The sequence below is a fragment of the Bidens hawaiensis genome, unplaced genomic scaffold (assembly GCF_021521415.1).
Source record: "Bidens hawaiensis isolate Kalapana, Puna unplaced genomic scaffold, B.hawaiensis_p1.1 tig00019677_1, whole genome shotgun sequence".
In the NCBI taxonomy this organism is placed as follows: domain Eukaryota; kingdom Viridiplantae; phylum Streptophyta; class Magnoliopsida; order Asterales; family Asteraceae; genus Bidens; species Bidens hawaiensis.
In genome coordinates, this window is record NW_027492989.1 from 199,527 (window position 1) to 271,615 (window position 72,089).

Consider the following 72,089-nt stretch of genomic DNA (forward strand, 5'->3'; position numbering starts at 1 on the left):
GAGGGTTACCCCAAAGAGGACCCCTCTGTCCCTTTCTGAGGGGTAAGTTTACGGTGCTGTTCATTTTGTAGGTGGAAGAACCCAGATCCAAGAGAACCATCGGTGAAATATCATAATCACACCCGAGGAAAGTAGATCGTCTACCAGTGAGTCGATCCACGTTTCTTCATTGGCGCCATCCACTGTTACAACGGCAACAAGATCTCATCAGATCTATAAAAAAAAACAAATTTTCACCATGGCTTCTGGTGCTCGTAACGTCGATCAAGTTCTGGAGGATATTGAACGTGAGGATGTTAATGAGGGACAGCAGTTTCTGAGGGTGCCGCGTGATTCTACGCGCACCACCAGTAACCGTCCCTTCATCACAACTCCTCATGGCCAGACTGAAACTCCTCCAGACGATCTTACATTACAAAATCTTGCCGGCGCGAAACAAAAAGGACCAATGGGTCCAGAAGATGAAACCAATGACCCTAAAGAATGGCTCATAAACGAGCAACGACGTCTAATGGACAAGTACAATGAAATGGTCAAACAGAAAAAGTTAGCCGACTTAACACAAAGGCTAGCGTTTGACAAGCAAGCCATTCAAGGAACGAAAAGGGCGCGCGCGCCGGAAGAGGGTCACTCTGTTCACACTGAACACGCTGAGTTTAGTGATGAAGAAGTGCACATCGTCAGGAGGACGCGAGATACTCATGCAGGAGGCTCACAGCCCCGCGCGCAAATGAACATGGCGCCTGGAGCCAGAGCCGATCTGGATCTGCACGCACCGTACAGCCCACCAGTGAGAGGGCAAGTGGACGTAACCACACCGTACAGACCAGCCATCTTAGTCAAACATTCAAAATTCACTGAGCGCATCGCGAAGGCCCCCATTCAACACAAAACCAAGATGCCAAGTGGTTTGGGCAAATATGACGGCACAACAGATCCAGACGATTTCTTACAAGGTTTTTACAACACTGGAAACCTAGAAAGCTGGACGATGCCAACATGGTGTCACATGTTTGCTCGCTGCCTCACGGGCGCGGCTCGTGTCTGGTTCGAGAGCTTGCCTACTGGGCAAATCGATGGGTTCGAGGAACTATTGGAAAAGTTCCAAGCTCATTTCGTGCAACAGCGCAGACATACGCGCGACCCTGATGACATCATGCACTGCGTGCGCAGGAATGATGAAACGATTGAAGACTACATCACTCGTTTCAATCAGGAGTCTCTGGCAATCGGAGGTATCACCGAGCAGCTATTGCGCGTGGCCTTTATACAAGGCGCGCGCAGTGATCAACTCCGCCGAGCTCTCGTGAGCAGAGATGGCATGCCCACCACTTGGGCCAAGCTAATGGAAGCATCGCGAGTCTTCGCGAGAAATGAAAAACAGATTGCCCAAGATAGAGCGAGAGAAAGAGGGCATCAAGCAGAGGCCCCGCGCGGCAACGAAAGAAGGGGCAAACAGAACACTGTATGGTCCAGGTTGCAACCAACCCGTTTTTCTCCCGCAGAAAAGCAGGCGCAACCAAGCTCACCCCAGCCCCAAAAAGACGTCCGTAATCGCGGGGAGGGTGACAAAAGGGAAGGCGGCAGAGATCCTAACAGACCTCTGCCAAAAATATGGACTCCCCTCACTAAAACACCTTCACAAGTGTTGAGCACTGAGAATGTCCAGTTCAAAACCCCCAAGCCACTACACTACAAGGGACCATCAAACAGTGGCAAGTACTGTGAGTTTCACAAGTCCACAGGACACAACACTGATGCATGCCATCACTTGAAGGATGCAATTGAAAAAGATGTGAAATCAGGCAAGCTGGCTCACCTGGTGAAAAACCAAAGACCAGAAAGTGAACAACCAGAAGGAGCCTCTGCCAGCAAAAAGTACAAAAGAATCTGTGTAGCCGAGGGAGGAAGGCAAGGGCAAACATCAAGAAAGAGAAGTGCGCAAATCCAAGGAGATTGGCGCGAGCAACAAGTAATTTTCCCAAGAATCAGGGGAGGCCCTTCTATCAGCAGTCCTCTTGTTATCACTACACACATTGCTCATTACGAAGTGTCAAAAGTCCTGGTGGACACTGGCAGCGAATCAGACATCATGTATGAGCAATGTTTCAGAAAACTGGATCCGGCAGACCAAGCAAGGCTTGAAATTGTGAATGCACCAATCTCGGGTGTTTCAAATGAAATCATTCATCCCCTAGGTCAAATACAATTTGAGCTAACTATGGGGGATGAGAAACACAAGCGAGCCGAAGTTGTCAACTTCTTGGTCCTGCCCACCACTTCTTGCCACAATATGATCTTGGGTAGAGGAACGATTGCCCAATTTAACGCCATACCGTCGCCAGCGCACGGCGCGTTGGGGTTCCCAACACCAACAGGTGTAACTTTTGTATACCGAGATCATTTGTGTGCAGTGACAAATACTCCGCGGGAAGGGAGAATGAAACTTCCAATGGCAGACAACGCGCCAGAGGAATGGATTCTCAACCCAAATTTCCCGGAGCAGAAGATCACAATTGGCGCAACGATATCAGACGACACGAGGTTGAGAATGAAAAGATTGCTCACGGCATATATGTCGGTCTTCGCGTGGCAACACTCTGATATGACTGGGGTTCCGCGAGACCTGGCACAACATTCTCTCAACACGTTCAAGTCTGTAGAGCCAATTGCTCAAAAGAAGAGAGTCATGGGGGATGAGAAAGCGAGGGCCATGAATGAGCAGGTTGAGGATTTGCTACGCGCAAACATCATCCGCCCGATACGATACCAGACATGGGTAGCCAATCCTGTGATGGTAAAGAAAAGTAACGGGTCATGGAGGATGTGCATTGACTTCAAGGACCTCAACAAAGCATGCCCAAAGGATTGTTACCCCCTTCCAAACATCGACGCAAAGGTGGACTCCGTGGCGCCATTCAAGCTCAAATGTTTCCTGGATGTCTACAAAGGCTATCACCAGATTCAAATGGCACCACAAGATGAGGACAAGACCGCTTTCAGAACCGACAAGGGTGTTTTTTGTTACACAAAAATGCCCTTTGGTTTGAAGAATGCGGGCGCCACCTACCAAAGACTTATGGATGCCGTTTTCAGCGAGCAAATTGGAAGAAACCTAGAAGTCTATGTGGATGATTTGGTGATCAAAAGCAGGGAGGAGAAACAAATGCTCAAAGACATCGAGGAAACCCTTGGGCGCCTAAAGGAAGTTAACATGAAGCTCAATCCGAGCAAATGCACTTTCGGCGTGCAAGAGGGAAAATTTCTAGGCGTAATGGTCACCAAGGATGGTTTTAAGGTGAACCCTGAGAAGGTGGAGGCCATCCTTGACATGCCCTCGCCATCCACCATGAAAGAAGTTCAGAAGCTGAATGGTAGATTGGTATCAATCAACAGGTTCCTAGCGAACCATGCAAGCAAATCTACCCCATTTGTCAATACATTGAGAAACTGCTTAAAGAAAAGCCAGTTCAAATGGACTCCTGAGGCCGAGCAAGCTTTCAGTGAGATTAAAGAATGTTTGATAAATTTGCCCGCGCTCACAGCTCCACTTCCTGGTGAAACTTTGACATTGTACCTATCAGCAGGAGAGCGCGCCATCGGCGCAGTATTGTTGGTGGATCGCAAGGGAATCCAAACGCCAATATACTATGTGAGTCGGGTGCTGACAGATCCTGAGACGCGCTATTCCATCATGGAAAAGTTAGTTTTGTCACTAACACACGCGTCGCGCAAGCTTCATAGATATTTCAATGGTCATCCTATTGAAGTTCTGACTGGTTACAACATCCAGCAAGTCTTGCGGCGCCCCGCGCTCTCGGGAAGGCTGACAAAATGGGCCCTGGAATTAGGTGAACACACGATCGCCTATAAGCCCCGTCCAGCAATAAAGGGGCAAGTCTTAGCTGATTTCATCGCAGAAATCCCCGAAGGAAGAGTTGAAGAGGCTCAGCGCGAGGTAGACCCTCCGCGAGCCAATGATGAAGAAAATGTTTGGAGATTGTTCACTGACGGAGCTTCAAACAACGAAGGGTCCGGCGCAGGTCTCAAACTGGTGGATCCAGAGGATCATGAATATACTTATGCCATCAGGTTGGACTTCAAGAGCACCAACAATGAGGCTGAGTATGAAGCCATGCTGGCTGGGCTGCGCATCGCGCACAAATTCGGAGTTAAAAAGCTAGAGGCCCATGTTGATTCATACTTGGTAGCAGCACAGGTCAATGGCCTTTATGATGCCAATGAGAACACCATGCCTCTATATCTAGAGCAGGCGAAAAAGCTCATCGAGCAATTTGACTGCTTCAGAATCTTTCATATTCCGCGCAGTGAAAACAAATCTGCAGACGCGCTGAGTAAGATGGCATCAACCAGTTTCGATCACTTTGGCAAAGATGTCAGGGTAGAAGTAATGAACAACCCGTCGGTGGGAGCGAAGTCTGTCCTGGTAACTTATACAACCCCTTCATCATGGATAACTCCAATAATGGAATTCTTGAAGGAGGGAAAGGTACCAGATGATCGCGCACAGGCGAGGAAGATAAGACACAAGTCGCAGAACTATGAACTCCTTGATGGCACATTATATCGACGCTCTTATCTTGGACCGCTCATGAAATGCCTAGATGCTGAAGAAGCAAGTTACGTGATCAGAGAGATACACGAAGGAATCTGTGGAATACATGCTGGCCCGCGCATGGTGGTTTCCAAGGCAATGAGCGCAGGTTACTATTGGCCAGGCATGTACTTGGACGCTCTAAAAGAGATCCAAAAATGCAAAGCATGTCAGAGCTATGCGCCAAACACCATGCGGCCAAAGAACAACTTGATTCCAGTGACCTCTGCATGGCCTTTCCACAAATGGGCAATCGACATTGTGGGTCCCCTTCCGCAAGCGCAAGGGCGAGTAAAATTTTTGGTAGTGGCAGTAGACTATTTCACAAAATGGGTTGAAGCCAAGCCACTAGCAAAAATCACAGCCGAAGCGATGAAGCAGTTTATATGGAGCCACATCATATGCCGTTTTGGCTTGCCCATGGAAATTGTGAGCGATAATGGCAAGCAATTCACTGACCAGAAGATATCCAGCTGGCTCAAGGAATTGCGCATCAACCAAATTTTCACTTTAGTTTATCACCCTCAGGGGAATGGCCAAGTGGAACGTGCTAACCAAAGCTTGCTGAATGGGCTAAAGAAAAGGTTAGAGGGAGAATCCCATTCTTGGGTCGAAGAGCTACCTAATGTCCTGTGGGCACACAGGACATTAAGCAAAACCAGTAATGGTGAATCCCCGTTCAGCCTAACCTATGGAACAGAGGCAATGATTCCAGCAGAAATTGGATGCCCATCTCATAGGGTGCTCATGATGAACAAAATTGATAACGAGCGCGAAAGGAGGTTGGATCTCAACTTACTTGAAGGGCGCAGAGAGGCGGCTATCATCAGTGAAGCCAAATACAAGAAAAAACTGGAAAAATATTACAACCAGCGCGTGAAAGAGTGCCACTTCAAGAAAAATGATTTTGTCCTCCGAAACAATGAAGCTAGCCGCGCGATACCCCCTGGAAAAATGTCCCCCAATTGGGAGGGACCTTATCAAGTCTTGGAAGAATTGGGAAAAGGCGCATACGCCTTAAAAGATTTGAATGGAAAGAAGATCCCGCGCGCATGGAACGCGGCACAGCTTAGAAAATGTTTCATGTAAAAAATGTCAAGTTTGTAATCAAGGCTTTTTAAGCCATTATGAATAATGATACGCGCTATCTTCTCTTAATGTGGATTCTATTACCTTTTGCATACATGTTTCACATTTCCCTTTATTAATTTTGAGCAATATGACAACATTGTATTGACATCAAAACAAAATAAAACGAAGTAAAACATACATGCGCAAACGCGTTAACGAGTCTTAACTCTAAAACGTCAGGGCCTTAGCCCAAAATTATGAGCCTTAGCTCAGGGCCTTAGCCCAATAATGTGAGCCTTAGCTCAAATCACTCACAACATCCATCCTACATGCTGCGCAGCCTGACCATAAAAATACCTAAACACAACTAAGGCAAACCAAATGCTAAAACATAGTTGTTAAGGTCTAGGTCGAGGTCGCGCATAAAATTGTAATGGATAACTGAGTAACACATATTGACACGTAAAGGCTAAAAACTCATAATTCCATAATGCGCGATAACGTCGCGCAAAAGAGGAATAATGAAAACGCCAAGGCACGTGTCAACATAATCAAGATATGGCAAAATCACTTACAATATGACAAGGATTAAGTATAATAATTTCCTTACAACCTTGTTCTTATTTCAATGTGCAAGCATATCTTATATTCAACAAGCAAGCATTCAATATAAAGAGATGAATGGGGAATGCGCAAGATGCGAAGAAGGGAAAAACAACATTTCATTCCAAAGCATTGAAATTTACAAGTTTACAAGATGAGATACAAACTACAAATAAAAATAAAAAACGTGAAGGGCTTCTTAAGTCTCCACGTTGACATCAGCCTCTTCATCATCCTCATCACCGCCCTCAGCATCTGGCGCAGCCTGCTCCTCGTCATCTCCAAACTGACCATAATCAAGTTGTTCATCTTGAATGGAGTCTTCTATCACAGTAGTGTCAGGAGCGGATCCTTTGGCCATGCCAGAGCCGCTTGCAGGAGCAGTATTCCCCGCTCCATCATCGCCGCCACCAGCCCCTTCGCACTCGTCAAGTAATTTCTTTAGCGCGCCGAGGTCGGGCTGGTCAGCAAGCGCGGATATCTGTAAATCATAAGCAAAAATATGAGTACAAAAATACTTGGAAAATAAATCAAAGTAATCTCATTAAAGTTAAAGTACCTGCCCAAGGATGGGAATGGGAGTATTCAAATACTTCTCCCCCATCGCGGCCATGTCCGCGCAGGCAACGTCGCTCTGATAAGGGTATTCGGATGGGTTCTTCTTCAGCATCCCATATTCATAGCCATTCTTAAACCCTTCAGCTCGACACACCAAGCGCGCGGCAGCGTTGCAATCCATCACAAGGGCCTGGAACTCGTCTGAGTATTTCATCGCATAAGCGCAACGAGTCATGCCCTGTGAGACTAGCCATTGGCGATCCTGCGCGAGAGAAGAAACAGTCGTCTCGAGGGCAGGAATCTGAGAGTTTAACAACTCAACAGTTTCCTTAGTCTGTTTTAGCTCCTCTTTGTCGGACGCTGCTGCCGCCAAGGCTTCTTCCTTTTTCGCCCGCGCAGAATCAAGTGCTTCCTGGCTAGACGCTGCCATCGCCAAGGCTTCATCCTTCTTGGCCTGCGCGGCCGCCAGCTCCTTCTTCAGACGCGCAACCTCACTCTCCAGTGATGATTTTTCAGTTATAGACTGGACAAGAGCTTGGTCACGCGCCTCCGCCTCCAGCTCCAAGTCGCGCGCTCTGCGCGCGTACTTGGTCGCGTCCGCCTCCGCCGCCTGTAGCTTCTCCCGCGCAGCCTGAAGCTCATGCCCGCGCTTCACGAAGGCGCTGTTGGCACTTGCTCTGTTCTCACTGAGCTCTGCTTGGAGCTTCTCAGCTCTCTCTCGAGCATCAGAAAGATGCCAAGCAGACACCTTAGCCTCTTGCTTGGCTTCCGCAAGAGCATCACGTACCTTTACGTAATCATAGCGAAGCTCTTGGGAGGCAGCAAAGAAGGCCGACCCAGCAAACAGATGATCGTTGAGCAAGTCGTCGCGAGCGCGGTCCTCCTGGAACCTCCTTTCAGATGGAGGCACAGCATGAGCCCAGAATTCCGCACACACACCCATGGACTGAAATGTGCTGTCTTCAGTAATATTCCATCTCGGGCGGTAAATGTGATCGGCTTCCTGCAAAAACAAAGTAATTATCTAAGTCATCAAAACATTAAGATGGAAGTCCGCGCAGCGGAGCAAAAAAGAACCTATACCTGCGGGGATGAAGCAGAAAAGTCAGCGCAAGCCCCACGAGAAGGCTCCGCCGCGAAGCCTCGTGGCGCAGCAGGACTGGCGCGACCGCGGTCGGAGTCTTCAACTTCAAACTCCTCATCCTCCTCGGAAACAGGCCTTTTCTCCTGCGACCTAGAGCCAAAATCGGTCTCGCGAGGAGGGCTGTGCGCAGGAGGAGGTGAGGGAGGTCTCGACGCCGCCAGGTCGGCGCGCAAAACGGCCTCCTGCTCCTTAGTAATCCCAATGAGGGGAGATTCAGCACTTGCAGGAGCAGGAGCAGAAGCAGCGGCGCTGGCACCAGCGCCAGGAGTGCCGCCAGCAGCTTGTACGCCAGCTACGGCTTCTATGAAAAAATCAACAACAAGAAATGGTTCATGACTTGATCTAAAAGAAAGTCAGAAAAAAAATAAAGTCCCAATACGTACCTTGGCGCAACTCCGTTCGCGAGGCAAATATCGCCATGAAGTCCATTCTACCCTTTTTAGACGGTAAAACAGGGGACTTCGAAGCGACCTCCGGCGCAGCCTCGGCATCTTGTTGCGCTTGAGGTTGATCCACCAAGGTCGCCGGATCTACAAACATTTGAGTGAGCAAAGATTCATTACTAATTCTATCAGAATCGCGCTCAAAGAACAGCAAAGGATAAGCAAAATATACCTGTCGAAGGCGCAACGCCGCTTCCCTTTTCCACCGCGCGAAGGGAGGAGGTAGTAGCACCATACCTCGTGTGGACAGGAGGTATGCCCACTTTTTGAGGCAGGGAAGACAAGGAAAACTTGGGAGGAAATTCCTAGGTTATCTCAAATCCCCCCGCCTGAGTAGGAGGATCCTGAGCAACAGGGGCAACATCTTTCTTCTGTTTCTTACTGGCCCCTGCGCCAGTTTTCCCCTTAGCTTTACGCTTTAGTTGGGGCGCCTCCTCCTCCTCCTCCTCCTCTTCCGCGAGCTCCAGCTCGTAGTTTTCGAGCGCATCTACAATACACGCAACAGAAGTGTTAGCAAAATTTGGTATTATAAAGGAAAATGCATAAGTACAAAGGCTTACCAGGCGCATCGCTGTCGAAGACAAATCCCATATCAACAGGGATGAACATGTCATCGAAGCGATCGGGGAAGCCAACCTCCCCAGCGCCCAGCGCGACGGAGCCACCCTCCATATGCTCATCATAGGCGGCGTGGACATACTCCTTGCTGACTGCACAAAACAAATCAAATGATATCAGCAAAAAGATAAGTATTCGCGCAGAAGTAATGCAATGAGATCAACTTACACAAGCCGTCAACTTGGATCACGGGCTCAGTCGCGCTGTCAGCCCACCTCCTGCTCATACCCACCCCCACCAGCGCCTCCTCACAAATTTTCTTGGCGGGGGATGGTTCGGCGGTCAACTTTTTAACCCAGGCGCCAGTTGGGTTCTTGAAGACACCCACATCCGCAGGCGCAGAAGAGATCGCGCGCATGGTCATGCGGATGGGGATCACACCAGCCCTGATGTAAAAAAACCTCTCAGACCAGTCATGAAGGCTCTTGAATGAAACAGTGGAGCACTTCACCTTCTGACTGCGAGGAATAAAAGAGAACCAAGAGTCTTGGATCTTGGGCTTGTAAAAAAACTGAAAGCGCCGAGGGGTGGGCTCCTCGCGCTGAGATTTGTACATGAACTCAAAGTGAGTCATGCGCACAAGTCCAAACGGATGGACTTGGGATATATGAATCCCATAGAACCTAAGCAGCGCACCCACAAACCTTGTCATCGGGAGAAGAAGGTTGCAGTGGGTGAAAAAATGGCAATACAATGATATATAGCCGGTAGGCGGGTCTGCCGCCGTTTGCCCGGCCCCAGGCAACATGCAGCCAAACACAGGGAGAAAACCCTGAGAGGCGATGAGACTGTCAAGATCGGCCTGCCTCAGTTTGCAGGGGATTTCATTCCACTTCTTCACGGCCTTGGTCCTCCCTACCTCCTCCGATGAGGCCTCAGCAGCCTTCTTCCCCTTGTCGGTCTTCTTCAATGTAGACATTACTAACGATTTAACACGGCAATGGATGGGGGAGATTGTGTTGTCTGAGCTATCAGACATACAACTGTGAAAACGGACAAACGATGCTTCTGAAGAACAGAGATCTGGAAGCAGAACAAAGGCAATCGGAATAGAATGAAAGAAAGAAAAGAGCTCTGAATAATAAACAAGAAGATGAAGGATAAAAAAACTTTAAGGGCTGGCTTTTATAGGCCCAGGAGAGAGAAAAATTGGTGCTGATCGGATTTCACGCGCCCCCACTCGCAGGTGTAAGCCAACGCGAGGGCGACACGTGTCCCTGACACTGTGTGAGGGGACACGAAAAGAAACTATACAGGTGCTGCCAGAGTTCACGCGCCACCACTCGCAGGAACGGACCAACGCGAGCGCGACACGTGTCCCTGACAGCATGTGAGGGGACACGAAAGGCAACTATAGCACCTCGAGCACACGAAAGGTCTGACACGTCTCCATCACTGACGCACGTCACCAACAACCAACCACGTACAGGGACGATTCGTTTTCAACCAAGAGGATAGAATTTCGCGCAACGATGAATAAAAGAAGAAAAAGACAAACCCCTACTAAAAGAGCAAACTACTAAGTCTAATATCTATCTTACCTCGCTCGCGCGAGACAAGACACACATTAGACTGGGGGGGCTTGAAGAGGTATGTACCCGCCTCAACAACGAGCGAGGCGGGTCAACCCACAAGATATGGACAAGAGGCTTGAAATCAAGACATTATGAAGGCACAAAGCCAAAACCTACGCGCATGGCGCATATCACATATGCTCACGCATATCACATATGCTCATGCATCACATGCTCAGGCATCATATGCTCAGGCACCACAGATGCTCAAGCATCACATATGCTCATGCATCACATGCTCAGGCATCACAGATGCTCACGCATCACATATACTCACGCATCACATATGCTCACGCATATCACATATGCGCGTGGCGCATCCGCGCGCGGCGCATATCACATGCTCGTGCATATCACATTTGCGCATGAAACATCTGCGCGTGAGAATAAAGAGAAGACCTCGCGCATCCTCAGGATAGGCGCATATCACACATGCACATAATCAACCTCGTCCTTATCCAAATCAGGATTAGGGCAACCTTGATTGTGCACGTCAGACAACCTTCCAGAAGGTATCTTTTTAAGGAATAAGAATATGCTGATGTTGACAGCTGCCAATGAAAGGTGGACAACTCAGCAAAACCCATGTGCTACCACGTGACTATAACCAATGAAAAAGCACCAGGTGTCCCAAAGGACACGTGGCGCAAAGCAACTGGAAGAGGCCAACAAAGCCCTAATTGGGTCTGAGCCCAATCATTGGAAACCCTAGCACTATAAATACAGCATCAACTCCACAAGGAGAGACAATATCATAACATCAGACAACACACAGTCACATCCAATTACATACGGTTACAGAGTATTCAGCTATTAAGCAATACACTCCAAATTCCTTACTCTCATATTATTATCTTCTCCTACATACACTTATTCTCACACCGGAGGGTTACCCCAAAGAGGACCCCTCTGTCCCTTTCTGAGGGGTAAGTTTACGGTGCTATTCATTTTGTAGGTGGAAGAACCCAGATCCAAGAGAACCATCGGTGAAATATCATAATCACACCCGAGGAAAGTAGATCGTTTACCAGTGAGTCGATCCACGTTTCTTCATTAGTTATTTCTAAGAGTGTAAATCTTTTTCGTAAAAGTTTCTCCTCGGTTTCCCATAGATCTTTAATCACGAGGACTACACACATCGTGAGAGAACAAATGATTTGTCGATCTGTTTCTAGTAGTCCTCTAATTCATAATTGTTGCTTCCAAAATGTCAGCACTTGATTTATGATCGAAATGGATACACATTTTGTTTAAAGTTAAAAAATTTAAACATCGGAACAACTAAATATAATTGTCCATAAGCTCGCATCATACAATATTCTTCGATCAATAAAGATGTCCAAAAGAGCAGTCAACTGAAGAATAACAATCAACAAACCAGAATTATAGTACTCTCTATAGTCTATATTGTGGTCAAGTCGCATATCGATCATCCAAAGTCAAAAACAAAATTGTTCAAAGAGTGAGAATACTAAAGAACCAAGAAACAACCAAAGTTTCACGGTAGATGGTGGATAAACTGTGGATCAACCATAGCATGCCTAGGCAAAGTTGTAAACCCAAACTTTGTTGTCTCAAATTCAACAATGAGACTACATGCCCTTTGGTACAAGTCATTGCAAGGATAATTGATGCGTGTTTTTGTTGAGCTTAAGATCACATAAGATTTCTATAAAGCTCTTACAAGAATCTTTTATAAACAAATGAAAAATTTTATAAAAATGTCTTAATTAAGGTTTATAAAAGATTAAGTTATGAGGATATGACATAAACATCCAAGACTTAAAGCGATGCTAAAACAAGTTCTATAAAATCAAAATATCTAAATAAGACTAGAACCTTATAAAACGACTTAAATTATATGTAGATATTATTTATGATGCTTGAGAACTGAAACGTTTGGCATAGTACGTCTGGACAAAGAATTTGAGACCTAATAAAATGAATTCAACATGAAACTATCAACCATAGCACACATGGGCAACGAAATCCACATGATAAACACTAAATTAGAAACCAAAGTTGAATTTGGTTTAGTTTTGTTTCAGACCTAATAAACCAAATTTTAATGATAGGTGCTTGTATATCCAGCATCTGGGTTTCCTCGGTTTTGTAATGGGCTAAATCTTAATCGGATTAATAGGAAAATCCGCAACACATTCAGAGTCTTGAAAGTTAGCATATGCATTTTGGTACAAGACTCACTAAGGGCGAAGCTTCACTAGGGCGGGGGTGGGCCCGGCCCCCCTGTTTTTTTACGTAGTAGTATAAATTGATCATTTTTTGCCCGAAAATTTTTATACATAGTGTAAATTTTTATACATAGGGCGGGGGTGGGCCCAGCCCCCCTCGTTTATGTTTTACTGATACATTTTGAGCCCCCCCCCCCCCCCCCCCCCCGACGAACTCGTCCAAGCTTCGCCACTGGTGAATACCCGTAACCAACTAGTTAGGTTTCATTGTTGGAACAATAGATAATTTAGGTTTATACCTGAAGATGAAAAAAAAATATTTATTAGAGAGGAGGGAGTCGTCCTAGTTTCTCATATTCAGATGTTATGTTAGCGTCACATCAACTTTTTTGACGTTTTTCCAGTATTTCTCTACTTTTGCTAATCTCCATCAACCTACTTCAAATCTTATATAACCATTCTCATTTCCATGAACATGCCTAATTTTCAGATTTCATAGGATGTACGGTCGGCTGTTAGCGAAAGTATGAAGGTGTTTGGTGTAATTAGAAGATAAGTCAAAGGAGTGGTAATGAATCCTGTGAGTTTGCAATAATTAATTTAAAATGACATGAGTCAACTATGATAATTAATTAATCCCACCATTTTCTGATGGTTTAATTCCTTGTGAATCACCAGTTAAACTTCCCATTTGTTCGGATTTTCTGTTTCTTCCCATTGGTCCTCACTCACCCTTCTATCAACTCTTACCTTCCTACAGAATTAATGTCTTGTTCTTAATTAATCAGCCATTTATGCATGGTGAGTACTCATTTTATTAATCTGCATGCATGCATGTATATTATTTGTTTTAAATCTCGGAAAGTTATCCCACCATCAGAAAAGGGTGATTTGTTTTTATTAATTATTTGTTTGTTTTCTTGGGTGTTGTGATCTTTGTTGAATGTATGTTTATAGGTTTGTGGGAAGTGTAGAAAGAAGGAATGGCATATAAGGTGGATCATGGGTATGATTATTTATTTAAGATAGTATTGATTGGGGATTCTGGTGTTGGAAAATCCAACATTCTTTCTAGGTTTACGCGAAATGAATTCTGTCTCGAATCTAAATCTACCATTGGTGTCGAATTCGCTACAAGGACTATTCAGGTAGGTTGGCCGGCCTTCTCATTATGCTAGTGAATGAACCAAACATGAACAGACGTTTTGTTAAATATAATTAAACGAATGAATAAAAATGCATGTCTAACATTTTTGAAAGAACATTAATACGAACAAACATAAAAGAACAAGAACATGAACTTTTTGAAAATGGGATTAAAGAACATTACAATGCAGGTGGAGGGTAAAATAGTAAAGGCACAAATATGGGACACCGCGGGTCAAGAGAGGTACCAAGCAATCACAAGTGCATATTACCGAGGAGCGGTAGGTGCACTCTTGATATATGATATAACAAAGGCCCAGTCATTTGAAAATGTTAAGAGATGGCTAAGGGAACTTAGGGACCATGCAGACCCCAACATTGTGATCATGTTGGTTGGCAACAAGGCCGATTTGAGCCACCACCGAGCCGTTCAAGAGGCCGATGGTCAAAAGTTAGCCGAGCAAGAAGGGCTTGTGTTCCTAGAGACATCTGCATTCGAAGCGTATAATGTTGAAAAGGCGTTTCAGATGATATTGGTGGATATATATAAGATAGTAAGTAAGAAAGCCTTGGCTGCTCAAGAAGCTGCATCTTCTTCTGTTCCTTTTCCTAGTCAATCAACTGCCATAAAAGTTGGTGATTATGATAAAAGTTCTCAAAGGAAATGTTGTTCTAGTTAAGGACACAAGGAAGAAAATTATTATGTGTAAGTTTGGTCAAGATTTACAAGAAAACCAAGGCATATAGAAGTATAGAGGTAATGTTATTTTTTCATTTTTGTTTTTGGTGTAAAGTGTCGAATCCCATCAACCTCAATGGCCCATGCATAATCAACTCAGGCTTATCACATGAGAGGTAAATCAAACTCACGAGCAGTCGGTGGTCCAATCAAATTGATCTTGTAACGCATACGATGTTAGATTGACTATGGTCACTTTCTCAAATCCTACATTTTGGAGAAAGTAAGTGAAAGGATGTGTAGGTTAGACACAAAACATTTGGTCTTTTTTTTTATCTTTGTTGGTTTTGGAGCTTTGATAGGTTTATATAGACTATAGAGATCGATTATGATAAATATATATTTGGATTCATTTTTCATTTTTTAATGTTGTTCCAATTAAACACTTATAAAGGAATTCAAATTTTTATTAGCATGAAATATTTGTGTTGCTATCATGCTATGTGGTTTCTTGTAGTTATTAAAGGTATTTGAACTCGGTTTATTTAACTATAAAAAGCTCAAGTTAGACTCGTAAGAGTCTTGTATATAAAACATGAGTTTGGCTCATGAACGAGTTTACAGACTCGGCCTCAGCTTTAGTTCATTTTGTTGGGTTTGTGTGAAGTGTAGGTTGAAGTTTATTCTTTAAATGAGTTCTTGAGACTCAAGCTTAGTTCAAACTCGTTTAGGTTTAACTAAAGTCAAGCTAGCTTTAAACGAGTCATGTTCAAGTAGCCATTTAGGCTTAGCTTTATACGAGCCATGCTCATAGTTGAAGTAGCCATTTAGGCTTAACTAGTTGAGTTTGAGTAGCTTACTAATATATATAAGTATTTCTTTACTTATTTTTGCTTTTGTAGTTTTGAGATTATACAATTATTATGACTTAGTACATAAACTTATGCTTTGATTAAAAAAAATGGCAAATACAATCACACATATATAAAGAACAAGCAGTAGCACAAAACTTGAAATCTTATCAAGATCTTAGAAAACTTTTGATGTTACATGTTAGAAGTTCATAAAATAGTATCAAAACAGAAAACACTCATTACCAATTACAAAAAACATATATATATCACTTTTGGAGGTTAAGTGCAAACAAACTAAAAACAACTCTTCTTGCACACTATCTCAAAAAAGAAAAAAAAAAACTCCATAAAAACTTGGAATCATTCGACCATATTGATCCTGATCAAGAGTAATTTGTGAAAAGCATATGCAAAAATATGTTTATATAGAAGGCCCGAAATCACAGTGGGAAGCTTCCAGTGAGACGAATGTGATCCAGTGTTCTTCGTAAACCGTATGTATTAACAGCTGCATTAGCAGCTCTAAAACCCCCTCCATATGCTGGTGATGCATCATTAGCAATTTGATGCATGAAAAATTCACCTAACTTATTCTCGGCCCTTGATTTCCCGCCTTTTTTGGAGACCACTGATGACGACGACGATGATGATGATGTTGATGTTGACGGTGTTTTTTTTAATCCGGGCATGATTTCGGATTCTAACCACATGTATGCAAGCACTTGACATATACCTTCTTCTACATCAGGGTTCATTTTCCTGTAACCTATTTTTAAAAGTAAAAATAAAAAGATTAAAAGTGATAAAAGTATAAAGAAAGAAAAGATAGAACAAAAAATAAAGAATTCATAAAATTGCACTTTTGTCCTATAGTTGTAAGTAATAAATAAGTATTTTACAGAAACAAAATATTTAGTTTTCACGGCGGCTGTTTATTATCTGAGTCATTAAAATTAAAGGAGCTGGGTAAGAGGCTCTATGATTGATTTAGAGATATTCTTTTAGTGAACCAAAAACCACTTTGGTGCTGACTAAATCACAAGTGACATTTTAATAAAATCATTAAAAGATGCCAAACATTTGTTAATTATTGTTTCAGCTTTTTAAATACATAAGTTGTTTAATTATTAACATCTACCTAAAAAACATAAATAAAAGTGAAAAAAAAATATAAAAGAGAAAAAAAGAAAGAAAGGAAAAAAGTAAAAAAAAAAACAAAAAAAACTACACATTTTGTCCTTTTAGTTGTAAGCGGTAAAATGGGCATTTACAAAAATTAATAGAATATTTAACTTCAGTTAGTAAAAGCTGAAAATGAACTAATGTGTACCAGTTTTTTTATATAAAAACTATGTTTTGTAACTAGCTTAGTGTAAGGGCACAACCTAAACACGTAAGTTACTAAATGTATCAAATTATTTAGATAATTTAATATGTGAAATATAATTTTGATTCTTGAAAGAAAAATAACTAATTTAGTTACCCTTAACACGCAACCAACCATGCATCAACTCATGTGCAAGAATGGATCCAGTTAGTAACCTACAAACATTTGATTACCAAAAAAGCCTCAAAATTTATTTCTCTGTGTCATTTGTGAAGACAAATTAGTTTAAATAAACAAAGCGCGATAAAGGTATCACCTTGGAAGACCATATAAAACAAGAATGGCGCTAACTTCACATCTACGGGTAACCTTCTGCTGCTGAGTTCTCATTCCAACAAACCGATTGCCACCAATTCTCGGCCTTTTTCGTACCTGCAAACAAATAACAAAAATATTATTCATTGATGTAGAACACGCAAAGTAACAACTAACAAGTACGTTATTTGTAATATAAGAATAGCTAGTATAATAAAAATAATGCATGTAATTAAGATAAAAACGTTATTCGCAAAGTAAAAATAATTGACAATAAAATGTTACTTGTAAAATACAAAAGAATTAATCTAGTAATACCATAAGTAAAATAAAAACAATTAATATAAAAATACTCTTGGTAGAATAAAAATATACGTAAAATATAAAACTTTTGACATTAAGTTTATTTGTTATATAAAATAAAGATAATAATTTTAAGAAGCATGATTGAAAAATATTTCTAAAAAACTAAAATAAATAGTAAAAAATAAAAATGTTTAATTTATTATTGTTTAATATAAAATTAAATAAGTAATATAAATATAAAAATAAACAAAATTATTGCGCAACAAAGTCAACAATAAAAAACGGCTATTTTGGGAATTTTGCTGTTGTTAAAAGGCGTACACTTGGTACAGTGAGCTCTTCAGAAAGGCATACACCCCTTGTCTCAGGCAAATGATGGAATCCCTGAAATATAAGATTGTAAAATCAGAAAGTAGCAAAAATATTATGTATTGGAAAAGCATAATAAGAACCAGTTGAAATTACATTTTTCTCCCTAACAATCGCGTCGTTAAGAGCGTGGCTTTCAACAAGAAGCATGGGAATTTGTTGATCAAGTTTCATGTTCAGTCCCTCATAGTAGTCTCTAATGGAGTGGTAGAGTGGTTGGCAGTCACCGGTATCCATTATCGCAGATTCCATGCATTCCAAGCATATACTCCTTCCGTCTCCTAAAGAAGTGTACCGAACATTCACCGACTGTGTCATGTTGAAAACATCATATTCATAATTACAAATATTATTTGCGTGTAAGAAGTAAGAACGGTTAAATGTAATATTTTCATCACAAAACATTACTATCATAAAGAAATTGAAGTCCTTGGAAAAGAGTTGGCTGACTCTTATCTGAAGTCTGGACTAGCTAGATAAAGGGAAACATGGTAGTAAAAACCCGAACTTCAAACGGGCATAACGGAATTTGTGCCTCATGAAAGGTAATATGCTTTTGATTTTATCAAAGTTTCTTGAGATTTCTATGCCTATGTTTTTTCTTGCTTCCAATTTGCGTCACATGTTCCCATTTGAGGTAACTTTTGTATTTGATCCGTTTGAAAAACGAAAGTTAAAAACGCAACCAAGATAGACTCATTCATAAAATGCCTTAAGATTAACATAACAAACAAGGCCATTTAGTTTTCGCCATTAGAGGGGAAGGGGCACCCATATGTGTAGGGTGTATGGCTTACAAACCACATTGCAACACCACCCCATCCCATGTGGGTAAGGTGCATGGCTTCATTTCATGGCAAAGGTTTGCCACACAACATTGATTCATTATTGGTCATTAAAAATTAAAATGAATTAATGAAATTTTTGGGTACTTGTGAGTAGGTGCTGCCTGTAAGTTTGTGGTTTTTGGGTAGTTAATGGTATAAATGAGGTGACATTACATTATTGATTAATGCATGGGTAATACCCATGAGTGCCCTTCCCCTCTTAGAAATGTTTATTTTGGAATATTGCCAAAAAAAAGGTATAAAGATCCCAAACGTCTTGGTGCGGGATACGAATACTTTCTCTCTCATCAAAAGAGTATGAAATGTTCGGTTTTGACACTAAGAGGAGTAAAAGCATAATTTTAATTGTCGAAAATATATAGATATGAAAGTTTTATCTTTTTACAAATTTAGGGACTACAAATTAATAGTTCAATTTTGTCAACTTTTCCTTCAATTTTATATGAATGTAAAATTTGGATTACCCTTGTTGGCAATTTCCCCCTTTTATTTTGTAGAACATATTCTTATACAGAAAGAAACGAAATGAATAAATAAGTTTGGGTTAAGCTTCTGAGTCACATATTTGATAATGATATAAATGAATCTAACTTGAAACTTAATGTCAAGGATGATAAGCTTCTGAGTCACATATTTGAGACCATATTCAGTTGATTTAATAAACTAAAACAAAATCGAGAAATTATGTAAATGAGTTTTGCAATAACACGAGACACCATACCTCCAACCGTTCACAACTACAACATCGAGCCATATTATCATGCTCATGAGCAGGACAATACCTTTGAGACCAAAACGGGTGGCAACGGTACTCTATCAACCCGGCTGCATTTGTGGGAATCTATGAAACCAAACATAATATTACACAATTAATCTATATATTTTTGCACTTAGGGGTTTCATAGTTTAACCACAGTTTCCTTACATATTGAAAGCAGACTTCACATTTGGGATGAGTCAAGTCTTTAAAGCAGGACTTATGGTAAGCCTCTTTCCCTGATAAGGAGAACTTGAATCAACAAAAAAACAAATAAGACAGGCATTCAACAGCATCATTTGACCTTACAAAAGTCAAATGAGAAATAGGTTCAAATCGAACAATTGTTTACCTCAAGTTCAGTGATCGGGTGACCACAAGCACGACAACGAAAACACTCCGGATGAAAAAAGATGCCCATGCATCCCAAATAACTGTTGCAACCAATAAATTGGTTGCAGCCACTACATACTCTGAAAATTATATATGCACCACAAGATTAGTCTCAGTCAAATTATTTAATTGAAAACTTGTTTTCTAGAGGTCTAGCCTATAAAACATCACTAAGGTGGCATACGCCATATGAGAAGGAGAAAATGGTCATATGGGTCGTATGAGTGGCAAATCACATGGCATGTATGATGTTTATGACTGTCAAAGAAATGACTGACGTGGCCATTGACAAAGTTATATGACCCGTATTACCATTTTTCATCCTATCATACGGCACGTATGATGAGGCAGGCTCTAATGTGCAGAATTGATTTGACATCATATAGCAATATGACATCAAATAGCCCATGCGATTTATTTGACTAACATTTCTCATGTGACAACTGACAGAGTCATATGATGACCATTTCTCATCCCATCATAACCCGTATGATGTAATTGGATCGATGATCATTCTCTTCTATTAGACCACTATTTATAATTACAACGTAATCTCCTATTTAGAGATAGCAAACCAACACTAATTAAATGCTAATTACAAGGAAAATAATATTTTCTAAATATAAGGTCTATTAGACAGGCTTTGGTGTACAAAGCTAACTGCCCGTATAATGTTTTTGACTAACAAAGAAACGACTAATGTGACTACCAACAAAATAATAGGATGACCATTTTTCATCCTAGCATACAACACGTATGATGTGATGGCTCTAGTGCGCAAAGTTGATTTGGCATCACACAACTTGTATGATATATATAACAGACAGGAAGATATACTATAAGTACCTATATCCCATGGGATTATATTCGGTAGGCATATTTGAAGGGTGCGGTGGATGAAAGTTATCCTGATGTGATTTTTCAAGATCTTCATTATTGCTCGGTTGCCACCCGTATCCTGGAAAACGAACTCAAACTCAAAATGTATGTCGAACGATAAAGATTAAATTTTTTTTTACAAACTACTAACAACTTACCATTCGGTTTCTTTAAACCTTCGGCCAAAGAAAGTGCAATTGCTCGGTCTAATTCTTCCTTCTCTTTATCACTCCTTGACCGATTACCCTAAACAAATTCTAACATTAACAGTTATGAAAACAAAAACTAAACCAAACAACATACGAGGTAATGAGACCATATATAGAGATCGTAGTTACCGAAGATCTAACCGGAGCACGCAACACCATACTTTCGTCTCCACTAAACTGAGGCGACGAATTCCCACCATTAACCGATCCACGATTCGACCCACCTTTTAAAAGCTTACTCATCCATTTCATAAACCGCGACTTCCTCTCCGTGTGTGTAGAAAAAATATCACCTGATTCAGAAACTCAGGCATTTCATCACAAATACGAATACAAATACAAATACAAATACAAAAGATGTCACCTGATTACGTACCATTGGTACAAGGCTGGGACAGGTGTCTAACGTTCCCGGAAGACGACATGATGCCGTATGTATAGTGTGGCACACGGGTTTGAAGAAAGAAAGGGAAAAAGATAATGCTAAAATATCGAAAACCGGAAGCGAAAGGCATGGTGATAAAAAGGTAGAGGAAAAGCATGGGAATAATCTTGAAAAGTAAGATAGATAAACAGATAGATTCGAATGAAATGAAAAGAGTTCTAGAGCAATGGTTATAATTGAAGGTGTGTGTGTGGGTGTGTGATTGGATGATGAATGAAAACCAGTGGGGTTGAAGATAGAAAGAGAGATGGCATCTTCAAGATCTTCTGGGTTTTACATTTGGATAACAACTTTTGAAATTGAAGTTTGCCGGCAAAAAAGCAACGGTTTATATTTGTTTCATAGGTTTAACATCTGACTGACTGATTTGATGGGGTTTAGATTATGAACCAACGGTTGTTACTTCAAGGTGTGCGTAAATCTGTTACGGGTCGACCCGACAAAACCCGGATTCTACAAACGGATGATGACCTGTTTGTTATTACATCACATGTTCACAACATCAGGTTTTTCTCATATTCCAAACTTTACTCTATGTGTGTGTATGTGAGAGGGGGAGGGGGTAGGGGGTGTAAACGAGCTGAGCTGAGTCCGAGCTCAAGCTTGCCTCGTTTAACTTACACAGTGTTCGAGATCGGCTCGTTTAGAGCTCTGTTTTCAAAGCTCGAGTCCAGCTCATGAGTAGATTTTCAAGCTTGAGCTCGGCTTGGGCTCGACTTGTTTACTATATCTATCAATTATTTTTATATATTTTTCTTCTAATATAACTTTATGTATACAATAATATATATTATTTAGTTTTTTATATTTATATTTTCAAAATATTATATATTAATAAATAATTATTAAATAAATATATTAAAAAATTGTATAAATGACAGGCTCGTTTAGGCTGGTGAGCTAGCTAGAGCTCGATAAGTGAAGTTCGGGCTTGGGCTCGTTTATTAAACGAGTTTACTTTTAGACTCGAGCTCGGGCTCGACTCGATCAAGCTTTTAACAAGTCGATCTCAAGTAGCTCAGCTCGTTTGCACCCATTGGGGGAACACCTCTCTCATGCGCCCCATGTTTGTAGAACCGGACGTGGTATGCGGACTTGATGCCCATAGCAATGAAGTTTGTTGTGTCCTTGTCTGTAGCCTACCACCTCGTTCGGACGTGGGAGTTGGAGACATAGTTGTTCGTGCTTTTATAACCTGACTTTCCTCTATTTGGTATGATTCATAGGAAAACTATTAGTGTGTCAGGGGCGTAAGGACAAGTACCCAACCAACCCTATTCATATCATCCAAATAAATAGACACGTTGTTTTCTTTACTTAAGTATTCAAAAATTTGTCAAATTGATTAAGATGGTGTTCCAAGTACCTAAATATAAACCCACCTCTTGAATGTTGCATACTCACAAATGAAGGCTTGGGTGGTAGAACCCAAATTGCGCTACCCAAACCATTAGGGAGATGCACCGGTCATATCAAACTCGTTTTCCATCTCAACACATATAAACGAGACTAATAAACACCCAATGGGCCAATCGTTGGGGTAGTTTTGTTCCTCGTTCACTCCTAACTGGTTACAGCTTGATAGGGTTCAGATCGAACTTTTCTGGGTTGCGTTTGTCTTTGACTAGACACACACCTTTGGTTGTTGGTTAGTTTTTGTAATTCGTATTATGTTTATAAGAACAAATTTAAGTTTATAATAATGAGAGAATCGCAACTTCTCATGCTTAACAACATAGGTTCCATCAATACTAATTTAAAATTTTTGTAACATATTTCAAACATTTCTTCGGTGAAGGTAATCTTTATGTGAATAAATGTTGTGTATCCATTTTTTCCTTATTTATTATACCAATATGATAATGCGATTTTTTAGAGAATATGATTATTAAAAAGACAACTTCATGAGCAAAATGCAATTAAATTTGACTTTTCTTTTGTAATCCATGGATTATACATATACTAAATGGTAAGGTCGATCGGTGGCTCTCACATTAGCCACTTTTTACTTATAGCATCTCCAACGGGAGCTGTTGTCCGCCTCTGTCTGGCACGCCACGTCCCCACAACCATCTCTCCTTTCTGCATCATTCCCTTCCTCTCTCCTCTTCTCCCTCATATTCTCTCCTCTCTTCAACCCCTATTCTCATAGCCGTCGTTTGAAGCAGTCTAAACTATAGGACCTTACAGTGCTCTCTCTTGTCCAGGTAGATAAAGACAACAGAAAAAACAGCTATTGTAGATGCTCTTACAACTAAATGCATGCTTTGTTATTTAGAGCCACATTGAATTTTGGTCAGAAAGTGCCCAACGAGCATGACAATGAATTCTAATGCTACCAGCATGACATTTATGCTTTATTGACGTTTTGTTGTTACTTTCTTAACGGTCGTCCTCGCTTAATGTAAAAATTTCATACTTTTTGCGTAAGAAACGTTATGATGTTATCATATTTGTTTATTTTTATTTTTATTTTTTGCAAGGAATTTCAAATAACGAAAATCATTATGCTTCTTTATTGAATCGCATGTGAAACTAGAAATTATATGTAAACTAAAGTGTAAGCCGTTTATCTATACATTTATTGAATAAATAAAACATTACATATAACTAAATATAAAGATCAAAAACACCTCTAAACTATTTTGAAATATACTATTCCATGTAGCTATTAAAGGGAAGAAAGTTCCAAGCTATAGTCATGAACAAGTTTTTATGGGTGCCACACTATACTGCACATATAAATACAGTCTCTTGTTTAAGAATGATACAAATTAATATATCGTAAGTATTTGTCTGAAAATTCAATGATATTGAAAACTGAAGCAATAATGCTAAAAGTTTAGTAACTTTTATATTTTGAACATCAGACCAAGTTGTTAGAATATTTGGTCCATATCTTTAGTTCTTTACTATCGAGTCTATCGTATAATATTTACTTACGGAATAAATATATGTTATTTTTCTACTATAAATATTGGTTTTTTAGTAAATTAAAAAAAATGTCTGTGCCTCAGCTTTTGCTTTATATAGTATCTCCAGCAGCCATATGCGGAAAAGAAGAAAAAGAAAGCACAACCTGTGTTTGCCGTCATTCATGCTCATTTTAATCTATTTAACTTATCTATATAGGCTATATAGTTATTAGGCTATGTGTAGTGAAAGGTTACAAATGGGGGCGAATTATGACACGTGACGCTCAGTCAGCAAAGAGAGTGAATTTGTTTTTGGGGTGTAATGGTGTAGGGGCTACAAGTTGGGCCCACAATATCTTTTTTTATTATTTTCTTTTTATAATTAAACTATCAAATAAAAACCAATTTATTTAAATAATTAAATAAAAATGCATTAAAATTAAAAGGAAAAACAAAAAAAAAACATAACTAAAAAAAATACATAACTGTTATGAATCACCACCGACAACCTTGCCGACAATATATTGTATGACACCAAATTTCAAAGGCCAATTATATAACCTTGTCTACCAATTATACAATCTTGTCTCCTAAATAGTATAGCTGTTGTAATATGTATAGTATGTAAGTGTAAGGGTAAAGATCATCCGAGATGCATTCTCATAGTTGCTATTATCATCTTTCTTTCCATAATCATATTCAATATTCTTATAATTGTGGTGATATTATAACACGTTATCAGCACGAGCCGCTTATATCATAATCAAGAAAGGTAATAGACACAAAGGTATCCACATAAGCATCATAAACACTTCTTTAATTATGTACATTAGAAATATATATATATATATATATATATGCATATACATATACTAAATAACAGCAGTAATGTATATAAACATTGTTATTAAAATTTTGATAACTATTCTAACTTTTATTTATATATGCTCACTAATATTTCATTTAGAAGTTAGATTTATGTATACTAACAATTCTATTCTTATTATTATTATGCATACTAATTATATTTTATAAAATAAACTTTATTTAATATCTTATTTATTATCTTACTTTAAAATAATTAATATTATATATACACAAACATACAAACGGTAATGTTACCGTTATAAAACGGTAATATAACCGTTGTAAAACGGTTATAAATTTTCGCTATAAATAACCAATTATCAACTTCATTTCATTTACAACAAACATTCTTCTTCTTAAGTTTATCCAAGATAAAGCTTTCAAGATGATTCATCCAGTTCTAATGTTAACTACCATAATGTTGATAATCTTATTGTTATTAATTTGTAATCTTCCACCTAGAGAGTTTAATCTTTTCTTTTTTCTTTATCTATTTATAGCTTTACCTTTGTATTTTCTTTCAATTTTAATAAGTATGTAATCCTAATATTTATCTTATTTGTGTTTAGTAATACAATGGCAAATATCGCAAAACTTGAATTTCCGGCTCTCAATATCACCAGAGATAATTATATGTCATGGACGGCACATGTCAAACGACATCTCAAATCAATGGGTGTTTTGGATACGATAACAGTGGGAAATAATTGCGGGGATCAAGACAAGGCAAAAGTCGATGTCTTCCTCCACATACACATTGATGAGATGTTACAATTTGAGTATTCAAATTGTGAGGATCCATGCATATTGTGGGAGGATTTAAAAAGCATATTTGACCATCAAAGGGAAGTTCTACTTCCCACTGCTAGAGATGAATGGAACAATCTCAGATTCCAAGATTTTAAAAAAGTAAATGAGTACACCTCTGCCTTGTTTAGAATATGCTCAATGCTCCGATTTTGTGGGCAAACTGTTACCGAGGGAGATATGTTGGAGAAAACTTTCTCCACATTTCATGCATCAAATATGACCTTACAAACCATTATCGATTGCAGAATTTTAGGAGATTCTCTGAACTAAATGCATTTCTCCTTGTAGCAGAAAAGAATAATGAATTATTGATGAAAAATCATCAATCTCGTCCCACGGGATCATTAGCAATACCATAAGCAAATGTTGCTCACAAAATTTCACATAAAAATTCTGGTAATAAATGGGAACAAGGTCGTGGACGAGGCCATGGACGTGACCGTGGTCATTTTGACAAAAGGCATTTTAATGATCGTAATCATTCATTCAAATGGAACACTAATTCTTACGGTTGTGGTCGTGGTCGTGGCCGTGGTCGTAACCCGAGAGCTAATAACTATCATGTCCCACAGAATACCAATTCCAACCACCACAATAAATGGAATGAAGCTGGTAGGTCCAAAAACAATGGCACACCCTGTTTTAGATGTGGAAGTACAAACCACTGGACAAAGGCTTGTCGCACAGCTCCACATCTGTGTGAACTGTACCAAGTCTCTCTTAAAGGAAAAGAGAAAGAAGTGAACCATGTTGATAATTTTGATGATCTCAATGTTGAGCTAAGCATTGCAGACTTTGATGTGGATCTCTGGAACAAATGTGCTTGACGAAAATTATTATATGCAATAATTAAGTGTGTTTGTCATTTTCTTTAATTATGTAGTTCCCTTCATGTATTGTTTGTTTTCATATAAATAAAGTTCTTATCAAAATATTATAATGTCTTTGTTATACACTTATTATTTTTCTTAATACTTTCAAGATTTAAAATGAAAATCACTGGAGCACAAGATCAAACAAATAAAGAAGATATATGTATAGCGGACAGTGGAGCCACGCATACTTAGATCTAAAAAATATTTTTATCAACTGAAACCAACAAAAGGGATCATCAATACAATATCAGGTCCTAAAAACTTGATAGAAAGAGTGCGAAAAGCTAATTTAGCATTACCAAATGGTACAAGGCTCAAAATAGAAAATGTTTTATTTTCCCCAAAATCAACAAGAAATTTGTTGAGTTTCAAAAACATATATTATAATGGATATGATACTCAGTCAATGACTGTTAGTAATGAAAAATATTTGCATATCATAAGCAAAGATCAGATATTGGAAAAATTGCCAATGCTCCATTCTGGTTTGCATTATACATATATAAATGTGTCTCAAGCACATATGGCAATCAAAGAAAATTGTTGCGATTCTGGTATCATAAACTTATGGCATGACAGATTAGGCCATCCAGGATCCACAATAATGAAAAGGATCATTGAAAATACACATGAGCATCTACTGAAAGATCAAAAGATCCACAAAATAGATAAAATGTCTCAATGTACATCTTGTTCTCTTGGCAAATTAATTACAAGGCCTTCGCCATTAAAAGTCGATAAAGAAACACCAATGTTTCTTGAAAGAATTCAAGGTGACATATGTGGACCAATTCATCCACCATGCGGACCATTTAGATACTTCATGGTTTTAATAGACGCATCCAGTAGATGGTCTAATATCTCTTTATTATCGACTCGTAATGTTGCTTTTGCAAAATTTCTTGCTCAAATTATCAAATTACGTGCACATTTTCTTGATTATACAATTAAGAAAGTAAGGCTTGATAATGCAGGAGAATTTGCATCACATGCTTTTGATGATTATTGCATGTCCGTGGGGATTGTTGTAGAACACCCTGTTGCTCATGTACACACACAAAATGGCTTAGCCGAGTCGTTGATCAAACGCCTGCAGCTAATAGCTAGACCATTAATAATGAGGACAAAACTCCCTGTTTCGATTTGGGGTCATGCAATTATGCATGTTGGGTCATTAATTCGTGTGAGACCAAGTGCAAATCATAAATACTCTCCCACACAACTTGTTTCCGGAAATGATCCAAATATCTCTCACCTTAGAATTTTTGGTTGTGCTGTGTATGTTCCTATTGCACCACCACAACGCACAAAAATGGGTCCCCAAAGAAGGTTGGGAATATATGTTGGATATGAAACGTCTTCCATCATAAGATACCTTGAACCTTTAACAGGTGATGTATTTACAGCGCGTTTTGCTGATTGTCATTTTAACGAGACAATGTTCCCGGCATTAGGGGAAATAAAAAAACAAGAAAGAGATATATCATGGTGTGTGCCATCATTGTTACACCTAGACCCAAGATCAAAACAAAGTGAGATACAGGTTCAAAATATAATACATCTACAAGAAATTGCCAATCAGTTACCTGATGCGTTTACTGATATAAACAGGGTCACTAAATCTCATATACCAGCTGCTAATGCTCCAGCTCGAGTTAAGATTCCAAGCAAGCAAAACCATAATAATGCACCTCATGAATCCCAAAAACGTTTAAAACATGGAAGGCCAATCTGTTCAAAGGATAAAAATCCTCGAAAAAGAAAGGGCTCTGAAAAGGATAATGACCCTAAGGAAACCTTCCCTCAAGAAAGAATAAATGATTCCAATAAAGAATTGTCAATAAACTATGGTCAATTACATATAATGTGGGATCGAGATGAAATGGAAAATATTGATGATATATTTTCTTATTCTGTGGCAAGTGATATCATGGAAGAAAATGATGACCCTGAACCAAAATCTGTAGATGATTGTAAAAATCGACAAGATTGGAACAAATGGAAAGATGCCATGCAAGCTGAATTAAATTCCTTAAATAATCGAAAGGTTTTTGGACCTATTGTCATTACACCAAAGTCAATGAAACCTGTAGGATATAAATGGGTTTTTGTGAGAAAACGAAATGAGAAAAATGAAGTTACAAGATATAAAGCAAGACTTGTAGCTCAAGGTTTTTCTCAGAGGCCAGGAATTGACTATGAAGAAACGTATTCTCCTGTTATGGATGCCATTAAGTTTAGATATTTAATCAGCTTAGCAGTCTCTAAAAATTTAGAGATGCGTCTTATGGATGTTGTCACAGCTTACTTGTATGGATCACTAGACAGTGACATCTATATGAAAATTCTCGAAGGATTTAAAATCCCCGAAGCAATAAGCTCAAAGCCTAAGGAAATTTATTCCATCAAGTTACAAAGATCCTTGTATGGACTGAAACAATCTGGAAGGATGTGGTACAACCATTTGAGTTATAAGCAAAGGATACACAAATAATCGTATTTGTCCATGTGTCTTCATTAAGAAGACAACATCAAGATATGTTGTCACACCCCTGTCTAGGGCCTAGGAGCGTGACCCATAAGTTGGTATTGTAGTTGTAAATAAATCAGAGTTATGTTTATTTGCGGAAGACTTATAAACTTTAAGGATCGAAAATGTAATATTTATATATATTCAAAAGACGGGATTATAACACCCGCTTAAGTTACAAAATATTTATGTGTTTAATAATTACAAACCACCATGTTTATATATTAAGATACAAAAGAAATCCGAGCCATCGGATATATCAATAGCTCTTTGATACTCCAAGTGCTAATCTTGTTCACCTTCAAAATGTAATAAAATACGTCAGCAACGAATGCTGGTGAACATGCTGACGTAATATAATTTCTTTTACTTTATTACCCCTCGAGACTACGCCTGCCTCGGCCCAACGTGGCTTAGGAATAACAAATTCAAATAACACATTATAAACTAGAGCCTCTACGCTAGGTCACCTCACAAACACCACAGTGTTCTTCATTAAGTACCCGTAAATATACACATAAGGTCGCACTCCCTGCAGGAGAGCGTCCTACGACCAAGGGTGGTGCGATCATGCCCATATATCACATAGTACCACCTATGTAAGGATCCAGACATACGTATACCACGGCCTGAGGTCTAGGTTTATACACATAGTTATAACGGTTTTAGGAACACATAGTTCCTTGTAAACAATTTCACATAACAAGTTTGACTCATTTAAAAACAAGTTTAAAAGTTTGGGGGTGTATTCACCTTGTCTCTTTAGGATCGGCTTCACTCACCGTCCAAGGGTCTTTCCCTTTCTTTTATCTCGAACCTATAGTTACGAGTATAAATGTTTGTTAGTCGGATAAACGATCCGGCTTAAGACCTTTAGTCTTATATCTCAATCCTCGATTGAACCTCTAGTTCAATTCTTATTTACTTGAAAACCACTTGTTTAAAAGTAAATTTATAAACCTTTAGTTTATATTTAAAACTCGACGTTTCTTCTTCTCCAAGAAACGTAATCTTTTCTTTTATTATTCACGAATACTCATTATTCAATAAATAATAAATTCATAACAAAGAATATATATACATATATACTTACATACATATATATGATTATCATATAATTTATTTATTCTTTTCTTTGTTATGTTTGCATTTCTTTTCTTTTTATCGAGGTATCGAGTATATCCTCGACTTTAGGCCTAAGCCTTTGAATATAATATTAAATTATATTAAATTTGTTATTACGCCTAACCTTAGTGGCGTACCGAAATCCTAGAGAATTGAGCAGCACTCCTACGCCGCTTTACTATTCTCGATCAACTTTGATATGCCAACTTCAACACTTGTCGGCACGTTTTTCGGGACTCTTTGCCATAACAACAACGCCTTCTTGATGAATGAGGGTGGAGGGTGGCACAGCCTTCAAGGAATCGTTGGTACACAAACAAAGGGCCGGGACACGTTTTACGAGGAAGAAAAGCATGTTTATCGAGGTGGATCGAATATACGATTATTGGTTTAAGAGAGAAGCTAGAGAGATGTTCGAGAGATGATTTTTTGGTGTGCCAAATGAAGATCCCGGACTTTGCTATTTATAGACAACATTTTGGACCCCATTGCGATACGCGATGGGTTCCTGGGCCAGCCTATCGCGTATCGCGATATAGGCCCTGTGAGTCACCACGTAGACCTGCCACGTGTCGACACGTGGCAGGCGCCGCTACACGTGGCGGCAGTGTTGCCACGTGGTGACACGTGGCAGCATATGGTGCCACCGTGTGCCACGTGGCACACGTGTCACAGCTTGTCAGAAGCCCCATCGCGATACGCGATGAGGTTCTCTTCTGACTCATCGCGTAGCGCGATGGGTCAGGAAATCAGAATTTTCAATTTACACCCTCAAGTTTGGATTTTGGCAATTTTAGTTCCTAGACTTTGAAAAGTTGATACTTTGAACTTGAAATTTTCACGGTGTTACATCCTCCCCACCTTGAAACAAATCTCGTCCTCAAGATTGATTTACTCGAACAAGTGTGGGTATTTTCTTTTCATTTCCTATTCGAGTTCCCAAGTATATTCGGGCCCTCGACGCGAGTCCCATTTAACTTTCACAATTTTCAAAGTCTTTCTTTTCAACTTCTTTGTTTTCGAATCTTCAATTTTAATTGGACGTTCTACGAATTTTAAATTTTCGTTTATTTCTACGTCTTTTAATGGCATAGCCAAAGATTCATCGGTCAAACATTTACGCAGATTCGAAACATGGAACACATCATGTATTACTTGCATTTCCTCGGGCAATCGCAACCGGTATGCAACAGTGCCGATTCGTTCGAGTACTTCAAAAGGTCCAACGAATCGAGGACTTAAATTTCCTTTCTTACCGAAGCGAACTACGCCTTTCAAAAACACTTTGTCACCGACATTGAATTCTAGTGGTTTACGACGAACATCGGCGTAGCTCTTTAGACGATCACGTGCCGTCTTAAGTCGTTCTAGAATTTGAATAACCTTGTCGGTGGTTTCTTGGACTATCTCGGGTCCAGATAATTGGTTGTCTCCGGTTTTAAACCAACACACGGGCGTTCTACACTTTCGACCATATAACGCCTCGAATGGTGCGGCTTGAATACTCGTGTGATAGCTATTGTTATATGAAAATTCCATTAGGGGTAAGTGGTCATCCCAACTTCCACCTAAGTCAATCACACAAGCGCGAAGCATATCTTCCAACGTTTGAATAGTCCTTTCGCTTTGCCCATCAGTTTGCGGATGATAGGCAGTGCTAAGGTTCAACTTCGTACCAAGAGCTTGTTGGAAGCTTTTCCAGAAATGAGACGTAAAACGACTGTCTCGATCAAATATTATAGACAATGGTACCCCATGCAAAGCAACAATGTTGTTTACATATATACGCGCTACTCTATCCATAGAGTATGACTCATTGATGGGTATGAAATGTGCGGACTTTGTTAAACGATCCATAATTATCCAAATAGCATTATGTTGTCGAGTCGTCTTCGAGAGTTTGGTAATGAAATCTATAGTGATTAACTCCCACTTCCAAACGGGAAGTTCGGGTTGCTTTTGCAATCCTGAAGGCTTTTGATGTTCAGCCTTGACTTTTAAACAAGTCAAACATTTCGCAACATGCGAAGCGACATCCCTTTTCATCCCATTCCACCAATAGTTTGTCTTAAGATTGTGATACATCTTATCACTTCCGGGATGCATCGTATATTTTGACTTGTGAGCTTCATTCAAGATTTTCTCACGCAAACTTCCAACGATTGGTATCCAAATTCGGTTTCCCATTCTAAGGATACCATCGTCACCCTTGACTAACGAGTCAATGGTGCCATTACGTTTTTCGTCGAAGATTTGGTTTTCATTGATCGCTTGTGTTTGCGCGGATTTGATTTGTTCGAAAAGATCAATTTGAAGTTCTAACCGCAATGCTCGAACTCTTTTTGGCTTTTCGTGCTCTTTACGACTTAAGGCGTCAGCCACATCGTTGGCTTTGCCTTCATGATATACAATCTCGCAATCATAGTCGTTGAGTGTTTCCATCCAGCGTCGTTGGCTCATATTAAGCTCTTTTTGTTCGAATATGTGTTTTAAACTCTTATGATCAGTATACACGGTAAATCTTACTCCATAGAGATAGTGCCTCCATATCTAAAGTGCAAAGATTATGGCGCCTAACTCTAGATCGTGAGTCGTGTAATTCTTTTCGTGTACTTTGAGTTGACGAGAAGCGTATGCGATTACTTTCTTACGTTGCATTAGTACACATCCCAAACCAGAATGGGATGCGTCACTAAAGACAACAAAATCCTCAGTACCTTCTGGCAAAGCCAAGATAGGTGTTTGAGTGAGTTTTTGTTTAAGTATATCGAACGCCTCTTGTTGCTTCGTTCCCCATTCATACTTGATGTTCTTACGAGTTAATGAAGTTAAGGGAACGGCGATACGAGAAAAGTTTTCAATGAACCTACGGTAATAGCCAGCCAAACCTAAGAAACTTCGGATCTCGGTTGACGACTTCGGGACCTCCCACTTAGAGATAGATTCAATCTTAGCGGGGTCTACTTGAATACCGTTAACATTAATGATGTGACCAAGAAATTGCACCTCGTGCAACCAGAACTCGCATTTCGAGAATTTGGCGTACAACTTCTCGGTTCTAAGAATTTCAAGCAACGTTCGAAGATGAATTTCATGATCAGCCTTTGACTTAGAATAAATAAGTATGTCGTCGATGAAAACGATAACAAATTTATCTAAGTATGGCTTGCAAATACGGTTCATCATGTCCATGAACGCGGTTGGGGCATTAGTAAGTCCAAACGGCATAACCGTGAACTCATAGTGTCCATACCTTGTTCGAAACGCGGTCTTTGGAATGTCTTCGATTTGAACTTTGAGTTGGTGATAGCCGGAACGAAGATCGATTTTTGAAAAATAGCTAGCACCTTGAAGTTGGTCGAAAAGATCATCGATACAAGGGAGTGGATAACGATTCTTGATTGTAACTTTGTTCAACGCACGATAATCGATACACATACGCATGGATCCATCTTTCTTCTTGACGAATAGAATTGGCGCTCCCCACTTGGTCGAATGAAACCTTTCTCAAGAAGCTCATCGAGTTGTTTCTTTAACTCCTTCATTTCAGTTAGCGCTAAGCGATACGGAGCTTTGGCGATCGGAGCAGTACCAGGAATAAGATTGATCCTAAACTCTACTTCACGGTCGGGAGGGATACCAGGAAGTTCATCAGGAAAGACGTCAGAAAAGTCAGAAACGATAGGAACGTTTTGAATTTGTTTTGGCTTAGACTCTTCAGTGACGTAGGCCATGAATGCAAGGCATCCTTGATTCAAACATTTGTTAGCCCTAATCATAGAAATTATGCTAACTCGGCCAGCGTCTTTATCCCCTTCAATTCGAATCGTTCGTTTATCGGGGGCTTGAAGTTCAATGGTTTTGCTATTACAGATGATACGAGCATGGTTATCGGATAACCAATCCATACCAAGTACAACATCAAAACCAGCCAGACTCACGGGTAATAAACAAATAGGTAGAATATAACCAGTTAAAAGAATTTTTCCGTTTTCAAAAACTTCGGAGATCTTAACGATTTCGCCACTAGCAGTCTCGACGCTTAGAGTTTTATCTAATTTAGTTAATGGTTCGTTTAATAGACTACATAAACTATAATCTATAAAACTCAAATTGGCACCCGAATCGAATAAAACTCTAGCATAGGTGTCGTTGACTAGGAACGTACCGGTTATTGTTTCCGGCACATCAGCGGCCCTTTTTGTGTCGAGTACGAAGACTCGAGCATTTCCCTTTTTGTTCTGGCCACTTCCACCTGCACCACCAGCAGCAGGCTTGTTCTTTGGGCACTCGAAACTCAAATGGCCCATCTCCTTGTAGTTGAAGCAAGTCATCTTCTTCTTCCAACAGTTAGCGGCATCATGTCCCGTACGATTACATGACTCACAGACTTTAGGAGACGGGGCGAAATTGCACCGGCCCTTATGGTATCTCCTACAAGTCTTGCATGGCGTAGAATTGCTTCGGTTTACGCCTTTGCTCCTAAAGTTGGAACCTCCACCAATCCTTCCTTGGGCAGTCGTTGGGGTCACCTTCTTGTCCTCTTCCTTGTTGCGGACCATGCCGCCCATCAAATAACCAGCTAACTCCATTGCGGAGTCGGCGGTTTGAGGCAAGTGAGACCTCACCATGTCGCTAATTTCTCACAGCAGTCCCCAAATATATCTAGTTACTTTGCTGGACTCAGGGTTAACCAGTTGGGAAACAAGGCGACAATACTCAAGGAACTTGGTATTGTACTCTCGGAGATTTGTTCCTATGACCTTATGGTTAAGGAACTTGGTTTGAATCTGATCAGTCTCATGCATAGGACAAAACTTTGCCATCACCATGGCCTTAAACTCATCCCAACTCAGACTATACATTTTGTCTCTTCCCTTGCTCATCAACAGCGCATTCCACCATTCATGTGCTTCACCCTTGAACATGAGAGCGGAGTATTGAATTTTCTCCTCCTCGGAACACTTGTTTGTGATAACAAGAGTTTCCATATCCTCGAGCCACCTCACGGTTGTGATGGCTCCCTTATCACCATGGAACTCTTTCGGTCCATAGTACTTAAACTCTTTGAACGTACAAACACTAATCTTTAGTTTCTTGAACTCATGTCTAATTCCGCCATCGGCGTTAGACCCATGAACACTCTCTTCAACACGAGATGGGTTTGGATGAGATTTTTCGGATTTTCGAGAGGGATGAATAGATGGATTAATAGTTCGGGAATGCCTAGATTGTCTAGATTGAGATCTAAACATGGATTCTTCCCTAACCGCATCTTTAATCATCTTTTGGATTCTATTCATGTATTTCTCGGGAATTTCTTCCTCTTGCTCGTTCTCAGGGCCTTTCCCCTTATTTCTCATTTCTTTTTCTTTTCGAGCGTTATTATTGTTGTTACTTTGTTCAGACATTTTCTTTTCTTTCTTTTTAATTTAGTCTGAAAATTTTAACAACGTTTCTTATATTAAACACACATTTTATTTCATATATAAATATCTCAAACGGATATGTATATTTTATATTACACATATATATATATCGTCTCAACGATATATATTTCGTCCTATCATTACAAGAGAACGTTTCAGACGTTCTTTATTTATACTTATATTACACATAACAGACAGGACTATTTTACACACAGTCTTCATTTGGCCACCATCTTCAGTTCTTTAAGAACTTTTTCACAACCTTCGATATCTTGTTGCACTTACGAAGGATTGTTTCTCCAACTTTCTTCTCTTCCTCGTCTACCTTCTTCCTCCAATCGTCGGTTTCATGTAGAGCGCAGTCCAAGTGCTCTTCATACGATTGCGGGATTACATTGGGGTATCCAAACTGTGGAGGTGGGTCACTGTAACCCAACGTCACCATTTCGTAATGGTTCCTTGGTTCCGGATACGGAACATAATCCATGGTGGATGAAAGGTAGAGGTAGGTCTTGGCAGCTTGATTCTGCTCACGGATCTCATCAGCTTGTTCTTGGATTGACAGAATCTCACCTTGAAATGGTGGGAAGCTTGATGAAGCTTGATTCCTAAGTTTCTCAAGATGCTGGACATATGGATCCACAGAGCCATAGTGTCACACCCGGCCCTGAGCGGCGGAAACAGCCGGGCGCGCGCGAGTGGGGATTGATAATTAAGCACGGGCCATTGCAAACATTCAAAGATTTTCATTGCGCATGAAATGTTTAATACAAATACATTACATTGTTTAAAAATTACATAAAAACATCCAAGTATAAAAACTGTTGAAGATTTCCATGCCATATCCCCTTGCGCGGCGGGAACAACCACGCGCATCGAAGGGATAGAACTAAAATCTTCCAAAAAGCTAGTTTTAGATGTTCAGCGTGAGGTGCTCTAAGTGTGACTCCATGCGCTACCTAGTTATCTCCTGAAAGACACGTAAAAACATTTGAATCAGTATAAACTGAGTGAGTTCACAAGTTTTAGTAACTTGATAAATCGTATTGCATCATAATCTTGATACAAATCATTCTGAAACATAATTCTGATAGCATCATTAAAACACATGCTCGGTAAAACATAGTTCTATCAACATATTCTGATAAAATCGTTCCGCGGGTTACGCACGAACATTTCTGGGAACTGTGCTCGTCTATGCAAAGTGGCGCTGCCACTACGAGCTAAAATAAGTAATACCGTCCCGTGGGTTACGCGCGAACGTTTCAGGAAAATGTGCTCGTCCATGCAAAGTGGCGCTGCCACCACGAGCTAATCAATAATTCCGTCCCGCGGGTTACGCGCGGACGTTTCAGGAAAATGTGCTCGTCCATGCAAAGTGGCGCTGCCACCACGAGCTAATCAATAATTCCGTCCCGCGGGTTACGCGCGGACGTTTCAGGAAAATGTGCTCGTCCATGCAAAGTGGCGCTGCCACCACGAGCTAATCAATAATTCCGTCCGGCGGGTTACGCGCGGACGTTGTGCCGGAAAACAAGGCGCTCGTCCATGCAAAGAGGCGCGACCCCTACGAGCGGGCTCAAACCCATAGTACTGCCCCATGACCATACTAGGCACTCGTCCATGCAAAGAGGTGCGACCCCTACGAGTGGGTGGATCAAACCAGCAGTCCCTACCCTTAGAGTTCCAATGGTAAAGTGATCACTTACTCGAGTTCTAGCGCACATACATCGAAAACCTTAGATAACCGTTCGCATTGCTCATCACGAAATATAATTTAAACACATAATCGCTTGCATAGCTTGTAAGTATACCATGATAAAACATTATTTAAGTACGTGTCCCTCGCCCCGAAAACAGTTTAAAAACAGTGAAAACAGCGAGAATAGGGGCTGTGAGACTCACCTGTGGTTCTTGTTAACGGGTTAATCGAGATTCGGGTTTTCTTGGTGTTGGCCTCGGAATCGAAGGTCTAGAATACGATTAAATAACAAGAAGTATATATATTAAGATCAAGAATTGGGAGAATATAAGGGTTGGAAAGTAGATCTCAAGGTTATATTCTCGGCTTACCTAGTAACAGGATCGGAAATGAAAACAACGGATGCTTGGGAGAGGATTAGTGCAAGTTTGCAGTTCTTTGAAGTGTGTTTTGGGTGATAATTTAGGTTACATATTTATAGGCAAACTCAAGGGAACACAATCCCTTGCTTTAGGGGATTGTAATCTTTTTATATCTAGGGGTAATGATGATAAAGTATGGAAATTATTATTATTTATTTAAAAGTGGAGTAGTGGATAAAAGATTTGATTTGATTTGATTTGGTCAGGACATGCAGGTCTGGGGTTGGTGAGAATAGGGTGGCTGACAGTTGACTTTTCATGTTACAGTGTGCTTTTTCAGGTACTTTGTCAGTGTACAGTAAAAAGTGGAAAATCTCTGAAACACGCTACCGTTTCTTTTTGGGCGGGAGTAATCTCCTTACAACTGGAGAATAGACTAAGTGTTCTGCGCGTATTACTTTGTGCGCATAGCTTTCTGCGTGAAGGACATTTCTTTGCTGCGGGTAGGTGCGTGACCTTCTCGCAGTCAGGGACATTGAGTTTCATTTGTAGATTCTCCAGGTGGTCTTGGTATTTCAACATAGTGATCAGTCATGTTGAAGTCAATTCCATCTTGGAGCTTCAGACAAACTAGCTCTCAATGTTCCCGCCATGCGGGGAGGTTAGTTCCCTTCCGCACGCGCACAAACGATTTAGGATGCACCCGCCTTAGCATCATGCGGGATGGTCAACCCATTAGACAACATAACGTTAAGGTACATGAAAACATAAAGCCAAAACATTCGTGTATGGCGCATATAACATATGCCCACGCTGGTTCTTAACATGGCGTGCTCGCGCAGGGCGCACATAACAAATGCACGCGCTGATTCTTAACATGGCGCGCTCGCGCAGGGCGCACATAACAAATGCACGCGCAGGGCGCACATAACATAATTACCTAATATTTAGGTTGATTACTTGGTTTAAGGGATTGGGAATTTACCGGGTGTCACACATAGCTTGCGTTTTGGGATGTGAGTGATCCTTTCATTGGGCTTGTTATTTCGTTGGGATTTTCAGGATGCTGTTCTTCCGGTTCTTCCTCATATTCTTCCTCGGGTTCCTCTTCTTCTTCTTCAGGATCCTCTCCTTCGGGTTCCTCCCCCTCTTCTGATTCCTCTTCCGGTTCATCTTCCTCCATGGGTTGTGTGGTTTCATCGTTTATTGAGATCCTCCGGAAAATCTCAGTAGGCATCATTACCCTCATCTTGGGTCTACGAGACGGTCCTTTATTATTGGTTGGTTGGGAGTTTTCTTCATTGAAAGTGGAGCTTCCGGCATGCCACTCTTGTTGTTCGGAGAGATACTTCATCCACTCGGAGGTTGGTTGAGAGTTTGGTAGGTATCCGGCTGGATAGCATTGTGGTGTCTCCATGGGTTGGTAAGTTGGGATCTCTGTTGGTTGGCACATCGGTACTTCAAAGGGATTATACATCGGCATCGTCGATGGATGGTAGCTCGAGTGTCTTGGTGGCTCCATTCCTTGCTTTGGTGGACTTTCGGGAATGGCTATCGGGTAGTGTCGACTTCCAGGGTAGTACACGGGTTTGGACAAGTCTTGTTCCACGTCTTGGTTGAAGTATGCTTCATAGTACCGTCGCTCATGTTGTCTTCGGGGTAGGGTTCGGCAATTCTGGCCTCCTTTGCCTTGCGTACAAATTCTTCGATGTGAGCTTTGAATGACATCTAATATTATGGGTGGTTTAGAATGTAGAGTGGGAAAGAAAGGTTACCAGCCTATCTTATCCCTAAACACAAAAACACTTATTTCCTAAACTTGGATCGAAGCTTGGGTATTGTTTTACGATACCCAATTCGCTAAAATCTATGGCTCTGATACCAACCTGTCACACCCATGTCTAGGGCCTAGGAGCGTGACCCATAAGTTGGTATCGTAGTTGTAAATAAATCAGAGTTATGTTTATTTGCGGAAGACTTATAAACTTTAAGGATAGAAAATGTAATATTTATATATATTCAAAAGACGGGATTATAACACTCGCTTAAGTTACAAAATATTTATGTGTTTAATAATTACAAACCACCATGTTTATATATTAAGTTACAAAAGAAATCCGAGCCAACGGATATATCAATAGCACTTCGATACTCCAAGTGCAAATCTTGTTCACCTGCAAAATGTAATAAAATACGTCAGCAACGAATGCTGGTGAACATGCTGACGCAAAATAATTTCTTTTACTTTATTACCCCTCGAGACTACGCCTGCCTCGGCCCAACGTGGCTTAGGAATAACAAATTCAAATAACACATTATAAACTAGAGCCTCTACGCTAGGTCACCTCACAAACACCGCAGTGTTCGACTTCATTAAGTACCCGTAAATATACACATAAGGTCGTACTCTCTGCAGGAGAGCGTCCTACGACCAAGGGTGGTGCGATCATGCCCATACATCACATAGTACCACCTATGTAAGGATCCATACATACGTATACCACGGCCTGAGGTCTAGGTTTATACCCATAGTTATAACGGTTTTAGGAACACATAGTTCCTTGTAAACAATTTCACATAACAAGTTTGACTCATTTAAAAACAAGTTTAAAAGTTTGGGGGCGTATTCACCTTGTCTCTTTAAAATCGGCTTCACTCACCGTCCAAGGGTCTTTCCCTTTCTTTTATCTCGAACCTATAGTTACTAGTATAAATGTTTGTTAGTCGGATAAACGATCCGGCTTAAGACCTTTAGTCTTATATCTCAATCCTCGATTGAACCTCTAGTTCAATTCTTATTTACTTGAAAACCTCTTGTTTAAAAGTAAATTTATAAACCTTTAGTTTATATTTAAAACCCGACGTTTCTTCTTCTCCAAGAAACGTAATCTTTTCTTTTATTATTCACGAATACTCATTATTCAATAAATAATAAATTCATAACAAAGAATATATATACATATATACTTACATACATATATATGATTATCATATCATTTCTTTATTCTTTTCTTTGTTATGTTTGCATTTCTTTCTTTTTATCGAGGTATCGAGTATATCATCGACTTTAGGCCTAAGCCTTTGAATATAATATTAAATTATATTAAATTCGTTATTACGCCTAACCTTAGTGGCGTACCGAAATCCTAGAGAATTGAGCAGCACTCCGACGCCGCTTTACTATTCTTGATCAACTTTGATATGCCAACTTCAACACTTGTCGGCACGTTTTTCGGGACTCTTTGCCATAACAACAACGCCTTCTTGATGAATGAGGGTGGAGGGTGGCACAACCTTCAAGGAATCGTTGGTACACAAACATAGGCCCGGGACACGTTTTACGAGGAAGAAAAGCACGTTTATCGAGGTGGATCGAATATACGATTATCGGTTTAAGAGAGAAGCTAGAGAGATGTTCGAGAGATGATTTTTTGGTGTGCCAAATGAAGATCCCGGACTTTGCTATTTATAGACAATATTTTGGACCCCATTGCGATACGCGATGGGTTCCTGGGCCAGCCTATCGCGTATCGCGATATAGGCCCTGTGAGTCACCACGTAGACCTGCCACGTGTCGACACGTGGCAGGCGCCGCTACACGTGGCGACACGTGGCGGCAGTGTTGCCACGTGGTGACACGTGGCAGCATATGGTGCCACCTTGTGCCACGTGGCACACGTGTCACAGCTTGTCAGAAGCCCCATCGCGATACGCGATGAGGTTCTCTTCTGACTCATCGCGTAGCGCGATGGGTCAGGAAATCGGAATTTTCAATTTACACCCTCAAGTTTGGATTTTGGCAATTTTAGTCCCTAGACTTTGAAAAGTTGATACTTTGAACTTAAAATTTTCACGGTGTTACATATGTGATCATAGCTGTGTATGTTGATGATCTAAATTTAATTGGAACACAAAAAGAAATTAATGAAGCAATTGCTCTTTTAAAGAAAGAATTTGAAATGAAAGACTTTGGAAAAACCAAATATTGTCTTGGTTTACAAATTGAGCATATGCATAATGGGATACTTGTGCATCAGTCAACTTATACTGAGAAACTCTTAAAGCGTTTCAATATGGACAAAGCAAATCCTTTAAGCACACCGATGGTTGTTAGATCACTCAATATTGACAATGATCCATTTCGTCCTTGTGAAGATAATGAAGAGATTCTTAGTCCCGAAGTATCATACCTTAGTGCAATTGGAGCACTTATGTATCGTACTAACTGTACAAGACCTGACATTTCTTTTGCAGTTAATTTATTGGCAAGATTAGGTTCATCCCCTACTAAAAGACATTGGAATGACATCAAACATATTTTTCGGTATTTAAAAGGAGCTACTGATTTAGGTTTATTTTATCCTAACGATTCAAAAGAAGGGTTAGTTGGTTATGCAGATGCAGGTTATTTATCTGATCCCCATAAAGCAAAATCTCAAACTGGGTACGTATTTAAGAATGGAGGAACTGCGATTTCATGGCGTTCTCAGAAACAAACACTCATTGCAACATCTTCAAATCATGCTGAAGTCATTGCATTACATGAAGCTTCAAGAGAATGTGTATGATTAAGATCTATGTCACGACACATATTGATTTCTTGTGGACAAGAGAAAGATCGAATTCCAACTCCTATCTATGAAGATAATGCAGCTTGTGTCTCGAAAATGAAGGAATGGTATATCAAAAGTGACAGAACAAAGCATATACCACCAAGATACTTTGAGTATACTCGGGATCTTATTAAAGACAATCAGGTTGAGATGAGATATGTCCAGTCCAGCAACAACTCAACTGATCTTTTCACAAAAGCACTTCCCACAGCAACATTCAGGAAACATGTTCATAATATTGGCATGCGCCATGTACGGACAATGTAACGACCTGCAATTTGAGGGGGGGCTATATACTGCACTCTTTTCCCCTTAGCTAAAGTTTTTTCCCATTGGGTTTTTCTTTAGCAAGGTTTTTAATGAGGCAGTACTTCAAGACCCCGAAGTTTTGAAATGGTGTCATCCAAGGGGAAGTGTTATGAATCACCACCGACAACCTTGCCGACAATATATTGTATGACACCAAATTTCAAAGGCCAATTATATAACCTTGTCTACCAATTATACAATCTTGTCTCCTAAATAGTATAGTTGTTGTAATATATATAGTATATAAGTGTAAGGGTAAAGATCATCCGAGATACATTCTCATATTTGCTATTATCATCTTTCTTTCCATATTCATATTTAATATTCTTATAATTGTGGTGATATTATAACAATAACTAAAAATATAAAAAAAACATAACTAAAGGGAAAAAAAAAACATAACTAAAAAAAAGAAACTAATATCCGTAATATTCGCGCATTTTTTCACATCGTCGTTGAAATAATAATGCGGCATGCTCGTGAAACCCCTCCGCTTTGAGAGATTCGTAGTCGTCTTTCATTTGACGTAATTCCAACATCTGATTCAGCCTTTCTTGTTGTTTGTTGGATGCTCAAATGTCGTTTCCTATTACCGTGGCATTTGTTTCCAAACGACCGAACAACTCGTTTATTTCATCGGGCGCCGTTTTGAATCGTGTTGACGACGAACCTTCCCCCTTATTTTTTCTCGATCTCCCGCATGGTCGAGGCAACCCTTCTACTTCTTCGTCGTCGTCGGCTATATTAACATAGTCGGCTAAATTAATCGTGTCGTCCAGGAAGAAGCTACGAGCATCGAAGGGTGTGTTTGGTGTGCTCGGATTTGTCGACGACGATGTCTTCGACTTTTTTGAAGGCCGGGATGAGCCGGCTCGTCGGGCGGCCGGAAAGGTTGGTGCCCCGTTCCATTTCGCGCAACGACGTAGCTTTTCCTCCGGGCTGCTCAAAATTTTGGCCCTAAGCTCGAAAGTCGCTCAAGGCTTGACTTATAATGTCGACGTCGTTATGCCCGCTACGCCAACCGGACCGCTGCAACCGGTTAATTATCCCGGTAAATTTTTGACAATCGGCGTTAAGCCCCTTCCAGTGGGCTTGAACCGCTTCTTTTCCCCGGTAGTCTTCGGGATTATTGGTTATCGTGAGCCAAGCTTCAAAGACTTTCTTCCAAAACACCCCGGTGGCTTGAAAGTTAGCTACAAATTAAAATTATTTGTCACAATTAGTATACATTTTAATAAACACTAAATACATTTTAATAAATACTTAATATTAAAAAACTTGCCGACATTGGGATCCTCCGAAATGACGACCCAAGCCCTTGCGAGGGCCACCACCTCCTCCTCGCTTCAATGCTTGTATGGATCAAGTTGCGCCATCGGCTCCCCCGGTTGTTTCTTTTTGTGTTTACAGGTCGCCTTTTTGCTTGAACCGGAGGCCCGTGACGTTTGCGTCTCCGGCACCGTCACCGGCTCTGACTCCGGTGGTGTAGACCCGAACGTCGGCATTGTGTATTGGGGGCTGAGATAGTTGGCGTACATGTTTAGGTTCGGGTCGGAAAATTGAACCGGATAGCTCGGTTGATTTAGGTTCATCGGGTTCCATTGTAAGTTCGGTTGGTTCGGTTGCGAACCATACGTTTGACCGAAAGCATGGAATTGGTAGTTCGGGTTGTTTCTAGGATTCATTTTGCTAATTTTTTGTAAGAATTTGGGTATGAATTGTGTATAAAATGGAGAAGAAGGGTGTATGTTTGTGTATATATATATATATATTGTTTAAATTAATTTAATTTTTTTTTTAAATTTGACCGTTGTCAACGGTCATATATATAATATTATTATTTTCTTAACACTCCGACGACAAAATCAACCCGCCCCCGCCCCTTTTCGCCCAATTATCGCCCAGGGGCGGGGGGTGTTCTAGCCCCTTCGCGCCTATTTGTCGCCCGAGCCCACGCCCACTACACTCATCCTTAGTAACTTAAACCAAGTTTGATTGCTTTCACCTAGCAGCTAGTCTTCTTCAATAAGGATAGTTGTATTAGAAAATCATGGATGTAATTATCTTTTCTGTTTACGAACAAATAAGGATATTGATTGATAGAAAGTATATTATGAGAATTTTATGGCAAACTAGATGAAATGAAGGTGTTCCAAAAAAAGTAAACATTTTTGCTTGGTGACTTTACCTTGATAGATTACCGACTAGAACCAATCTCTCAAATAAAGGGCTAGATGTGCCGTGTATTTTACGTCCATTTTGTTCTAGAGACACTGAAACAGCTCTTCATCTCTTCACATGTTGTGGGGTAGCTTCTAAAGCTTGGCAGTTAGTGCTTTCTTGGCTTTATTTAGTTGACTCGGTCACTATGGAACCTAAGAATGTTTATTCTTGGCTGGATCAAATTCATTTGTCAAAAAAGAAGAAATCAATGGTGGACGGAATTTTTTTTACTATGTGGTGGGTTATTTGGAAGACTAGAGATAAGGCGATTTTTGAAGCGGGCTGACTTGAAGACGGAATTTATTTTTGAGTATATTTTACATTTTTCGTTTCTTTGGATTGTATCTAGTAATAGAAAGGTACAGATAAGTTAGATCAATTGGATCCAAAACCCTCTTATTTTCATGTAATTTGTTTTTCGGTTTTTTGGTTAGTTATAACCAACTCCGTGAGCTATATAAATCATTGGCGTTCAAAAAAAAATACTGTTGTATATCTATAAACTAGTTTTATCCCCCGTATTATGGGGGTTGTTTTATACTATTTGTTTTTAACATTTATTTATTTTTTGAATTTTTATTTTTTTATTGTATGAAAGTTGATAATATACTTATGGTTTGATGATAAATTGTTTCACAAATAAATGAGATGTTATAACCCGATTTAAAAGCTACATGGGTTTGATGAGACCCAAGACTCATTTATTTTGTTTACTATCAAATTGGTTTTTTAATTATAAATAATATATATCTTTTTTTAAATAAATATTATATTAATTTTTAGTATATCCCTACTTTATAGGATTTTTATATCAAATATTTGGTGAGATTAGATTTTAATTTAATGAGATGTTATAACCCGTTTAAGAAAAAATTGGGGTTGATAAGACCCATACCCATGGATTCGGGTCAAATGCATGAGAATGCTCAATTTAAAAATCAAGCAAATCTGGTGACTCCAAAAAAATGGGAAACGACCACATCACGACACGTAGGATTTTTTATGTCTTCGTTTATATATATTATAGATAGATAGATAGATTATAGTTAAAAAAACACGAATAATATTCATGTATCAAGTAATGCTTGCATAGCATCGGCAAAACATGCACATTACAAAGTTCAATCATACATCACTATTCATATTATTGAATCATGCATATATATGTGGTAGAAATTACAACTTTGGTTTCGCTAACAAAACATGAAGGATATGATATCACATCTACACACTTTCATAACTCATCTAAACACATGGAAAAAGATATATTCTTTATAGATATACACCAATATTTTTATTGAGGGCATTATGGTTGAATGGTGGACACAATGGTGATGTGTGGTTGTGATATGGAAGCAAATGGTCATGTGAAACACCACGTCTTCATTTCCATACTATTAGTGAAATAAAGCGTTTGGTTAAACCAAGCGAGCTATTTGCCTATTTGTCCAATAACATGTTCAACCAAAAAATTTAACTAAAATTAGAGCCAAATGACAAACTATGTAATATTTAAGAACATATCGAAAAAACTACATTAACTTTAAAAGTAAATAACAAATGTTAAAACTTGATACAAACATAAAAAAACAAAATTATAATTTACTCTTTATACAATTATTTATGCAAGTCATAAAACCCAATTAAGATATAATATTTATATACAATTAACATTACAAAGTAAAAGCTACTGTTTATATAATTTAACTATTTAAAAAACCATAGACTTATGTTGTTTTGATAAACGGGTAATAATCATGTCAAGTTGACCCATTATCATATTTAACATGACAAGTTAAATGTGTTTGTATACTATAAAATGAGTTTAGTGGGTTGGCCTTTTTTTTTTACTTTTAATCATGTTGATTCGTTTGTTTACCGGAACTCTTTTATCTTTAGGCGCTAACAAGTATAACTTTGTATCTACTTATGTTGTGTCAACTTATCAAGTACTTTGCATTAATGTTTATTTGAAACAAGGTTTTGCACCCGCGCGTTGCTGCGTGCCGGCTAGCTTGTGTCGCAATGTGTAAGGCGCGTTTGTGTTTAAAAGCCATGGATGTACAGATTGTTATTGATATAATAAGCCAAAAAGGAAGATAAAATAGATAATAGAGTTAAATAACACCTTCATACATATTATGGTGTACGTAAACCATAACATCATCCTAAAATTTACAGACATTCCAGCATCATCCAAACAGTTAACTTCAGTGTTTCCTAAGAATAAAGAGCTGAACCTGGATCCATGTAAAATAGATGACAGATCGTGAGCCAAGCATGTAAAAAGAAGAGTCTGCAACCGAGCAAATATAATTTTAGAGATTACGTGGTGTGTAATATTCTAAAACTACTATATTAACAATAAGTTATAAGGAGGCTAAAATAAAGAATCCCAAACACACCCTTAAAAATACTAACATTGACTATAATACATACACTTACCTTCCAAATTAATCAAATTGTGAAGAAACTGACTTTACACTTCCAACAAATATCTAATTGTTACTCTTAGGCAACCAAAGTTCATTCCACAGTCCAAAACGGGTTACAAACAAAACAAAAAAGATTTTGAAACCCAATTCAAACTGAAACAAAGTAATTTAGTTGAAAACGCATAAACTCAATTAAAATTTAGCCGTTTAGGGAATTAACTTGTAATAATGACTACCAATTTCCTTTTAAAATCTATATCATTTTGGTTTTCATATCTGCTTAGCCCACTTACAAACCTGAACCACCAATGCATAAAAAGGGTCGTTTTCGGTTATGACTTGTGAGATTGGTAACGGGTTCCGAGTTTATTCTTACTGGGTCAAGACGGGTCAGAACCAATGCCCACCCCTAATTGCGGGCCGACCCACAACAACTTATTTCTTTAATGATAAAACAAATAAGTTGATCATACGAAACGGGTCAAATAAATGAAATGTTGTGGGCTGAACTGACTCGCAACATTTTATTTCCTTATAAAACATTACAGCATACCACAACGTACCTTCACAAACTGCTGCAGAAAACTTGAAATTGTTCAACCTCAATTTCTTCTTGTATCTTCCTTCCGAGTCAAACAGATTGCTAAAGCTTCAACCTATAATAATGGGGATATAAATAATTAGTTTAAGAAAAAATGAAACACGCCGAAGATTTAGAGAAAAAATTGGAAACTAAACAATTTGAAAATGCTTGTGTCGTCTGCTGATGCAAGGTATTGCAGTGCAAATTTTGCTGTTTCGGCCTCCTGAATCAACTTTTTGCACTACACAAATATGCTAATCAGTAAAAGTGATATATAAAGGGGAGTTTGGAAAGTGTGGTATAAACTAATAGTCAATGTTGGTATTTTTAAGGGTGTGTTTGGGATTCTTTATTTTAGCCTCCTCATAACTTATTGTTAATAAGTCATAAGTTATAAAAGTGTAACTTATGACGTATTGCTCTTACAACACTGAACTCATCCAAACACCTTATAATTTTTTGGATAAGTAGAGGCTAAACAAAGGAATCTCAAACACTCCTTAAAAACATGATCCAAATACCCACAAAGAAAAAAAAAATGAAGTAACCTAAGAATAGATTGATTTCCGCCATCTGCTGACACTTGACATAATGAACCAAATGGATTCTACAATTACACATATGAAAACAATTGTAGTATTTGATTTGATATGTGTAATATTATGGATCCTACAATTACAAATGCTTTTTAATATATATATATAATTTGAATATATGTATATTTTTTTAACTAAAAACAATTGTAGTATTTGATTTCCAATCTGAATAAAATTGGGGCGATATCATTTTGAGGAGCTTTTTTCAAAAATTGATTTTCTTCCTTCCGTTAATTAGGGTTTCAATTTTCAAATTCTTAATACATTTCATTCAATCAATCAATCAATCATCCCTCTGTATACAATTCCACATCTCACCAAACCCTAACCACCGATATGAACTTCACCGATCCAGCAATGTCGCTCTTGGCCGCTACCGGCGGCGACACCGTCAAACTCTTCGACGTCTCCATGGATCCCGGCGATCCTTGCGTCCTCACCCACACCCCGTCGCCTGGTTCTCAAGTTAACTCCGTCAAGTGGAACCACACCAGTAACTATTTATTTATAACTCTTCTTATGTTAATTCATTCATCTTATATTACTGTTTTAGTAGTTGTAAATTGTGATCAGATTTGGTGGTGGCGACTGCTGGTGAGGATAAGAAGATATCGCTGTGGCGAAAGAATGGCCAAAGTATGGGGACTATTCCTGCTGCGGGTACTGATAGTGGAGATAATATTGATGTCAGTTGCTTTTCTCTTTCACATTTGCGTTTTATAGGTTTTAAATTGTTAATTGACTTAAATATTCACACTTGTGAGTAGATATTGTCGTAACCGCTTAACCGAACACAAACCTAAACTGAACTGTAAGTTCATTTTAATATGTTAAGAACCAAACAGAACTGAACTGGTTACATAGGTTAGGGATATTCCACTAAATAACCGGTTAACCAGTTTTGCACCTCTAATTGGCACCATACTTGTTAGTTTTTAGAATCAGGATTTACAGTTTATTACATTATTTTATGAATGAGACTTACTGATCTATATTGACACTTGTAAGTAGATATTAGCACTAGATGTACAAATCGTAACCGGTTAACCGAACTGTAACTGAAACAGGTTCACATAGAAACCGTTTAGCTGAACATAGGTTAATAAGGTTAATTTTAATCGGTTAAGGTTAATTTCAATCGATTATTGTTGGTTAACCGGTTACATAGGTTAAGGATTTTCCACTCAAAATTCGGTTATTGGAAATGACCGGTTTTGAGCGTTTGACCAATAGTGGATAACCAGTAACCGATATTCTAAAATCGGTCAACCAGTATTTGCACCGCTATTGGCACCATACTTTCAGTTTTTAGAATCAGGATTTACAGTTTATTACATTTTTTATGAATGAGGCTTACTGATCTGTATAATTGCAGGAGTCTATTTATACTATCAGCTTTAGTAGCAAAGCATCTCGTTATATATGTTCAGGAGGAAGTGGTCAAGTGGTGAGAATATGGGATTTGCAGAGAAGGAGATGCATAAAGTGGTTAAAAGGCCACACAGACACAATAACAGATGTGAAGTACAACTGCAGAGATGAACATTTAGCTTCTATTAGTCTGTCTGGTGATCTTATTATTCATAATCCTGGATCGGGTGCAAGGGCTACTGAACTCAAGGATCCTAATGGGCAGGTGTGTGTTCTTATCTATGTTTAGTTCATATTGGTGTTTGCAATTTATATACTTCTGTTTTCTGATGTGCTAGATGTTTGTATGATGGTTCAAGCTCAGGTCTTGAGGGTGCTTGATTATTCACGAGCTAGTCGACACCTTTTAGTGACAGCTGGCGATGACGGTTCTCTTCATTTGTGGGATACAACTGGTCGCAACCCAAAGGTCGGATTTTTTAAACTCATATACTTGTCAATTTTTGTTCGTATTTTGCAAGGTTGATTAACTGACAGTTATTGGTTAACATATATATGCTCGGTTGATAAATGGATACAATTTTTTTTTATAAATATTTAATTTTGATATGCAGGTTTCTTGGTTAAAGCAACATTCTGCACCAACAGCTGGCATTAGTTTTTCACCGTCCAATGACAAGGTTTCTACTGATTGTTTTGTACCTTTCTATTAGGCTTGTAAACAAACCGAACGAACACGAACGGAGCATGATCGGGTTCATTCGCTTACCTTTAACCGAACAAATGATCGTACACAAACTAAGCGAACATGGTTTATTGTTTGTGTTTGTCGTTAAGAAAATGAATGTGTTCGTGTTTATTTGTTGACAGTAGAAACGAACGGTTCACGAATGTAAAGGGATGAAGATAACTGTACATAGATGAACGAACATAACTGAGCTACAGCCGGTTAAAAGTAAATTTGAGCAACAATCTGTTGGGCCTAAAAAGTTATTAAAACTAGAATAAGTTGTTATGGGCCTAAAAACTACAACGAATATGTTAACGAGTGTATACAAACGTAAGTAATGAACTTAATTGAATCCAAATGAACAAACATAAGTGTATTTAAGTGAATTAACGTTCACGAATATAAATGAACAAACAAGAAATATGCTAATGTTTGTTCATTTATTAATTAAATAAACTTCCCGTTGAACAGTTCCCTGAACGTTTGGTTTGTTTACTAGCTTGCTTTCTATGATATAAATAATGAAAATTAAATTCTGCATTAATCTAAAAGATATCCTATATAAAGTTTTGGAGTTTTGCAGATAATTGCTAGTGTTGGACTTGATAAAAAGTTGTACACTTTTGACTCGGGGTCAAGAAGACACTCATTTTGCGTACCATACGAGTCACCTTTTTCATCAGTGGCATTTCATGATGATGGAAACACACTGGCAGCTGGCACAACAACCGGACAGGTGGTATTTTATGACGTGCGTGCAAAGCCTCAACCGATTACCGTCCTTCGCGCTTATGCTAATTCTGAGGTAAATGTATTACCTTTTTTATTATTTAATTTACATGTATCATAAGTTTTGATGTTATCTTGTTTAAATAGGCTGTCACAAGTTTATGCTGGCAAAGATCAAAACCGATTTTTGTAAACGAAAAAACTTGCACACCAGATACGGCGCTCATGGGCGGTACAGTGGACGACTCAATTGTGATGCCGGACCCACTTCCTTCATCAACAACATCTACAACTTCAATTTCCGGGTCCCGAAACTCTACCACGTCTGCAATTTCTGGTGGTAATGATATATCTGCAGCAGGTGTAGAAACGCCATTGAGAAGCTTAAGGGTTGGTGGATTGGGGAGATTACAAGCGCCACGTGGCTTTAATTTGAAGGATGAAATGGATGTCTTTTCCCCACTTGTGGAAGTTCAACCAATGACAACACCTTTTGATAAATTATTGTTGTTTCCTTCATCGAAAAGATTTCCGCCTCCAGTCGATGCTGGTGATTCTCACCCGATTTTTGATTGGAAACCGAGCTCAACTTCGGTACATTTTGTTAATTAATATTTAACGACTAATATATGGCATATAGTTAGAACCTAATAATTAGTAATTTCAGGATGACAACCACACACCTGTCTCTCAATCGTTATCATTAAAACCTGATGAACCGTCATCGATAACACCTCCCGAAGCATGGGGTGGTGGAGTGCATCGTTTACGTCAGCAAGGGTCGGTAGCCTTTCGTTTTTCCACATTGACGTCTTCTTCTGGTTTATCTTCAGGGTCAATGATGACTGGACTTCAGGATCTGAGTTTCCCTTCGAGTCAAACGGGTTTGAATTTTCGGGTCAAAGATACGTCTTCGAGTCAAGAGAGTCCGTTAGCTTATCCTGATATCCCGTTTGGGTCGACTTCTCTTTCGCTTGGTTTGAAAGGGAATCTAGAATCTTCTGGACCTGCGTTGGGTCAAACCCAAAGGCTTTCAAGTTATGCTGAGAGGATAAGTACTAACCCATCTTTTAGTGACGGGACGGCTATTGCCACAGGGTCCCCTAAAACAAAGAAAAACGGGTCCGAAACGCGAAAAGAGTTTTTGAGTAGCTTTACACCGAGGCATGAGACGTCAATTGCCACAGAATTGGGGATTCCTCCAGCTGTGAATGTAAATTTACTTATTTACCCTCTTTCTTTTAATACTTGCATTTCACAAAACCAATCTCATTTTCACAAAAAAGGATGTCATTTGCTATGATCGTGAGCCTGTAAACGAACCGAACATTGAACGGACTATTCGCGAACCGTTTGGGAGGACATTTGTTTATATAACAAATGATTGAACACGAACATTGTTTATTCATTTAGTTAAACAAATGAATATAAACACATGTCTCATTCGTTCATTTAATTTTGTGAATGTTCGTTACATTCATTTATGTTTTTTTTATCTATTTTCGTTCATATATCTATTAAAATTTTTTTTTGGTTTGTTAACATTTAGTTAAGTTTAGTTTTATGAAATTAAAATATCACTCGTTACAATTTAGTCTAGATTTATTATTTTTAAGGTCTTACAGCTAGATCACACTCACTTTTAAATGGTTTTCACTCAGTTATATTCGTTTATGTTTGCTCACCTATGATTTCTTATGTGTTGTTTGATTATGTTCATGGACCATTCATGTATACTGCTAACGAACGGACACGGACAAGAAAATTTCTTCCGTTTACTTGTTTGTGTTTGATCCTTATGCTTGATTAAAGTTAAACGAACATGAACATGCCCTGTTTGGTTCGTTTACATACCTAGTGATCGTGATTCGTGGGCTGACCTGCATCGGCTCAACAGCTTGATTTTCCTTATTTTAAAAGCCATTTGTTTTTTTTCTTTTCTTGTTTATTTTATTTTTTATAGTGTTAATATTATTAACAGGGTATTGACACACAACCCCAGAAATCGCCTGTGCATTCTAATTCACCGCAGCAACCGGGATCTTCTTCTTTCTCGCTTCAACTATTTCAAGGCACTCTTGATGAAGCTCTTGCTTCTTTCCAGAAATCCGTTCATGAAGATGTTAGAAACCTTCACATTGAAGTTTTAAGGCAATTCCATATGCAGGAGGTCTGTAATTTTTTTGTAATTTTTAGTATAACATTTTTATGTTATTTTTGTCAATCGTTTTAAACATTCTTCATGTAGGTGCAAATGTCAAATCAAATGAGTTCGATTTTGGAAACACAAGCAGAACTCATGAAGGAAATCAAATTGTTACGCAAAGAAAACCAAGAACTCCGCCAGCTGCTGTGAACGTTAGCTAATTACTCGTGTGTTGATTTATTTTAAAAGTTTTTAATCATTTTATTTGGTTTTTGGGTGCAAATTAACCATTTTTCTTGTGAAAATATTAGAAAGGAACACACTATATTCACATAACGGTATGGTTTTCTTTGTAATATTATGAGAAGCCGATGGTTTTTGTGGTAAGAAAGGTCAAGTGGCGTGGTTTAACTTAAAAGATTAAAAGATGATCCAGTTATGTCTGAGTTTTTGATTTTGGTTGTGTACTTGAAGTTCTAGTTGTTGGTGGGGTGAGACAAGTCAACTTTGACTTTATTCAGCAGAGTCATAGTGCATGTATAGGAACTGTTGCCTTTGATTCAATTGAAGATTGCTGAATGTTATTCTATTAAGTATTGTTAGTGTGAAATAGAATGTGTTTTTAAATTGTTTTGCTACTAAGAATGTAGAGTGTCGTCTTTTGTGGTAGTAATCCTAGTTATAAATTGTGATAGGCGCATAAGCATCACCTGGTGCCTAGACGCAAAAAAAGCGTGGGCATATATATAATTAGTTCTAATGTAATTCAAATATTTGAATAACAAAAGTATGTATGGAAATATATTCTCAGGGACTTGTATTCAGTGGACTGAGTTAGACGTGCACAAAATCGGGTATTTAAAAAACCCGGAACCGGGTAGGAACCGGTTCCGGGTATGGTCAACAAAAGTCAAACCAGGTTCGGGTAGGAACCAGTTCCGGGTATAGTCGGGTATTTGACCGGGTTTTGACCAGTTCCGGGTCGGGTTTTGACCGGTTCCTCCGGGTTTTTTTCGGGTTTTTTACCGGTTCCTGGTCGGTTCCGGTTCCGGAACCGGCTTCGAGAAGAAATCCTATACCCGGTCAGGATTCGGTTCCGGGTATGGGTTAGATTCGGTTCCGGGTATGGGTTAGAACCGGTTCCGGGTCGGTTCCACCGGTTCGGTTCCGGAACCGGTTATTTTGTGCACGTCTAGACTGAGTGACCGGCAAGCTTTCTTAAATTCATACGAAATACGGAACCTTTTATAAGCATGAAAAGAGTTCGTATGTGTAAATAACATTTATTATATAGTATACATAGATTAGAAACCATGCCTTAAGTCTATCCCAACACCACCAGAAAAGTATTTCTATGCAAATGTCCTTTTTGAAACAGAAGAAAAAATAGCAACTAAAATCACCTTTTTACAGTCGAAAATTTTTATATTAGACTTTACCTGGGTTAAATTTAACGGAGTTTTAAGGCTTCAAAGACTACTCACCCATCCGATTGAAATCTTTCTCAAACATCAATGAGGTGAGGAGATGCGAAAGCCATGATTTTGTAGCATAGCTTATGTGAACACGCATGTTGATCCCTGCAACCAATCAAATGATGACATAGATCAGCAAAACATCACACTGCTACAAGCGAGGCGTTGACAGGGTGTTTGTGGATCATCCATTGTTTCTTGAGAAAGTATTGATGTTTTCAATTTGTACATTTTAAATCAGTAGACAAACATGTTTAATGAAATTTGTGTGTTTTCAGGTATAATATCATCTTGATCTTCGCGACTTGTTTTACTTTACAATCGAGTCGTGTAAAAATCTTGATTTTGTGTGAATTGTAGGGTGTTGAATTTGAATAGCAGTGAATATTTCTCAGGGCCATATGGTATGAACTATGAATATCATCAATACGATCGTTTAATTTACAAACGCTATAAAGATATTTGAAACTTTTGATTTGGTGCAGGGGAAGATGTTGTGCTAAACCAAGAGGATTATATATGAGTGCTAAAGTGACTTTCACCAAATCCAATCTTCTTTCTAATGTCGCACAAAGATACAAATGTAATTTAATAGTTTATGGATTTAATGCAGATTGCCTTCTATATGCACAACATAGCTTACTAGGGTAGATTGCATTTGATGACTTTGCACTGCTCAATCTTCCCCACGAGCTCAAAATCTCCTTTGATTTCATCCACGGGTGGTCATGTTTATAATCCTTGTTATGTTATTATATTATACTTTACATACAATATTATTAATTCTGCATGACTGCAGATATGATGTGAGAAACCAGTTAAAGATTAACCGGATGAAAGCAGGAATATTGGAATAAGAGAAGATCTTAATCGTTAGGCCTTACTATGCACAAGAACTCGTTTCTGGCCCCGACAAAGGTGTGGAGTTGGATAATATATATTCCCAAGAAAAAAGTGTGCAAGGAACGAATGGTATCCCATGACTGATAAATATACTTGCGTCAAATTTGATTCCACCATAGTAAGAATGGAATCCCATCTAGCTGCATAAAGTTGTAAAAATGGTGATTATATTATACATTATTGCTATATTTTTAAATAGGTAATGAGTGTAAAACACTTACAAAAGAACCCCTTCAAGCATAAGTAGGATTGTCTATGATAAAAACATTCTAGTCATAGGATTTATAGGCAGGCTTGAAGAACAAAAGGGTTTAGATAATAGTTCTTGTGAGTTACTAGTCTTATTTAATTATTAGTTAATATTTGTTTTGTTTTGTTTTGTCATTACATTAAAATAGAAAGAATATATTCGTGTCATCTAAGGTTAAAATAGAAACATAAATAGTAGACTCTTGTGCTTCATACATTTATATCTAGGGTTAAAATTGAAACCAAAATAGTAAACTGTTGCTTCTCCTCCTCATAACATGAGGTTGCTGTCACACCCCGACCAAAGGCGGCGGAACATGCCGGGGTGCAACGGATTGCCCAAGAACACAATACACTATTAAAGTGGCAATATTTAATCAACTCATTTAATTTCATAAAATCATAACAAGTCACATAGCATGTTCATACAATAACCGAATTCAATCATAGCAAAATAATATATTGTTCGTTTTGCTAATATCCTAATAGTCTTGATTACGTTTTTCTTCAAGCCTCGAGTCAACCTAAAGTAAAACCTGTAACATTGTATAAAATAGAATTTGTCAACACAAAGGTTGGTGAGCAATTTCATAGTTTTGAACAATAAATATATAATAGGAAATTCCACAACTTGTATACAAAACAATAAATAATAGCAACAATTTAGATGATGAAATCGTTAATAAGAATACATTAACGACACATTTCTACAAGGGGATGCCAAATAGATTCGGATTTTATGAAATCGTTAATAAGAATACATTAACGACACCTTTCTATAAGGGGATGCCAAATATACTCGGATTTATGAATCAACCAACCAAAAGCGGAAACACATTAGCAATTAAGCATGTACGCATATAACACCAAATCGAGCATTTAATTAAGTAAGGTATACAATAAAGTTTGTGGTTTAAGACTCAAGTATAAAACATCTAATTTGAATAAGTATGCAATATCACCCCAAAACGAAAGACGGAAAACGGGGGATGAAAAGTACACACGTTTCTTTAAATAAATGATAAGAAATGCAAGCAATTTAAAGTTTAAGGTTTAAAATGTAAGTATGTAAGAAATTATATGTGACAATCGTCAATTTCAGGTTAACTCCGTTAACTCAACTCCGTCAATTCAAACTTAAAGATCACTGAATCTATAACGCACACCTCATTACATTTAAACTAGGGTTTAAATGACGCTTGACAATTACTACATGTGTAGTCTTTCGGGAATTTGCACCGAAACGCAAACGAGTTGACGCAAACAATTGGTGAATAAACGAAAAACGTCAAAACAAAAATTATATGATAATTATGTGTTAGACTTATGTGTTATGTGATAACATCGTTATAAACGTTAACTCAATGTGCAAGAACTAATTATTTAAGCTAGAGAAGTAACATTTGGAAGTTGAGGGACTTAGATGTAACATGATTATTATTAATAATATTATAAAACCCTAACTCTCCTATCTCTTTCCCTCACAAAACCCGACGGCAGCCTCTAACCCCCCCCCCCCCCCCCCTTGCGATCGGCCTTCACACACACACATAATACTTGATTTTGATATTGTCTTTCACAATTGAAGCATCCTACATCCGTTTCTAGCCATCTTCTACCTTCCTATTGCTTGTGTTGGTGTTTTTGAAGGTATAATTGTGAACCCTAGGTTCCGAAAATTCTCTTATATTGTGCTCATATGATTCGTTTGTTTTGATGATGTATTGATGATGATTTGATAACTAGAATTGATATTATTACATGTTAATTGGTTGTGTCTTTGATTTTGAGATCAAATAAAACCCTAACCATGTATGTATTGTGTAATTGATATGCATGGATAGTGGTTAGGGTGTCTAGAGTGTTATATGAACGGATTATGGTCTATAGATGGTTAACATGTTGAGTTTTGTTGCAAACAGTTTCTGGACAGATTGTGTTGTTGATGTTCAATTGACTGTAACGGGGTGTAAATGTGAAAATTGGTTGAGATTATTGATACTACAGTAAACTAGGTTGAGTCTAGTTTCTAAAGAATATAAATTTGCAAATTTTGAACGTGTAAAAGTTAACTTTTATGATTTTACAAAAACGTTGTGCAAAGCTGAGTTGTGAGACCTACTGTTAGGTTGTTTTGTAAATAGTATATCTCATGAATTACAAGGCCAATTGGGTTGGTTCCACTTCTGGAAGTTAACTTGTTGAGTTAAGAACCTAACCCAATTGGTCTTGCATTTGTTGGATTTTTCATTTAACGGGAATTTCAAATAACATTCTGTTGCGCATGAATTTGACTGTTATGAGTTTGCTGTAATGTTTTGATCATTGTGAGAAACATATGTGGAATAAAAATAAAATAAAATATGTTCTGGAAACCTAATACATGTATGCTTTTGTGATGATTTTTGGTAAATTAAATTGAGATGCTATGATCGGTGGAACAGTATAATCTTTCAAGTAGAATTTCTGTCTCGGTGAAACTAGCTGCTGAATTTTGTGAAAATGCATGAAACATGATAATTGCTAGTTAATTGTGATGTTTTGACCAAATTGCCCCTGCGGGGAATACTTGCTAAATAATTGTGGTGTTTTGACCAAATTGCCCCTGCGGGGAATAGTTGCTAGTGATGTACATTATTAATACATGACACGTAAACGATTGTTCACACACGTAGCGTATCACAAACGTGCTTGTCAAGTCACACACGATTCACAAATAAACACGAACGTATCTTGTGCTTAGGAATTATGTGCCGGGTCTAGAGACTCGATATTAGTTCCGATACTTAGAAAATCTCCTTGTTGTTTTAGAACGCTAGAGAGAGTTTTCTGTGACGCGCATCACTTGGTGATTTATTTTGGGAATTATTCGCAAACAGTGAGTTTCACTTACCCCTTTAAACTGTTTTAAACGCTTTTCACTTGGGGGAGATAACATACTCCGAAAACGCATTTAAGATTTTGTTAGTAATTTATATATCACTTAGTAATACTTGTTGTATAGGCTAGCTACCTATCGATATATAATTGATTTAACACTATCTGGTAACGCAAAACGCTTAACGCAAAACGCTGAACGCAAACGTAACGCTTTATTGATATACACTTGTGAACTCACCAACCCCGTGTTGACACTTTTAGTATGTTATTCTCAGGTAGCCGAGGCGGGCGCGCGGTATAGGATCATGCATTGCTTGAAAAACGCTTTTGTTATGCAAACTATTTTAAAACTGTTATCATTGGGTTTAAGTCGTCCAGCGTGACGCAACATTTATTTTATGGTTTTTACGCTTCCGCATTTAATTACTCGTAAACGTTTTCGTGGTTTGAAAACTTTGTTTTATGGTTTGATTATAACTAATAAATCTGATTCTGTTAGTTCACACCCTCTGACGGTAAAACTCCGTTAGTGGACTTTGAGGGTGTGACATTATAATAATAGTCCTTTATAAATATAAGTTTGCTCGGAACCGGGTTAAAGTATCTAGCCCTTAATTTTACTCAACCTATGTTAAGAAATAAGGTGGGTAAAATGCAAGAATGCAAGTCCCTTCATAATATAGATACCAGAACGGGTTTTAACGAGTGTTCGGTTTGTTGGTTCGGGTCTTGGTAATTTGGTCAAACCCAAAGTTAACTTTCCAAAATAATGAATGTTATGAGATAACTTAATAAAATTTAAGAAGACTTAACCAAGTATGTAGTTCTATTGTTTTAGAACTAACAACGTCCGTTAAGCGAGTGTTTGGTTTCGTTGGTCAAAACTTTGTTATAAGATCAATTTGGATTCAACATTCCAAGTACTTTAAGAAAAATAATTAAAATCAGTTTATAAAATATTTTTAAAGAAATATACAAGTCTTGATAGCTAGAAACACACTTGTGTGTCCTAAGCGAGTGAAATCGGTTTAGTTCGGTTTTTATCTTGGAATAAGGTCAAGAATGTTTACCACATGACCAAACATCAAAGAACTTGTATAATAATTTGTAAATGATGATACTTAAGTTTTACAACCAAAAAGTCAACAATAAAGTCGGTTAGATTCTACAATAAAGTCGGTTTACGGTTCGGATCTTGTTTCGGGTCAAGGTCGTGGTTAGATTCCACAAACCCATAACCATGGGACTTATAAAAGTTATTTTAGAAACTTAAATCTAACATAAAGCATGTTTATACAATTATTTAACAAAACTAGTAAACAAAGTTCGGTTTACGGTTTGGAGCTATTTACGGTTAAATCGAAGCTAGTCTCTACAAACCCATAACCATGGAACTCAACAAATATGAAATACAAACTAGAATGAGCATAAGTTAAGCATGGTTAATAAGCATAAACAAGTTATATAATTATATTTATATCAAGGACTACGTGAGTCCCCCATGAAGCCTTGCCTTACGAGGCCCGACACTCCACCGATCAAGACCGGAGAAGTGACCACCAAAGGTAACAAGGGGTGTATATTATATATATTTTGTATAACAAGCTTCAACTATTAGTAAGAGCTAACAAGTTGATTAAAATGAAAGACTATGGTCAGTTTGACTTTGGAAAGTCAAATTGCCAAGAACATGAAGAACAACCTTTAATCTTAAGAATTTGGAAGAGAAAATGGAGTATGAGCAGGTTTAAAATGAAGAAAAGGGTCTTGTATATATAAGGTAAGTTGAAATGGTCAAGTATAAAGAGTCTTGCATGGAAATGGAAAGGTTATGAGCACAAGAAAGCATAAAAAGCCAAAAACGAGCTGCTGGTGCAAACTCCTCTTCGCACGGCGCTAACTGTCCAGGGTATGGATGTTAGCGCGGCGCTAAGTGTGCCTGGTGGAAATTCTGAACTTTTAAAGTTGGCAGTTTTGGCCCCCGGAGTTGGTTTTAAGCGTTTTAAGGCCATTTTAGGGACCGAAAAGGGTGTTTTCGAGATCCGAAAAGTATAAAATAAATATGTAATATAAAATCCATCATTTTGATTATATTGAAGGTTTCAGTTTACAAAACGAGTCGGTTTACATGATAAACATATACATAACGAATACAAATAGGACCCGAAATTGACGAATGTCACAGTTGCTTTCTTCATAAACTCAGGTTCAAACAACATCTTGTCTCCCAATCTCTTCCGACTGAAATGAACATCAACATACTTTCCGATAACCTTGTTCAACTCTCTTTGAGCCACCAACTTCTCATAAACTCGTGGAGCGACCCGAGGGTTGTATCCACTGAACGCCATTAACAACAGAGCAATGTTGTTGGCCTCTTTCTCAATTTTTTGAAAAAGGAATGTTGACAGATAACAGAATTTCGTGTCCGTGCTGATCTCGATGATTCTTGTATCTCCAGTCATAGGCTAGACGTAGAAGTGCAAATGGAAGATTAATGATTAATCTTTATTCAACGTGTCTGGCTATAAATTGAGCCACCTAACACCAATTTAATAATATCAATAAGAAATAAATAATAATAATAATAAATTGAAATAATAAAAAAATGAATCATTCTTCATGAGCAATCAATGCGGCAAGCTCATCCCCACTCTCAATTAGTTCCACAACATCTCTGTGTATTACAATATTTCCAGCTAATAAAGGAACCTTGCTAAATATGGGATAATTGTCCTCCACAATGAACATATCCCAGCTCAAGCCATCTACTTCTTTCACACCCAGATTCACCCTTAATTTCCTACACACAAATACTTCATTCAATAACTCCTTATTCAATCCATCAATCACCTAACCTAAAACGCTTTTAGCATCATATGGATCCGTATGGGTCCTTGGGCGGATCTCAATGGGTTCACGGGAACCCATTGAGTTTCAGATTTTACGTAGAACGCCTTAATAAAATATGAGAGTGAACCCATAACCAAATTGAATCTATATAGTCCATTGGTAAGCATTGTGCATTCCAACTGTTAGATCTCGTGTTCGAATCCGTCTTCAGCCGGATTTTGTTTTTTTTAAATGGTTACGTAATTAGGTTTAATACTCTCCTATGTTTAGCAAATATGTGATTTGATTGCAAAAAAGTCTTACTCTTGTTTGCTAATTGCTGGTAATGTCTGACTATTTGAGGGTACATTAAGGTTTCTTTGAAGATAAAATAATTTGAGGTATGCTCGATCGGTGGTTTATTTAGGGGGTTTCGTTTAAAGCCTAAAACTATTTTTTTTCATAGTGGAAGTTGATCTTTCAAGCAAAATGATTATTCATTAGTGTTGGATAACAAGCTAGCAGTTCCAAAATATCACAATGAATAAAACAAGAGAAAGAGAAAGATTGTAATAGATTGACTTCATATTTGTATTATGTGTTTTTTTAATTTTACTGATGATATTTGTTTTTTGTTATTGTATCGTATTTTTGTTATGTGATAAATCTTAACCGAAACGAACCGTCGAACTGACCCAAATAGTGAACCTAGTAGAAAATTTTCTTGGATCCGCCACTGTATGAGTCCACGGTAAGCTAATATTGCTCATCATCGTGTTAAACTCTTTATGTCCCACCTTTTTCCATATCTCATCACTGAAAAGCATCAAGTGCTTATTTATTTGGTGTTGGTGTTGGTGTTTGTTACAATCCCGGATTGAGGGCATCACCGAAGGGTGATTTGTAAGGAGTTTGAAACCCATGTGAAGGAGGGAGAGTGCCTAATAGAGGAGAGAAATAGAGGAGAAGTTTGTATTTTCAAACTACTTTTATGAGACAAAGTAAGAGAGATAATAAAGAAATGAGAGAAAAGATGAGAGACAAGAGAAAAGTGGTGAGATGGTGATGATATGGAGGTGTTTGGAATTAAAAAAACACCTTTACCATTGGAGATGCTCTAATTGGGAGGTTTTATATGGTTATTGGTTTAGTAGGAGAAATGAGTTAGAATGTATTCCAAATTGATACGGACCGTTGATTAAAAACATGGATAGCCATCCGAGTGAATTATTAATAGCCAGTAGGAATTCAAATTTTTTAATCTATATATGATGCATGTGTGGGGGCCTCTTAAATTTAAATTATAAGATTTACAAGATTTCATGCAAAATGTACAACATGTATATAATAGTTACACATTTAACCATTATTGAAAACCAATTAACCCACAACATTTAAGTGTCATAATTTTTTTCATACATTAATATATATATATTTTTTAAAAATTTCATCACAAAAACAAACATTTTATTCACTTTAATTTGACTATGATATTGATATACTTTTTAAACTTTAAAAAATATAACATATTACATGATTACCAATTAGGACCGGCAACAAGTCGAGTCAAGCGAGTTCGGGTCATGTGTAAGACCAAATTAGGTTCTGAACGAGTGGATACAATAAAGGTTAATTTAGTTCAGTTCGTGTCGTTACAGGTTCGAGTCGAAAGAGGTCAGGTCAGAACATGTTTCAGGTTAGAACAACGTCGGGTCGTAACGATATTATGCGTTGAGGCATGATTCGGCAGTGCCGGATCTACTGTATAATCAAGTAAAGCTAGGGCTTGAGGCCTCCAATTTGAGAAGGCCTCCACATTTTGAAAGCTTGTATGACCTAGGTTTGTTGCTGAGAGATCGAAGTTTAAAATAGTTGCAGTGTATTCATATGTAGAGATGATGAAAGTAGGTAGAAGATGAAAGTAGATAGAAGAGATAGTGGTTAAATGGAAAACGTGAATGTGAGGCCGTAGTTTTCTTTTCTTTTTTTTTTTACTATTTATCTGTTTATGGTCAAACACTTTTTTGTTAAAATGTTTTTACTCTTATTTTTTTTATTATTATCTATCTGTTTGTTGTACATATCCATTAACTGTTGTTTATAATCATATATAACTATGTTGTTTATAATTGATGAAAAAATTTATTTGTATGTTAATAAAAAGTAATCATATGTATGTTTATCAATATTTAACTTTTTTATTATGTATATTAATTTTCTTCAATTTTTACGGTAGGTGTGTAAAAATTAAAGGTTGAATATTATGACTTTTACACATTTATTACACATAAATCATACTATTAAAGTTTATTATTATCGAAATTTGGCAGAATAAAAAAGTGGGTTAATAACAATAAAACACGGAAAAAGGCTTTAATTTTTCAATTTGCTTTAGACCTCAAAAGGTTGGGCCGGCCCTGTGATTCGGTGCTGAATATGTTATTCCAAACTATTATTAGTTTGTAATGGAATGTGTTTTTAAATTGTTTTACTAGCAAGAATGTAGAGTATTCTTTTTGTGGTAGTGATTAAACATTAATCGGTAACAAAACCCACTGTGTTGCTGTGACGTAACAACACTAATTTGGCTGGGGTATCAGTTAAATTCATTATGGCCCTGACATGAATATACTCGGTATCAGTTAGGTTTATTCTAGTGCCGGAACTAAAACCAAAGAAAAGTTATTTAAAAAGGATTAAACAAAACATACTTGAACAACTAGTAAAACTCTGTTGAGGTGTTGCATCGGCTGGCCAAATGTGAATTTGGCCGGCACCGATTATATTCTTTACGTACCAGAAATAAAGCCAAAATACAAATAATGAAATGAATTATAAACAAAAATCAGTAAAACTTGGGCGTTATTGGCTAGTCGACGCGAATTTGAACGGTATTGTGTGGTTTTATTACGATACTAAAACTAAACCTAAAAAAACATATTTAAAAAATTTCTAATAAATTATTCTAAAACATATTCATTGGCGCGGTCATCGCCATTTTGATGGGGGTGGTCATGGAGGTTTTAGCTAAGGGTTTCCTATGATAGCAATATCACCGGTAATGGATAAAAAAATAAAATGATAATAAAACGGATAGATCAACGATCGATTTCGGATACAGATTCACCATCGAAAGCAAACCGTCTCGAGATACCAAAATCGAGCTAGCAAAGACGAATTAACTTTAACTCAAAATCCATTGAGATAAAAATTAACATAAAATTTTCATTCATAAACTCACTAACTTCCCAAATGTGTCTACTAGTACAAGACATAAAGAAAATATGATAAAAACGACCCACTACTCCCATGATCTCTAATCATGGTCTTAAAACTAACTAACATAAACAAAATAAAATATTACATGCAAATTAATTAATTGAAACTTAAACTTAAACGTGTAGATAAAATATTAGGTGGTGTGGGGCATGGGAGTAAAATCCAACTCGATAATATATGTAACTTTTATAACCTTGAACCAGATGTATATCATTCTCCCATTCTTGAGAAAAAAGTTTGTCCTCAAACTTAGGTATTCCCGGTGGATATCCGATGGTGCATAATTTGAAACAAGACGGTAACCGGAACGCAAACTTCAATGGGGGCAGCATAATTTGAATGGAGATATTGGTTACAAGGGAATTGCTAACGTGCATTACTTAAACTGAACTCCAAATCTGCATAGGTCCTTCCCTATTACATTTAAAACCACAACCTGCCATGGTTGAACATTTGTTGTAGACTTGAATACTTTGACTATGAATCAATATGGATAATTCCATGAGTTGATCTTGTATGGACTTCAATTCCCGCTTTGTGCCTCGCCTTTCTTTTCTTCGAACTGCAAGAGTTAATTCCAAAATTTGTTTCTGAATCGACCTCACTTTCTGCCTTTGCACATCAAGAACAAAAGTTTGAAATTTGTCTTGTAGGTCTCGTACACACTGTTCAACGGTTCTCTTCTCGTAAGCCATCACCAACACTTTTTTTTTTTTTTTGGAGACTGGATAATATATGAATGTAGGTGTAGGAGTCGAAACAGATCGTTTCGGCTCTGATACCAAATGATAGGAAAATCACCGGTAACGAATAGAAATTTGAAATGATAAATAAAACAGATAGAACAACGGCTCGTTTTCGGATACAGACACACCACAGAAGCAAACCGAAGGGCGTCTAACATGCGTTTAGGATACAGAAATCACCACCTAAACTTGCGATTAGATTCCAAAGGTCACCATTCAAGTTGCCAAACTTGAACTAGCATTGGAGAATTAATTTCAACTCAAAATCCATGAGATAAAATTAACACACAATATTTTAATCAAACATAAACTCCCTTTCATTAATTAAAATTACCGTACATATAGAAAAACACAAAAGGAAACTAACTAGAACATGGCCCCTTGAAATAAGCTAATAACTGACTCAATGAAATCATGAAACATGCATAAAACTAAAAATAATAAACTAGAAATACGTGACAAAATAAAAAGATAACCACTTTGTACGTTGCATGAGAATTTAAATGTAGCATTAATATCTTGCAACCGGACATCACTGTTTCAACATGGAGCCAGGGTATCTCGTCTGACCCGGTGGACCAAAATTAACATTGACCCGTCTTTTGAACCCGACCCATATGACTATCTTATCCGATTGCACCAACGACTAGCGGTTTCTGTTTACGGGGTCGTAATTGCTATCAGGTTTCCTTCATGAGGTGGCCATGGGTTCGAGCCCTGGCTCGAGAAAGTTTGTAGGTGCCCCTTGATATGACAAAAGCAAGTGCATCACAACTAGGTCTGTATGGTAAAACACATTAACAGAAATAACATTCAAAATAAACATTCTAGGATTGCTCCACATAAATTACAATTAACATGAAAATCTATCTATATAATCTGTTCTAATCTTGAAATCAGACAAGATCTTAACCATTAGCCCTTACTATGCACAAGAACTCGTTTATGGCCCTGACAAAGGCGTGGAGTTAAATAATATATATTCTCAGGAAAAAAGCGTGCAAGGAATCGCCAACGGAATGGAATCACATAACTGATAAATATACTAGTGTCAAATTCGATTCCACCACGGTAACAACACCATGCATAAAGTTGTAAAAATGGCAAAACCAATTATAAAAGAAGCCCTTTAAACAGAAGTAGGATTGCCTGTGGATAACAACATAGGATTTATAAGCAGGCTTGAAAAACAAAAGGGTTAAGATAATAGTTCTTAGTGAGTTGCTAGTTTTATTTAATGATTAGTTAATATTTGTTTTGTAGTTTTAAAGTTATGAAGAACGAATTAACAAATTAGGAATTGGATGACTCCCAAATGTTTTATGCATTTGAGGGTGATTGGAGTTATAACTTATTTATGAAGTCATGTCAAAATCCAAATAAAAACAAATAATATGCAATATCATAGAAAATCCAATTGTTACATACTATCCATATTGAAATTGGAACATTAAATTGAAATGTAAACAATAAATTCTTGTTCTTCATATCTAGGGTTGTTTATTCTCTTCATAACGGACAGTTGCGTTCTTCATGAACTCATGTCCAAACAACATCTTGTCTCCAATTCTCTTCCAACCAAAATGAACATCAATATTACGTCCAATGCCCTAGGCGTAGTAGTGCAAAGGAAAGATTAGTGATAAGCCTTTCTTCAGTATGCCTAGCTATAAAATGAGCCACCTACAACCAATTTGTACATGTATTTTAGTTAATAACTAGTTTTAGAGCCCGTGTCATACACGAGATAATTCAAATTATAAAATTACAAGTAAAACAAATGATTACATAGCGTATATGACAAAATGTATTACATATGTGCTTGTATCTGTACTATGTGTACATCAATTAATTTTACTTATATCACAAAATGATTTTTTAAATAAACTTAATAAAAAAAATACATGAACAAAAACGTACACGAAAATGCTTCTTTCTATTGAAAATTTTATTCTCAGAGTGTTATATATGTATAATTGAAAGAATTTTGATAATGAACCAATTTCGAAAATAAGACTTCTCATACAATAGTAGTTCTAACCACTCAGCCTAAATAGAGAAGGATCGTTACATTTATTGTCATATTTATCAATTTACCACCCATCGAAAGAAATTAGAACATTAAATTGTAACGACAGATGTTATTCAAGAACTAAGAATTTCTGATCTACACCATGAAAAAGATTTTGATAAGTTTCAGGGGGCTTCTCGACTTTGTCATAATGACAACATAAAAAATAACATGTTAACCCATTCAATTTTGTGAATATTTTGTTTCATTTGAGCATAGTTTTGCATGACATGCTTCTCATATAACGTTCTGATCACCATTGAAGAAAAAGTTAAGTTTGACATAAATGATTCAAATTTGATAATAGTTAAAAGCATTGATAGGCATGGAGGTGGCATGTCGAAAGTGTTCGCGATCTCTTCTTATATTTTAATAGTCAGAGAAAAATAGTAAATTTATCAAATCCCGAACTTTTTAATTATTTTCAAGAATGCCCTTGAAAAAAAATTTGAAACCCGAATCAAATTTAACTTTCTTCCGTTTGACATTTTCAAGTCAAATATTTGAACTCATAACAAATTTGATGATAAATCTATTTGCATTATTAAACTTTTAAAAATACTCAAATTTCCCATTTTTGACCAGTAACAAATTTTGACATAAATGTAGTTAACTTGTACCAAAAAATCTATTTACCAACTTTTGGCACATAAAAATCAAATTTAAGTTTCACAAAAAACTTGAAACAATCATTGATAAAAAACTAAGAAATTAAATATGAAAAACTTGGTTACGTCTGAAAGTGATTCGTATATAATATCCTTACATTTTAACATATATATAGTTTACTATATTAACCGAGAAGATAATGGATAAATTTAAAGCATATATTTATAATTTATAAATTTATATGACAATTTACAATAATAATAATAATAATAATAATAATAATAATAGATTGATTTTAAAAAATGGATCGACTTTTAAGCATATATTATAATTTAATGATTAAAAAATTACTTTATAAAATGAAAGCATATTCGAGTTTTTTTTTTCTTTACAATCATCTACAATATACATAGTACAATATGTTAATGATAACATTTGAAACTATATTCTTTTTAATATTTGAGAAACATGGTTTCTTGTTAATTTTTATATTTCACTAAGTATTTGGGAATATATAGTAAAATAATATGTTAATTTTTATTTTTATAAAAATGTGTATATATATATAATATAAATAAAGTGTAAAAGGAAAGTGAATAATTATTGATATATTGCATATATTATGGCCAATTAAGATTTAGTTTTTGAGGAAAAAAATTGTAAGAATTAACCAAAAGATGGCAAGTGTTCAAAGTTATTTTACTTTATTAGAATACGTAGATAATCATAACTTAACTAAGAAATAAAAAAATGAAATAAAAAGTTGAATTATACTTTGGGAGCAATCAATGGGCGAGCTCATCCTCAGTGTCAATTATGTCTACCACTACCACTGGTATGTGAATAACAATTTTTCCAACTAGCAAAGAAAACTTGCTATTAATTTGATAATTGTCCTCAACAATAAACAGATCCCAATTCAAACCGTCTACATCTGTCACATCCAAATTCACACTCAATTTACGACACAAACACTTCCCTTAACAATTCCATGTTTAATCCAGCAATCACTCTATACAAAACACTTTTTAGCATCAAATGGATTCGTATGAGTCCACGGTAGACTATTCTCGCTCATCATCGTATTAAATTCATTATCTTCCACCCCTGTCCAAAACCTATCACTAGTGAAGGTAATTGTTTCAATCGTCCCAAAATCGACAATAACTCCAATTGTAATTATCCCGCCAACAACAATTTTAGAAATCATAATGTTACACCTAATTTTATTGATAACATTTTCCAAATCAATGGCCATTTGATTGAAATTTGATCCGGAACTTTCTCATTCCCTACTACGACCAATACTATAAACCGTTGTAACAAATGGGGGGGTTTTTGACGATGGGGTGACGGTAAACGATTGGATTAATGATGCAGGGTTGATTGATGCGGGGGTGGGAAACTGATGGGGTGATTCGAAGATGTGGACGGAGTGACGAAACTAACCTAAGCTTGTAAGAACATTCTCAACCCATTCCCTATCCATATAATTATACTAAAAGTTTACGCATTTTTTTTCTCCTGCTCAGTTTTAGTATTTTTTTTATACATTTATCATTATCTTTTTTATCTCATCCACTCATAACCACTTTCGGAAAATATTAAAAAAATTATACCGCATAAATAGTGTAACCCCAAATTGAACTTTACTATGTAACATTTTCTATCTCCTCTACTCACAACCACTCATAATCATATCATATAATTTACGAAACACACTTACAACTTTTTAGGGAACCAAAACTGAGAACACATTTATTTATTTGGTGTTGGTGTTTGTTACAATCCTGGATTGAGGGCATCACCCATGGGTGATTTGTAAGGAGTTTGAAACCCATGTGAAGGAGGGAGAGTGCCTTATAGAGGAGAGAAATATGGAAGAAGTTTGTATTTCAAACTACACTTTATGAGATAAAAGTAAGAGATATGATAAAAGAAATGAGAGAAAAGATGAGAGAGAGAGAGAGAGAGAGAAAGAAAAGTGATGAGAAGTAAGAGATATGATAGAGAAATGAGAGAAAAGATGGGAGTGAGGAGAAAAGTGGTGAGATGGTGATGGTATGAAGGTGTTTGGAATTAAAAACCAATTAATTCACGACATTTTAAGTGCTATAACTTTTTCATATGTTAATAAATATATTTTTAAAAATTACACCACAAAAACAAACATTTTATTCTCTTTAATTTGAGTATGATATTAATATACTTTTTAAACTTTAAAAAATTAACATATTACATGATTACCAATTAGGACCGGAAACAGGTCGAGTCAAGCGAACTCGGGTCATGTGTAAGACCAAATTAGGTTTTGAACGAGTGGATACAACAAAGGTTAGTTTAGTTCGGTTCATGTTGTTACGGGTTCGAGTTGAAAGAGATCAGATGTTTAAGGTTAGCACAACGTCGGGTCGTAATGAGATTGTGCGTTGAAGACATGATTCGGTGTTGAATATGTTATTACATAACTATTATAGTTTGTAATGGAATGTGTTTTTAAATTGTTTTACTAGCAACAATGTAGAGTATTCTTTTTGTGGTAGTGATTAAACATTAACTGGTAACAAAACCTGTTGTGTTGTTGCGGTGTAACAACACTAATTTGGGGTATAAGTTAAGTTCATTATGGCCTCAACATGAATGCACTCGGCATTAGTTAGGTTCATTACGGTGCCGGCACTAAAGCCAAAGAAATGTTATTTAAAAAGGATTAAACAAAACATACTTAGAACTAGTAAAACTCAGGTGAGGTGCTGCATCGGCTAGTCGACGTGAATTTGGCTATACTAGAAAGAAGAAACTTCACCTGTACCCCTTAAGGAGAAACAAAGCCATCACCATTTTGATGGGGGTGGTCATTGAAGTTTTACCAAAATGTTTCCTTCATTAAGGTCATAACAATCTTGTTGATCGATGCGAGACCGATTTGATTCTCGATCGTGTTTGGGTCAATGTCGGTTATTTGTTGGAGTATCTTGATGTTTTCAAAACCGCAACAACTAAGTTATCGGGGGTTTATTATCCTACTAGTTGTTGGGTGTTGCAAGAATTGTATAACATCTCCCTGAATTTTAGAGAGTTTGAGGAGAAGAACGAACTTTTCAATGATATTGTTGAAGAGGTATGTACCCGCCTCAACACCGAGCAAGGCGGGTCAACCCACAAGATAAACACATTATGAAGGCACAAAGCCAAAACCTATGCGCATGGCGCATACAAAACATGCTCAGGCATCATATGCCCAGGCACACATATGCTCACGCATCACATATGCGCGCGGCGCATATCACATGCTCGTGCATATCACATCTGCCCAGGCACACATATGCTCGCGCATCACATATGCGCGC

General features: G+C 37.9%; 3 protein-coding genes across 3 annotated transcripts; 2 read left to right on the plus strand and 1 right to left on the minus strand.

Annotated features, from left to right (window-relative positions):
- The first annotated feature begins 13,653 nt into the window (after window positions 1–13,653).
- Window positions 13,654–14,644, plus strand: LOC143558986 (ras-related protein Rab2BV-like). The gene is made up of 2 exons (XM_077047706.1): window positions 13,654–13,966; window positions 14,156–14,644. Exons 1-2 carry the CDS (start codon window positions 13,802–13,804, stop codon window positions 14,642–14,644), a joined length of 654 nt encoding a protein of 217 aa, XP_076903821.1. The 5' UTR covers window positions 13,654–13,801.
- Window positions 14,645–15,885: 1,241 nt separating this feature from the next.
- On the minus strand, window positions 15,886–21,396 carry LOC143558988 (protein DA1-related 2-like). The gene is made up of 12 exons (XM_077047707.1): window positions 21,277–21,396; window positions 21,030–21,193; window positions 20,850–20,937; window positions 20,659–20,770; window positions 19,772–19,892; window positions 19,588–19,671; window positions 19,384–19,503; window positions 17,911–18,123; window positions 17,767–17,829; window positions 17,141–17,256; window positions 16,981–17,039; window positions 15,886–16,263 (listed from the first exon to the last, which is right to left on the minus strand). Exons 1-12 carry the CDS (start codon window positions 21,323–21,325, stop codon window positions 15,938–15,940), a joined length of 1,515 nt encoding a protein of 504 aa, XP_076903822.1. The 5' UTR covers window positions 21,326–21,396; the 3' UTR covers window positions 15,886–15,937.
- A 27,619-nt stretch (window positions 21,397–49,015) lies between these two features.
- On the plus strand, window positions 49,016–54,433 carry LOC143558989 (protein NEDD1-like). The gene is made up of 10 exons (XM_077047708.1): window positions 49,016–49,212; window positions 49,293–49,405; window positions 50,095–50,355; window positions 50,455–50,559; window positions 50,705–50,770; window positions 51,404–51,625; window positions 51,697–52,143; window positions 52,217–52,762; window positions 53,531–53,719; window positions 53,798–54,433. Exons 1-10 carry the CDS (start codon window positions 49,056–49,058, stop codon window positions 53,903–53,905), a joined length of 2,214 nt encoding a protein of 737 aa, XP_076903823.1. The 5' UTR covers window positions 49,016–49,055; the 3' UTR covers window positions 53,906–54,433.
- The last annotated feature ends 17,656 nt before the right edge of the window (window positions 54,434–72,089 follow it).

Coding starts and splice junctions, on each gene's coding strand:
- LOC143558986 (XM_077047706.1), top strand. CDS start 13,802: ATGGCATATAAGGTGGATCATGGGTATGATTATTTATTTAAGATAGTA. Junction 13,967..14,155: donor TCGCTACAAGGACTATTCAG/GTAGGTTGGCCG, acceptor ATTACAATGCAG/GTGGAGGGTAAAATAGTAAA.
- LOC143558988 (XM_077047707.1), bottom strand. CDS start 21,325: ATGTCGTCTTCCGGGAACGTTAGACACCTGTCCCAGCCTTGTACCAAT. Junction 19,893..20,658: donor TATAATCCCATGGGATATAG/GTACTTATAGTA, acceptor TATAATTTTCAG/AGTATGTAGTGGCTGCAACC. Junction 19,672..19,771: donor ACCCGATCACTGAACTTGAG/GTAAACAATTGT, acceptor TGTTGATTCAAG/TTCTCCTTATCAGGGAAAGA.
- LOC143558989 (XM_077047708.1), top strand. CDS start 49,056: ATGAACTTCACCGATCCAGCAATGTCGCTCTTGGCCGCTACCGGCGGC. Junction 50,356..50,454: donor TCAAGGATCCTAATGGGCAG/GTGTGTGTTCTT, acceptor GTTCAAGCTCAG/GTCTTGAGGGTGCTTGATTA. Junction 52,144..52,216: donor GGAAACCGAGCTCAACTTCG/GTACATTTTGTT, acceptor TAGTAATTTCAG/GATGACAACCACACACCTGT.